Genomic DNA, 68381 nt, shown 5'->3' on the forward strand with positions numbered 1-68381 from the left:
CAAACCTGACTTTTAATGGCATAGCCCCAGCAAAGCTGCTAAAAGGTGCAATAGCACAAACTAGCTTGCTCTTGTTCCTGCCCATCCCCCAAACTTATGAGATGGCTCCATGCCCAGAAACCTTGGGCCGGGCCAACCCCATTCCCAAACCCTCATAGTGTACACAGGAGCCAGGGCCAAGTGTTGGTTTCAGAGTTGGTGAATGCAGAAGCAAAGGAAGAACAGGGTCTTAGTCCAACTCAAACTGCTGGACATCAAGTTCTACTTGGAAGGAAATGAAGACTTGTATTTTTCAATAGTGTGGCTGGACAAATAAACCCAGGATTTGATCTTCATTTCCTCCCTCCTCTGGGACCTTGCATGAAGGTCCCTCCATTGTCCTTCCTGGGTCTGGTAAGGGCCCCTTGGCAAGTTTCACCATAAGCCTTGGGAAGGAAAAGCAGCAAATAGGATGGCAGCAATCTTAATGGGGAAGCAACAGAAACTCATCATTCAAAGAGAACAAGAAGTCATGCAAAGAGACTTTATTTCGAAAGGATTTTGCAATAAACATACTGAATAGGCTCTAGGTAGCTGTCTATTCTTCTCCCTCATCCTCGTCCTCATAGGAGTCGATGCCCACCTCCTCATAATCCTTCTCCAGAGCAGCCATATCCTCCCGGGCCTCAGAGAACTCACCCTCCTCCATGCCCTCACCCACATACCAGTGTACAAAAGCCCGCTTGGCATACATCAGGTCGAACTTGTGGTCCAGGCGGGCCCAGGCCTCAGCAATGGCGGTCGTGTTGCTCAGCATGCACACCGCACGCTGCACCTTGGCCAGGTCACCCCCGGGAACCACAGTGGGAGGCTGGTAGTTGATGCCAACCTTGAAACCCGTGGGGCACCAGTCCACAAACTGGATGCTGCGTTTGGTCTTGATGGCAGCGATGGCGGCATTGACGTCCTTGGGCACCACATCTCCGCGGTACAGCAGGCAGCAGGCCATGTACTTGCCATGTCTCGGGTCACACTTCACCATCTGGTTGGCAGGCTCAAAGCAGGCATTGGTGATCTCTGCCACCGACAGCTGCTCGTGGTAGGCCTTCTCTGCCGAGATGACTGGCGCATAGGTGGCCAGGGGGAAGTGGATGCGAGGGTAGGGCACCAGGTTGGTCTGGAACTCGGTCAGGTCCACGTTGAGGGCCCCATCAAAGCGCAGGGAAGCTGTGATGGAGGAGACAATTTGGCTGATGAGGCGATTGAGGTTGGTGTAGGTTGGGCGCTCGATGTCCAGGTTGCGGCGACAGATGTCATAGATGGCTTCATTGTCCACCATGAAGGCACAGTCTGAGTGCTCCAGGGTGGTGTGGGTGGTCAGGATGGAGTTGTAGGGTTCCACCACGGCTGTGGACACCTGGGGGGCTGGGTAGATGGAGAACTCCAGCTTGGATTTCTTGCCATAGTCCACAGAGAGCCGTTCCATCAGGAGAGAGGTGAAGCCAGAGCCGGTGCCCCCTCCGAAGCTGTGGAATACGAGGAAGCCCTGAAGTCCTGTGCATTGGTCAGACTGAAAGACAAGAAAAAGCAATGTAGATAGGACTGAGGAACTCTCTTAAAAGCTCCATGAAGCTTACAATACTTAAGGGTCAAAATGAAAGGGTATCTCATGTTGGCATCACATTCTAGAACATGTGCAGTTAAGAGATGATCTTATAAAAGGGGTCTGACCATTAACATAGTCTGTAAAGCTCCCTCACTACCAGGCTGAATTCTTACCAGCTTTCGGATCCGGTCCAGCACAGGGTCAATGATCTCCTTGCCGATGGTGTAGTGACCACGGGCATAGTTGTTAGCAGCATCCTCCTTCCCAGTGATGAGCTGCTCTGGGTGGAACAACTGTCGGTATGGGCCATTTCGGATCTCATCTAAAAAGACAGACATTACATTGTTAGGGTAAAAAAAACACAAGGCTGTGTGGTCCCCCCCCCCCCCAGAGTGGTAACCGCATCTAGATAGATGGAAGAGCTAACTCATCCTTCTGCCAGCCTGAGATATGAGAGTATGAGAGAAACTCAGACCTGCACTGCCCATGCCAAACTGGCAGGGAATATTCAACAGCAGGAAAACTGGTCTAGATGCCCTCTCAAAAGTGAAACCTTTCACCTCCCTCAAACATGCCCCATCTTCTCACCAATTACAGTGGGTTCCAGATCCACAAAGACGGCCCGAGGCACATGCTTTCCAGCGCCAGTTTCACAGAAGAAGGTGGTGAAAGAGTCATCCCCTCCACCAATGGTCTTGTCGCTGGGCATCTGCCCATCAGGCTGAATCCCATGTTCCAGGCAATAGAGCTCCCAGCAGGCATTGCCCATCTGGACACCTGCCTGCCCCACATGGACTGAGATGCATTCACGCTGAAGGATAAAGAGAGGGGTCAGTTGAAACATAGATGCTGCACCCCCAGCCCTCACCTCATGAGCCTCTCTACTACTCTATCATGTACCAGCTTGTGTGACTCATTTGGCAAAAGGGAGGCTTGGGGCTGGCAGAGGTCAGAAGTGGCTAGCAGCCTTTCCAGGCTCCCCTGCCCAGGACTCCCCAGATTGGAGGCAGGCATGTAGACCAACTTCTCAATGGGGAATTTGTGATTCCTAAATGACCCTTCCCCACTCAAAGGACGTTCAGCGAGGACAGAGAGGTCACACCTGAGACAGGCAGGCGCTGCAGTAACCCAGACAAGGATAAGAGATCCCAGGAGCTGCCACTCTGCTGTCCATAAACCCAGCTTCTAAAGAGCCCAAGAAGAGGTAAGGCTTTTCTGGTTTACATCGAGGAGTCTCCTTACTTGGTTAAATTATGTGCTTTGAGGATCAACAACTAGAATTTCTTCTGACACCTTCCCCTCCATTCCTATGTGCAAAGGCTGATGTCTCAGCCTTCCAATCTGGTGTCAGGTGATCACAATCGTCATCAGGATGCCCTCTTCCCCCACCTTTAAATCCCATCTGGCTCCTCTCCCCTCCTCCACCCCCCACCCCCATCTCGGTGGCTTCACCACCTCCATCCACCGCGTCAGCCGGCACAGAATTAGCAGTGGTAATGCTGGTAAGCACAGACAGCTGAGTCGGGCAATGAGAGTTGTGGATACTGGGGCATTCCCTGCCTTAAGGCCTCAGTCCCTGACAATCCAAAATTAACCCCTGCAGCACCGAAGTCCACAGGGCCCGCGCGTCTCCCTTCCACAACGAAATGGCGGGGTGAACATTTCTAAATACCCAGAAAAGGAAGCGGAACCTGCGGTGAGGCCCCAGAGGTAACACCTGCGTTGCCCGGGTCGGGGTGAGCGCCATTCCGCACCCGGACCCTACCTCTGCTCTCCCTCGGGAGTCTTTCCAGTTACTTCCCAGCCAAAATCAGGGATTGGGTTTCCGCCCCCGCTCCAGGGCTATAAATACCACCTCCCCACACACCTCTCCCCCCTCCCAACCTGGCCTCGGCCGGCGCTGTCGTCCAGCGCCAGCTGTCTCTGCCCGTCCTCCGCGCACCCGCGCTCCGGAAGGAGAGGGGACAGCTGGCCTCACAAGACCGGACCCCCTTCCCGCCATCCCTCCCAGCTCGGAAGCGGGGTGCTGAGTCACGGGAGGGGGAGCTCTTGGGTGTGAGGGAGACGCACAAAGTCGGGGGAAGGAGGGGATGCCGCACCAAGTACCCTGACCCTCTTTCACCTTCTTGCCCCAAGCACGTGTTCGGCCGGTTCCCGGGACTAGGGGGTAGGGGTACGGGGGCAGGGGCAGCCAGGCAGGCCTTCCTCCGACCCAAAGGACTGGGCACAGACCGGGTCGCGTGACTCCCCACGAGGGGGTTGGGGCGCAGACGTCTGGTGCGGGAGGAGGGGAGTGCCAGCAGGGCTCCCCTCGGCTCCTGAAGAACTCCACCCCACCCCCTACCCTGGCCTCGGAAGGTGAACCACGCACTAGGCCAAAGTCACCAGGAGGGGTTGGCGGGAGTGCACACGCCTTCCACCTCCCCGAGACCCGGGACGCTGGGTGGAGGGCCCCCGAGCATCCCCGGAGGGAAGCTTCCCCCCAACAAGACGGACAGTTCGGGCACGGGCGCGATCGCGGTGGGGCCGCACTCACCATGATGACTCTGGAAGGTGCGTCTCACGTTGAGTCGGGGTGACGGGTCTCGGTGAGAACTGCGCTAGCTGCAGTGCCGCACCGACCTTATAAGTCGGGGAGGCGGGGCGCGCGCGTCCCCCGCCCGCTGGGGGGGCAGGGAGGCCTGCAGGCCACGCCCCCAAAGGATGGGCCGCCTCGAGGGGCTGCGCCCAGCCGGGTTCCCTCCCCTGCCGCGTCCTGGACCCTCACCTGTCGGGTTCGGAGGAAGCCGAACGGCTCGGACTTTACCCCTTCTTTCCCCCTTTTGAGGCGACACCCCAGATTCCGCGGGCCCGAGGCGGGGGCGCTGAAGGGACGCGGCTCGGTTGCACGGGCGTCGTGCGGGCGCTGGTCCAGGTGTTCCGACTTGGAGGACGCGGGGCTGAACCGGTGAGGTGGCTGCCCGCAGCCTTGGCCGGTGTCCTCCCAGGCCCGCCTCCTTGGAGGCTCTGCCCAGCTGTGCGGCTTCTCCGGCCGGACCTCCTCGACCCCCTTCCAGCCGCACGCCGTCTGCTGGTCCCCGGCGGGGACCGCAGGCTTTGGCCGGGCGGTCGAGGACCGAGAGCTGCACAGCCTGAGCCCCAAGGTGCCCATCCCTTAGACTGTCCCACCGAGCCGAGCCCCCGCAGAGCCCAACCCGGGAAATCCGCCTCGGCTCCCCGGGTCAGTGGTCCGTCATCAGCGCCGTCACTATCAGTGAGCCCTCGCCACAGCCACCTGCCTGCCTTCCAGCCAGAGCTGCGGAGCGCGGAGCCAGGAGAGCGCCCCGTAAGGCCTTGGCAAGTGCCCTAACCTCGCTAAGCCCTTGGCATTTTCAGCAGAAGCCATTCTTCCTTCGTGTGTGTGTGTGTGTGTGTGTGTGTGTGTGTGTGTGTGTGTGTGATTTAGTGGAGATCAGACTCACAGATTTTCTTCCTCAGACTGGCTTCAAACCACGATCCTTAGATCTCAGCCCCCTGAGTAGCTAGGATTACAGGCCTGAGCCACCGGTGCCCACCTGTCACTTTCTTTTTTAAAGGCTATTTCTTTTTCAAAAGCTATTTCTGTTTTCCCTGACTTGCTGTACTTGGGGGGTTTGTGGTTGTTGTTGTTTAGCTATCCCAAAATTCAGGAGACAGAGTCCCTGGGCTAGTTGGCACATGATACCCAATTTGGTACCCAAATTCCAGACTCCTAAAAGGAAAGCAGATATTTGGCATAAGCCCTATTGTTGACACAGTCTAGGTAAAACGATCCATCCTTATCAGTTAACTGTTGACCAGAAAAAACTAAGAACTAGATTCCCAGATGCCAAGCGTGGGGCAAGCTTGCAAGCAGGACTAAGAACAGCAGTCTCAGCCAGCAGGCTCTTCTGCATGTAAAATCCAAGATGTCTAGTCTACTGTGGGAAAACAGGCTCTGCATTCCCATTTAACAACTATGGTAGCAGAGTAATTTCCCTACCCCAAGATGCTCCCATATTAATCTCTGGAACCCTTGATTTTGAAGGTGTGATATGAGATTTGCTTTGTGCATTTACTTATTAATTTTTGAGACATGGCCTCACTAAGCTGCCCAGGATGTCCTCAAATTAATTATCCTGCTCAGCCTCCTGAATGCTGGGATTTCAAATGTGTGCCATTATGCCCAGCTAAGGGTTTTATAGTATCTCCATTTTAGGGTATATGTTTAAATGTCCACTATAAAAAGTTATTGTAGGGGCTGGAAATGTAGTGCTTGCCTCACATGAATGAGGCCCTGGGTTTGATCCCTCAGTACCACATAAACAGTAAAAGCCAGAAGTGGCGCTGTACTGCAAGTGGTAGAATGTTAGCCTTGAGCAAAAAGCAGCTCAGGAACAGTGCACAGGCCAAGTTCAAGGTGGCTCACACCTGTAATCCTAGCTACTCAGGAGGCTGAGATCTGAGGATCATGGTTCAAAGCAGCAAAGTCCATGAGATTATCTCCAATAAACCACTCAGAAAACTGGAAGTGGCTCTGTGGCTCAAGTGGTAGAGCTCTTGCTCTGAGCTGAAGAGCTGAGCTGAGGGACAGTGTCCAGGCCCAGACTTCAAGCCCCATGACTGACCAAAAAAAAAAAGTTACTGTAGGTTTGGGAATGTGGCTTAGTGGTAAAGTACTTGCCTAGCATGCATGAAGCCCTGGGTTCAATTCCTCAATACTACATTCATAGAAAAAGCTGGAAGTGGTGCTGTGGCTCAAGTGGTAGCATAGCAGTCTTGAGCAAAACAGCTTAGGGACAATGCTCAAGCCCTGGGTTCAAGCCCCAAGTACACACACACACACAGACACAGACACACAATAGCAACATCTAGACTCTTCAGAAAGAACTTGAGAGCCTATATCCTAACATAATGATGAAAGAATAAAACCATGCATGTCCATGATAAGGTGATGATTCACACTTCTGTCTGCATTTCTGAATCCCTTGGACTTCAGAATCATGTGTTTGCCACTTCCTCCTATATCTCCTCCTCCTCCTCCTTGCTATCCTGGGGCCTGAGCCTTTCTGTTCTCAAGACTAGCACTCTACCACTTGAACCACAGTGCCATTTCTGGATTTTTTTTGAGTAGTTTATTGGAGATAAGAGTTCATGGACTTTCTTCCTGGGGCTAGCTTCCAACTGTGATCCTCAGATCTCAGTCTCCTGAATAGCTAGGTGTGAGCCACTAGCAACCGGCTGTATTTGCCTTCTTAACATCACCATCGGAAAGTCCAGAGCATAGTCACAGTGGAACCTGCCATTTCTGCCCTCATCCACTCCTTGACAAACCTGTTTCCAGGTATTCCAGTCTAAGTGAACATCACTCAAACCCAAGTGCTTAAGAATCTAGATGCTAAGTATCTAGGATTGTATTTCTTTCTTCTTCCCTTCTTCTCCTTTACTAGAATTGTTTGGCTGCAGATAATGGAAAGCATAACTAATAGTAGCTTAAACAATGAGGCTATTCATTATCCTATTAAAATCACTGGGTAGGGCAGTTCCAGGCTTGATTCAGTGATGTCACCAATAACTCCGGTATTTCCAGCTTTCTGTTCTGGCATTATGACATTTTCTCTCATGATCACAAGATAGATGCAGTCCCCAAATGCCAGGTCCTCATATGGCATTGTATTCCCCATCCTCTCCCTCCCTCCCTCCTTCCCTTTCCTTCTCTCCCTCCTTCCCTCCTTTCTTCCCTCCCTTCTTCCCTCCCTCCCTCTGTCTTTCTCTCTCTTCCTCTCTTTCTGCCAGTCCTGGGGCTTGAACTCATGACCTGGACACTGTCTACGAGCTTCTTTTGCTCAAGGGTAGCGCTCTACCACTTAAGCTACAGTGCCACTTCTGTTTCTGTTTATGTGGTACTGAGGGCTTCATGCATGTTAGGCAAGTGCTCTACCACTAAGCCACATTCCCGCCCACCCCCTTCTCTTGTCAGAGAGAAAAAAGCTTCTCCTTAAAGCAGTTCCTAAAATAAAAGTGAAAAAGGAAGAAAAGCCTGAGTGCTTGTGGTTCACACTTGTAATCCTAGCCACTCAGGAGGCTGAGATCTGAGGATGAAGATTCAAAGCTAGCCTGGGCAGACAAATCTAAGAGACTTATCTTCAATTAACCAGCACAAAGTCAGAAATAGAGGTGTGGTTCAAGTGAAGGAGCACCAGCCTCGAGCAGAAAAGACAAGAGTAAGAAGCCCTGAGTTCAAGCCCTAGTTACACATAAACAGACACACAGACACAGACGCACACACACACACACACACACACACACACACAAAGAGATGGAAGGAAAATGGAGAAGGGAAGATTGGAGAGAGAGAAGGAAAGGGGGAAAAAAACTGAGGACCAAGTAGAAGAGCAAATTTTTAAGCAAAATCAGGACCTGGATAGTGAAGAAGAGGCTCAGGTATAGCCAAAGCTATTTGGGTGTCTACCACTCTTGGAATTAGCTCACTCTTTGCTTTGTTCCAAATTTAGCTACTTTCCCCAATGTCCCACCCCCCCTTTACAAACTTCAGCCCAAGCCACCCTCTCTTTATTTCCAGATGCCTAAAATAGCAATGGTACTTTTAAAATCCTTCCACTTGGGGCTGGGAAGGTGGCTCCGTGGTAGAGCGCTTGCTTTGCATGCCTGAGGCCCTGGGTTCGATTCCTCAGCACCACATAAGCAAAAAAAAAAAAAAAGCCGGAAGTGGTGCTGTGGCACAAGTGGTAGAGCACTAGCCTTGAGCTGAAGAGCTGAGGGACAGTGCCCAGGCCCAGAGTTCAGGCCCCACGACCAGACCCAAAAGTAAAAACTAAAAATAAAATCTTTCCACTGAGCTTATAGTGAAACCATTACCTCCAAGGCTCCTTTGCCTCTGTGATCTCTTGTATAATTCTCCCCCTCCCTCCTCCATTTCTTTGACATACTGGAATAGTTCTTGCCTATGAAGTTTTGTCCTTGATATTCTCTCTACCTGGAGCACTATTTTCTAGGTCTTATCATGGCTGACTCATTTAGTTCAAATATCATCTTCTGGAGAGCTAGTTGCTCCTTCTCTGTTCAATCTAAAATAATCATCTAGCCAGGCACTGGTAGCTCATGCCTGTAATCCTAGCTACTCAGGAGGTTGACAAGATCTGAGGATCGCAGTTCAAAGCCAGCTGAGCTGGAAAGTCCATGAGATTCATCTCCAATAAACCACCAGAAAACCAGAAGTGGTGCTGTGACTGAAATGGTAGAGTGTTAGCCTTGAGCTGAATTGCTGAGGCCCTGTGCCCAGACCCAGAACTGACAAAATATAAACTAAAATAATCATTCCCCCTTCTCTATCCTCTTAGCCTCTTGTTTTCTTTATGTGTACTGCTATTTGAAATAATTTTCTGTCTTTTCATACAAATGCAAGCTCTTTAAGACTTTTTTCTACCATTGTACTCTTGGCAGGTGGACCAGTGCTTGGCACCTAGTATCCACTCAATAAATATTGGTAGAAGGAATTAGTAATATTGACTACCTCTTATTTCATAATTTACATTCATTTGCTTTTAATATTCTGGTTTCTTTTTTCATTTTTTCTGCCAGTCCTGGGGATTGAACTCTGGGCCTGGGCACTGCTCCTGAGCTCCTTTGGCTCAAGGATAGCATTCTACCACTTGAGCCACAGCACCACTTCCATTTTTTTCTGTGATTAATTAGAGATAAGAGTCTCATGGATTTTCTTGCCCAGGTGGGCTTTGATGTACTATCCTCAGATCTTAGCCTCCTGAATAGCTAGGATTACAAGTGTGAACCACTGGACCCGGCTTCCAGTTTCTTTAAATTCTATTTTACAAATAAGACCTGCCCTTCAGATAGTAGAGTTGGTGATAAGTGGACTGACCCAGATGTCCAATTCTAGAGGTTTAATGAAACAAAGTCTTTACCCAAAAGAGTTCGGCTTCCAAATCTCTCTATTTAGATAGTAATTTCTAAAGGTGACAATCCAGCAGGAGGTTTGAGAATGACTTTTTTGTGTGTGTACTAGGGATTGAACTCACAGCCTCACACTAACTAACACATGTTTTATCACTGGGCTACATCCTCAGCCCTTTCTACATTTTATTTATTTATTTATTATTTTTGTCGGTTGTGGGGCTTGAACTCTGGGGCCTGGGCGCTGTCCCTCAGCTCTTCAACTCAAGGCCAGAACTTTACCACTTGAGCCACAGTGCCACTTTCGGCTTTTTTCTTTTTTCTTATGTGGTGCTGAGGAATCGAACCCAGGGCCTCATGCATGCAAGGCAAGCGCTCTACCACTGAGCCACCTTCCCAGCCCCTTACATTTTATTTTTGAGGCAAGAGTCTCCCTATGTTGCTTAGGCTGGCCTTGAACTTTCAATCCTCCTGCCTTAGCTTCATAAATTGTCAAGATCCAGCTGTGTACTATCATGGTAGTTTTGTTGACCTTTGATATGGCTATATCTTTCCTCTGGGCCTACTAATTCCAGAAGGAAGACAGTAAAACTCTAGAGACTTCAATCCACAGCCCAAACCAGGGTTAACCATGTGGAGATTCTGAGCTGTTCTTTGGCATGTGGGTAATGAGAAAGCCCCCACCTCAAAATAACCATTCCTATCATTGCCCACAGTAGCTGGAAAATCACATTAGTAACTACTTCTTGAATAGGCTTACTATGTGGTGTCCTGATTGGTCACTGTTTGGAGGAAGGAGTAGAGAAACATGGTGTGGAGTCCAGGCAGCATTAGGGCCCATTGGAGACTAATAATCATTCATTTAAAATTGGAGCTGGGCTTTTTGGCTTTAGCTGGATTTTCGTGCCCACCACTTAAGTGTAGGCACAGAACTGGTGAATAAATAATGTTAAGTCAAATAAGGATATTGAAATTAGAGGGACGCAAAGGATGATGGTGGTGAGCCATGGAATTCAAGCCTGAGAGAAAGGAAATAAAGATATACATAGGGATGGGGGGGGGGCAGTAATCACTGCCATGTGGAAAGAGTAGAGTGCAAGTCTCAGATGAGTCTTAATTCTACCACTAATGAACCCCCAGGTGATCCTGGGTAGCACACTAGAGACTTCAATTTTGTTTTTTCATCATGGGAACCTACCTCACAAAGCTGTTAAGGGACTCAAAAGAGATGAAGGATAAAGCTGCCTTAAGAATTATAAAACAAGGGGCTGGGAAGGTGGCTCAGTGGTAGAGCGCTTGCCTTGCATGCATGAGGCCCTGGGTTTGATTCCTCAGCACCACATAAGCAAAAAAGAAAAAAGCCGAAAGTGGCGCTGTGGCTCAAGTGGTAGAGCGCTAGCCTTGAGCTGAAGAGCTGAGGGACAGCGCCCAGGCTCAGAGTTCAGGCCCCACGACCGGACCCAAAAAAAAAAAAAAAAGAATTATAAAACAAGCAAGGAGCTAGTGAATCAGTCTGTCCTAGCTACCCAAGAGACTGAGATGAGGATCAAGGTTCAAAGCCAGCCCTGGCAGACTCTTATCTCTAACTAACTAGCAAAAAATATGGAAGTAGAGGTGTGGCTCAAGTGGTAGAACACCACTGTTGAGCAGAAAAAGCTAAGCATGAGGACAAGGACCTGAGTTCAAGCCCCAGCACTGCACCAATAAATAAATAAACACAAATGCTAGTAATTAATTACTTTATTTCAGAAAATTTCCCATACCATAGAGAGACTCCTATTATGGCTAGTACAGCTATAACTTGCATGGAGAGACACATAGCCCCAAGTCTACGTTCATCATTCTTGATTTGCCTTTAGAGAACAGGATTTCTGAACTAAGTACTCAAGAAAAGTTTATCTTGTTTGAATCACACAATACTTCTGTTCCTAATTCCACAAAGGAGGAAACTGAAGCCAAAAGAAGCTAAGTGCTTGATTAGACACAGAGCTATCAGACTGTAGCTCCCTATGTTCTATGATAGTCTGCATTTCTACCCAGAATGCCCCGGGCTTGATTTCTTGCCCCAGGACTCGTTATTTCTGGATCACTGAAAACTTGATTTTTGTCCCACACAATACTTACAGCTCTTGCCCACCCCAAGGGGTTGGTAGGGGGAGGTGCTGGAGCGCTGGGTCTTGGTTTCTAAATGCTCTCCCACCTGTGAAGCTTGGGCTGCCACCAGGAAATGGAGTTGTGTGATTAGCAACAAACACCAGGTACCCAGAGACCTGGATACCTGTGTGTGGTTACAGAACTTGACTCCTCCTCTGCCCACCCCACGCAGCTCCCCTCTTTGTGCTCAGGCCCAGTTTGCCCTATGCTCTGTAACCAAGTCAGCAGGCTGGCCTCCTGGGGCCACTGTATCTAACAACATTCCCCCTCAGAGCAACTAGAGAGTATAAAGAGCCCTAGCAGTGGGTTCCCTGCTGATCCATCCCAGCTCCTGTTCCGCAGCAGACACACAGACAGCAGGTCCAGCCAGCCCTCAGCCAGACAACATGGTGAGCCAGGGAAGGGGACTATAAACCTGTAAATGAGGGACCCATTTGACCTAGATGGCTGGTGTGAGGGGAGCTTGGATGTTCACGTAGACTTCAGGGATGACTACAGGGCTAGAGTGTGCGATGCAGTGAAGAGGTGAGAGATGAAAAGACTTCCAGCTATGCTTGTGGCCCCAAGCATGTCGATATAGCAGAGCATACACAGGTGATGGGGAAGGAAAGGATGTTTACCAGTGGTGGGTCTGAGTTAGGGCTGCTGAAGGGCTCTGAATTTAGGGGGTGGTGGATGAGGGTAAACAGGACTTGAGCAGTAAGCTTGGATACTTTCCCTGATGGCTGAAACTCCAAACCCTGAGCACTGCACATATAGATTTGTCCTTAGGCTCTGTTCTCTCTTCCCAGTTGAAGGGACTTGTCCTTCATAGAAGCTGTGGTTTAACAGGCCTTAGCCTTAGCCCTGCGTGCCCTGTTGCAACTTTGTCTGACCCAGTATTTCACCGAGATCAGGAGAGGGAAGAGGAAGAGGAGGGAGTGTACCACCTATCTGCTCTGCTGTGCTGTCTGATATCTTAACTATTAACTGTCTCTCTGCCAGGCAGGATGGAAAAGCAGTAAGAGAATGGTTGGAAGTACATTTTCTCTTCCCTGAATGTGCTTATGTTTGCTCCTGACCTTGAGCTGTGTTCTTAACCTTTCTGAAGGTCAATTTCCTGTAAAACAGGGATAATTAAAGTATTCACCTAAGGGGATTACTGTGAAGTAAAAATGAGATGATGTAGGCACATAATACAGTGCCTACCATCTAATTTGTGTTTATTAAATAGGAATAAAACAACACACAAAGCCTACCGGGTAGAGTATTATACTACTTTTATCATGGGGATCTGGAGAAAGGATCTCTAGGTAAAGTGACACATCCAGAATCATCAAGATCATGTCTGAAACCTGCTACTCACAGTAGCGAGCATCATTCCTTGTGTAGACTGGCAGTTCCTGGGCCCAAGGTGATAACAGGTTGCCTGGCTAGAGTTCAAGCAGGCTCAGAGATGCAATAGCTGGTGCTGGCCTTTGGTAAGCGATGGACAAAGCAAGTCAGTTCCCATTCTAGATCTGTATAGCATCCCTAAAGTCCTCCTAGATCAGCCATTACCTTCTATAATGTAAATTCCAGGTTGGGGGATGGGAAATGCACGTAGTGTATGTCTCCTTTCATTCAACTCTCATATTCATTTTAAGTGAGGGCTCTAATTATTGTTCCCATTTCACAAGGAGTCACAGGAGTGGGATACAGACAATTTACAGATTAGTCATCAAAAATCATAAATCAATATCCTTGATGTATTAACATTTTAGAGAAAGTATCTTCATTAAAATTGTTCACTATTAAGCTGAGTGTCAGTGGATCATGCCTGTAATCTTAGCTATTCAGGAGTCTGAGGTCTGAGTATTGTGGTTCAAAGCCAGCCTGGTCAGGAAAGACTCTTATCTTCAATTACCCACCAGAAAGCCAGAAGTGGAGCTGTGGCAGCCTTGAGCAAAAAAGCTCAAGGACAGTGCCTAGAATGAGTTCAAGCCACTCATGCACACAGGTGCACACGCACGCGCGCGCGCGCGCGCACACACACACACACACACACACACACAGTATGTTCAGTATTTCAGCCATGCAGAAAGGTGTAAGGAATAATGTAATGAACGTTGTCTATCAAATTTGATAAATAGAATAATCCCATTGAACTACCTCCCTTCCTTACCAGAAAGAACATTCCAAATTTGATGTTAAAGTTTCCTTTGCTTACTTTATATATTTTCCCTTGCTTGCCTTATCAATAGCTTGTTTTTTCTCCCAAACATGGATGGATTATCATGCTCTGCCAGACTTGTCTGGTTCCCTTTTTGTTCCTTATTGAGGTGCTTAGTCACTGAGCAAGGCTCTATTATCTTGTATCTGCCCACATCTATTTCCCACAGGGTTTTAGCCTAGCCCCTGTAGCACATGCCTGTCGGTCCTCAAGGCCACCAGCAAATGCTTAGGCACAGGAGGTAGGATGAGGACAGCACAGTCCAAGAATCTTGGCCCTTTGCCAGAGAACCACTCAAGGAAGACAGGCAGGAACCATGTCAGGGCTATGAAATGTTTCTCTCTAAGGCTGTTCTCTGCCCTTTGTTCGCTCAGCGTGAGTGCATCTCAGTCCACGTGGGGCAGGCTGGTGTGCAGATTGGCAATGCCTGCTGGGAGCTCTACTGCCTGGAACATGGGATCCAACCAGATGGGCAGATGCCCAGTGACAAGACCATTGGAGGAGGGGATGATTCCTTCAACACTTTCTTTAGTGAAACCGGGGCTGGAAAGCATGTGCCTAGGGCGGTATTTGTGGATCTGGAGCCCACTGTGATCGGTGAGTGGTGACTAGTCCCAAAACACAGCAAGTCTTACCCCACCACTTGAGGGTGCTGGAGTCAGTGATTATAGCCTTGGTTACAGCTTCTCTGGGGGTAGAATCTGGTGATTCCATTACTTCTTGGTCCTCTGGGACTCACATCCCAGATTGCAAAGGGAGGTGGAACTCAAAACTCTTGTTTGTTGTAGATGAAGTTCGAACAGGTACATACCGCCAGCTCTTTCACCCAGAGCAGCTCATCACAGGCAAGGAAGATGCTGCCAATAATTATGCCCGAGGCCACTACACCATTGGAAAGGAGCTCATTGATCTTGTACTGGACCGGATCCGTAAGCTGGTGAGGGAGGGTGGAGAACTGAGGCAGGGAGGCTGGATTCTACTTGTGGAGTGCTTAGAAACCAGACTGGGGAGGGGTAGCTTCAGCCCCGGGGAGAGCTGCCTCAATATGAGAAAGTCTAGGACTAATGTGGATGGGGAAGGAATCAGGGGACAGTCAATCACATTCCAGCCTGAAGCTAAGTGTCTCCTTTAACTTCCAGGATTGCCCAGTGCTAGGCTGAGTGGCTCCTTGTGCAATTGTGATAGGCTGTATGACCAAATTATGGAAGTATATATGCAACCCAGAACACCATCTTTTATTATATGAATGTAGCCAGAAGTACCTATGAAAATTGGGGATCCAAAGAATGCTATCCTAAGGCCCTATGATTGGTTTTGGTCCTAGATTATGGATCTCAGTAGAGAATGGCTCTACAAATATCTAGTATCAAATAGGGGGAGGGATGGGTATGAAGCTGGATGGAATTGCCAAGTGATGATGACAAAAGTGGTATCTTGATTCAAAAGCATTATCTATGAACAACTTCCAAAGTTCATAGAAAGGATGAGGGACATGGAGGAGAAAGATTTGCCTTGTCCATGTGGATCTCTTCTGCTCTTGGAAAAAGACTTTGAAACAGCATGCTGATTCTTTCCTATGGATCAGCTGTGCTTCATATACCCCATTTCTCTTCTCTTTAACTGCATAGGCTGACCAGTGCACAGGACTCCAAGGATTCCTCATCTTCCACAGCTTCGGAGGGGGCACCGGCTCTGGCTTCACCTCTCTCCTGATGGAACGGCTCTCTGTGGACTATGGCAAGAAATCCAAGCTGGAGTTCTCCATCTACCCAGCCCCCCAGGTGTCCACAGCCGTGGTGGAACCCTACAACTCCATCCTGACCACCCACACCACCCTGGAGCACTCAGACTGTGCCTTCATGGTGGACAATGAAGCCATCTATGACATCTGTCGCCGCAACCTGGACATCGAGCGCCCAACCTACACCAACCTCAATCGCCTCATCAGCCAAATTGTCTCCTCCATCACAGCTTCCCTGCGCTTTGATGGGGCCCTCAACGTGGACCTGACCGAGTTCCAGACCAACCTGGTGCCCTACCCTCGCATCCACTTCCCCCTGGCCACCTATGCGCCAGTCATCTCGGCAGAGAAGGCCTACCACGAGCAGCTGTCGGTGGCAGAGATCACCAACGCCTGCTTTGAGCCTGCCAACCAGATGGTGAAGTGTGACCCGAGACATGGCAAGTACATGGCCTGCTGCCTGCTGTACCGCGGAGATGTGGTGCCCAAGGACGTCAATGCCGCCATCGCTGCCATCAAGACCAAGCGCAGCATCCAGTTTGTGGACTGGTGCCCCACGGGTTTCAAGGTTGGCATCAACTACCAGCCTCCCACTGTGGTTCCCGGGGGTGACCTGGCCAAGGTGCAGCGTGCGGTGTGCATGCTGAGCAACACGACCGCCATTGCTGAGGCCTGGGCCCGCCTGGACCACAAGTTCGACCTGATGTATGCCAAGCGGGCTTTTGTACACTGGTATGTGGGTGAGGGCATGGAGGAGGGTGAGTTCTCTGAGGCCCGGGAGGATATGGCTGCTCTGGAGAAGGATTATGAGGAGGTGGGCATGGATAGTCTGGAGGGAGAAGAGGATGAGGAAGGAGATGAATACTAATGAATCATGTGTATTTGCCTAAATAAAGTGCTAAGACCTTACTGTCTGATAGGTATCTTCTTGTGTTTTTCTTTTCTTTTTTTGCATGTTGTGGGGCCTGAACTCTGGGCCTGGGCGCTGTCCCTCAGCTCTTCAGCTCAAGGCTAGTGCTCTTCCACTTGAGCCACAGTGCCACTTCTTTCTTTTGTTGTTCTTTGGGGGGAAAGCATTGAAGAAGGCTTCTCTTCTATGAGAGAAAGGAGAGCTGGTGTCTTACCCTGGCTACCCAGAAGGCAGGCATCATTTTAGATTTCATTAATTTACAATTCCAGGGAGCAGAATAAGGATCAACGGAGAATAGTGGAAGTGAAGAGGGCAAATCCATCCTACAGAACATTCAGCTGAACAAATTATTCTCTTGGGGTTATCCTTGGGAGACTGGGTAAGCAGAGTGGGTGGGGGGAGCTGATGGTGAGAGAATTTATATTCTGCTGTGAGTTAAACTTTCTCCCCATCAACCACCACTTCCTCTGCACTTCTAAGCTTCACACATATCACACATTTGTGCTACTGTCAACAGGAAATCTTGGGGGTGGAGAGGAGGCACTGGGAAGTTTTGTGCTCTAAAGTTGTACACTGTTAGGTTGGCCAGTGCTGCAGAGGAACCTGGGAGACCAGAGAACACAAAGAACCCCCTAGCGTGGTGAGATGCAGCTGGTGCTCAATGGTCCCTGCTGCAGCCTGGAGGTTTGTTTTCTCTGGGCAGGAGGTTTTGTGTAGGGAATCAAGAAGAAGCTGACAGTGTATGTCAAAGCTTAGTGATAGCAACAAAGAGCAAATGGGAGATGAGCTTAGCTCTCAGTAATCATCAATGCTCACCACTTTAAAAACAAAACAACTGACCTTCATTGTATGTAAGCACAGCTTCAAGTCCCCTCTTCCAGTTGGATAATAGTCATTAAGTCCTCACTGCAGGGATGATTTAACACCCCCTCCCGCCCCACCCATCCAACACCCAACAAATTCTCTGTGTTGCTCTCAGCTCTCTCCTTCATAAAATCAGTTCCAAAGCTTAGTGTCACTTCCCAAGATGGGAGGCTAGGAGGATAACCCCAAGTTAACAGTATCAGGAAGATGCTGTCACCCCTTGGGTTGGAGGAACCAAGGGATGAAATGTGATACTAGAACCTGGGTACTAGGGCTACTAACCAAGAGCTGGAACCACAGCAGGAATACCCAAGGGAAGCTAGAGGGACCAGAGGGGAAAGGACATTTAGTAGGATCAGAGGCAAGGAAGGGACAGGACAACTACCTGAGAAGCCACCCACTTTTGAGGAAAAGGGGAGAAAACCCCTTGCTTTTCCCCTAGTCTTTCTTAATTTCTAGCCAGTTGTTCTGATGGGCTGAACCTGGGCAGAAGCTATTTGGCAAGGTAGGGATACCAGGACAAAGGATGTGCTGCCTGATGAGGTACAGAGCTGAGAGGAGGAGGTGCAGACTGGATTTCAGAGAAAGCAATCAAATCACCAGCATCCACCCCCAATAGGCCCAGTGCTAGGATACCATTCAGTGGAACTCCTTTTCCTCCTGATTTTGTCCCCATTGCTTGTCTTGCTATTCTTTCCCGACAAGTGCTTTGTCCTAACTAAAGATTACAGTAGAAGGCAACAAGATGGTAGGGAGTTTACAGAAGAAAATGAGTATACTCGTTCAGTAGCTTCTTCAGAGAGACTGAGTATTCTCAATTCTTTTAAGCTCAAATGATCAGAAAAGCCTGAGTTTGGGGTGTGTGTAGAGGACAGTAATTAACTCAGAAGGCTTATTTATTTAAAGCCTTTATCATTTGAGCCCCATATCCAGCTTTATTATTTTTTTTCAAAGAAGTTGTCATTTATTCTGTACCAAATATGAGTGGATATGGCCTGGGAACATGGGTTCACTTTGAGAGACATGTTCAAATTTTGGCTGAATAGACTAATTGACTTTTTTTTTCTCACTAAAAGAGCCAAATTGTAAATCCCCATCTATCTGACTCCTGTGTTTTTCTCTCCTTCAACCTGGTTTCAAATTTGGAGAAAGATGGTTATTTTGGGAACCCTTCAAACTCCTAAGAGTTTGGTTTCACGTATTGAGTACTTGTTGTATGCAGGACCCTGTGACTACATTATCTTGTTTAATTCTGAGGACTGCATGGTTGTTGCACCTACTGGAAGGGACGCTCCTGGGGAACAAGGCCTGTTCCTCACTACCCTAGTGCTGAGCTAGGGTATTTGTTGAAGAAGCTTGTTGCATGAATGCCTGTTTTTTTCCTTTGTTGTTGTTGTTTTGTTTTCCTTTCCTTTTTCTCTAGGTCCAAGATTGGGACCTCAGTATCTGCCTCTGTTTTCACACATTGGCTAGCACTCTACCAAGTATTGAGCCACACTTCCAACTCTATGAATGTCTATTTTATAGATGTGGAGACAGGAGCTCCAGTAAATTGAGAGACAACAATTCAAACCCAGGTTAGCCTGACCTAAAACTTGTGCTGCTATTCTTCCCTTCTACTCACCATGCTTTCCTTTCCTGCCTGTGATGGTTCCAGGCACCCATGCAGACACCACCTCTTCTGGCCTGTCAGATGTCCAAAGCCAAGACAGTGACTCAGGTGCCCTGAGGGCAGGGAAGGGGTGATGCTCAACACTCCTGTGTGGGGTGGAAGGCAAGGGGGAGGGACAAGAGGCAGAGTGCCCTAGTTGGGGCAAAGGATTCTTTGGGGACAGGTCTTGGAGCTGGGAGTGCCCTTTGGAAGGGTTTCTGACATCTCACGGAGGTAGATTGAGGCCAGGATGGAGGAAGGAGCAGCACCTGCCAAGACGGCTGGTATCCGGAGAGGCAGCCAGTGTTCCCTCCTGTCTATAGTACTAAGTGCCTACCCTGGTGGCTATGTGGCTGTCTCCTTCCAGATCACAAGGCCTCACAGCTAACACTCCTGCTGGCATGCACAGGCAGGCCCAGGTTGCATGGGGTGTGGGTCTGGGAGGTGGCAACCCAGACCTCCTGGGGCACTCAGAAGCACCAACCAGCCTGGCTCCTGGGGACTCACTCAATGTAGTGGAATGCTTTTATCCCTGATGCTTCTAAAGCCAGGGTACAATTACCTCCTGCAGGCACGCAAGAGACATGTTCCCAGTCTTGGATCCCACCCAACTAATTTATTCCTTCATTTCTGCTCTGTCAGAAAACATGCCTGCCTCTAAAGCTGTGTTTCTCTCCAGTCCTTTCTGGAACACCCCGGCTTGCCCTAACACTATCATACCTTCCAGCTTAAGTCACAGCTGTGCAGAACCTATTCAGCCCCTAGGAGCTCTCCCTCACTGGATTCCCTTGGCCCCTGCTGCCTGTCACTATCATTCATTTGGTAATGGACACAGGCTGCTTTTTATAGTAGCATGTGGCTTCTTCTTATTGTCTAAATTTCCCAACTAGATTTTTAGGTTTCTTGATATATATTGGAACAACTAGTACACACATAAAGCTTTAGGATCCAAAAAATATCTAAGAAAGTTATGAATAAATTTTCATTTTGTTTCCCTCTTGGTAGCCATCACTGTAAATTTGTTTGGTAGTGTTCTAATACATCTATGTATACCTTAAAAACTTTTTTGTGCTAGTACTGGGCTTGAACTCAAGGCCTCTTGCTCTTGTTTGGCTCTTTCACTCAAAGCTGGTGCTCTGCGGGGTGTCAGTGGCTCATGCCTGTAATCTTAGCTACTCAAGAGGCTGAGATCTGAGGATGATGGTTCAAAGCCAGCCTGGGCACGAAAATCTGTGGAAGTGGCACTGTGGCTCAAGTGGTAGAGCACTCTCCTTGAGCTAAAGAGCTGAGGAATAGCACCCAAGCCCAGAGTTCAAGCCCCATGACCGACATTAAAAAAAAAAAAAGCTGGTGCTCTATCACTTGAGCCATAACTCTACTTCTGGCTTTTTTCTGGATAACTGGATTTGTCTCCCCAGGCTAGCTTCACATTTTTATTCTCAGATGTCAGCCTCCTGAATGCTTAGAGTTACAGGTTTTTGTTGTTGTTGTTGTTGTTGGTCATGGGGCTTGAACTCTGGGCCTGGGTGCTGTCCCTCAGCTCTTCAGCTCAAGGTGAGCACTCTACCACTCTACCATTCTATCACTTCCAGCTTTCTGGTGGTTTATTGGAGATAAAGAGTCTCATAAACTTTCCTGCCTGGGCTGGCTTTGAACCATGATCCTCAGATCTCAGCCTCCTAAGTAGCTAGGATTACAGGTGTGAGCCACTGGCACCTGGCCTAGAGTTACAGCTGTGAGCCATAGATGCCTGGCTCATCTACACATATCTAATGTGCATATATAGACATTTAGTGTATACTTTGTTTTATAGCTGATTTGGTCACTTAACAATCAGTGTAGAAGATGGTATATCAATACATGTAATAGTACCTCACTCTTTTTGGTGATAATATTCCATTATATAGAATATCATCTCTCATTTAACTAATCTGCTATCAACAGATATTTATATTGCCTCTAATCTCTTGCTGTTAAAAAAAGAATGTTGCAACCCTGTTGCAACCCCTTTGCATATACACACAACTATAAATTCTTAGATTTGGAATTGCTAGGTCAAATGCTACACTTTTAATTTTGTTGTATTTTATGTTACCTTCTTCAGAAATTATAATGAAGTATCTGACTTCCTACTCCAAGTGCTCAAAACTTTACAGATACAATGTATTCAAACTTGTGTGTTTCTGTGACTGTTTCCCAATCCAGGGGCTTGAATCAACCCTGAGTTTCTTTTGCTCAATGCTAAGTGCTCTACCACTTGAGCCACAGCTCTCTTCCAGTTTTGGGGTTTTCTTTTTTTGATAGTTTATTGGTAATAAGAGTCTCTTGAACTTTCCTACCCAGGCTTCCAAATAGGATGCTCAGGTCTCAGCCTCCTGAGTAGCTAGGATTACAGGTGTGAGCCAGCAGCTTGTATTCAACTTTTTGATCACTGTTAATCTTTAGTAAGTAAAATAAAATATATTCTTGCAGATTTTGTTTGTAGCTTTCTTGTTTAAGATTTTCTTTTCATGTATTTAAAAGCCAGTGTTCTTCTGTGAGCTGTCTGTGCCCTTTGCTCAGTTAAACAATTACATTGGCTCTAGATGTGTAGCTCAGCATACATGTGTGTTGCCTAGCATATTTGAGGCCCTGGGTTTAATCCTCAGCAGTGAAAAAAAATGTATGATCTGTCTTTTCTTTTTTTTTCTTCTGTCAGTCGTGGGGCTTGAACTCTGGACTTGGGTGCTATTCCTCAGCTCTTCAGCTCAAGGAGAGTGCTCTACCGCTTGAGCCACAGTGCCACTTCCAGTTTTCTAGTGGTTTATTGGAGATAAGAGTCTCACGGACTTTTCTGCCCAGGCTGGCTTTGAACCGTCATCCTCAGATCTCAGCCTCCTGAGTAGCTAGAATTACAGGAGTGAGCCACAGGCGCCTGGCTTCTGTCTTTTCTTATCAATTTGGATTTGCAAATAAACAAATCTCTTTATCGGCATTTGTCTATGCCATAACAAGGCCCTACACTGTCATCTCCTTGACAATCTAGTCATCTCCTTGACAATCTAGTCATCTCCTTGACACAGGGACTAGAATGCAAATGGGCAGTTTGTTTTGTTTTGTTGTAGAGTTTCACTGTGTACCCCAGACTGGCCTTAGACTCTTGATTTTTTTTTTTTTACTGCAATCTAGAATTACAAAACTGTTATTTTTCCTTTTTTTTTGCCAATCCTCCTGGTGCTTGAACTCTGGACCTGAACACTATCCCTGAGCTCTTCTGTTCAAGGCTAGCACTCTACCATTTGAGCCACAGTACCATTTCCAACTTTTTCTGTGATTAATTGGAGATTAGAGTCTCACGGACTTTCCTGCCTGGGCTGGTTTCAAATTGTGATCCTCAGATCTCAGCCTCCTGAATAGTTAGGATTACAGGCATGAGCCACGGGTGCCCAGCTACTTCTGCTCTTAATATACTGCCACATATCTGATCGGTACTAGACAAATGGTTTGAGAAAAGTAAGGAAAAAAAGGCATCATCTGGGTTGTAATCATAACTATGAAGGAGCTGAAATTTGGAAGATCATGGCTTGAGTCCAGCTTGAGCATACATTAGAGATCCCTTCTCAACCAACATTTGGACACGGTAGTGTGTACCTGTAGTCTATAACAGGAAGCCTAAAATTGGCAGATTTCAGTCCAGGCACTTGCCTGGATAGGATGTAAAACCCTATTTCAGAAAAAGCAGCACAAAAAAGATCTGGAGGCAAGGCTCAGCTTTATGAATACCAGTCTAACACGTATAGGCCCTGTGTTCAAACCCCAGCACAAAAAGAGAGAGAGAGAAAGGGAGGAGAAAGAGAGAAAGGAAGAGGGAGAGAGAGGGAGAAGGAGAGAGAGGAAGTAGGGAGAGAGAGAAGGAGATAGAAAGAGACAGACAGAGAACAACAGAGAAGAGAAAGGAGAAAAGAAAACATAGAGACTTGGAAAACTTTGGTGTGATCTAACCTATTTCCTCTTATACCAAACCTAAACCCTCAGTGTTCGCATCTATCAGTACTCTTATTGTAAACAACAGACACTTAATTCTTTCAAATTAAAAAAAAGCAACAGGGGCTGGGCAGGTAGCTCAGTGGTAGAGTGCCTGCCTTGCATGCATGAGGCCCTGGGTTTGATTCCTCAGCACCACATAAGCAGAAAAAGCCGGAAGTGGCGCTGTGGCTCAAGTGTTAGAGCGCTAACCTTGAGCTGAAGAGCTGAGGGACAGTGCCCAGGCCCAGAGTTCAGACCCCACGACCGACAAAAAAGAAAAAAAGCAACAAATTCCCCTGCCCTCTTCCCCGCCCCCACGCCAAAAAAAACCCTAAAACAACCTACATGACATTAGCAACGCATGAAATTGCATATATCAATATGAGATTGAGAAAACAAGGCTCACCACACAGGCAAGCACCTAAGGAAAGGTCAGGGTAAAGACAGCTTACACAGATCATTGTCCACTCACTCTGTCTTGGCCTTCCCTCAGAAGACACTGAGGCTGACTTTCCTCCTCCAGACACTAGAGGCTGCTGCGGAGCCCATGACAACCATCTTCATACAGAATCAAATTCTCAATTACCTATACCAGCTTCCTTAGACCTTGCTCCAGATTGAAAGTCCTAGTTAGCAGTCCTGATTAGCAGTGTTTTTTTTTTGTTTGTTTTGTTTCTTTGTTTTTTGTTTCCCCTACACCCTTAAATCCAGGAATTCTGGGAGAGTTCCAAGTTTTGTGTAGATGGCCTACCTCCCATTAGGGCCCATGCAATGGAAATTCCCCAAATGTAGACAAGAGGTTCAGATTAAGGGCAGCCAGGAAATCAGGACAAATACATACTGCCTGCTCTCAAATCCCACTCAAGCTCTTCTCTTTGGTGAAGTCTCCCAGGTCACCCACTCTGAAACACTTTTCTGGATTCATATAACCATTACTCCTAGTGTAAATTGTGATGTCTGAAGGGATTGTAATAACAACACCTAGTATGTACTATGCTTCTTTGGACTTTCAAACAACCCTAGGTGTTACTTATATTTAGGTAGAAAAAAAATCCTCATAGCTTCTCCAAGTCACATAGCAGTGCCAGCTTGCAAATCCAGGTCTACCTGTTCGCATAGCCCTGGGGTTACCAATGGGTTATACTGATGGGCTACTATCAAGTTTCATCTTGATGGAGGCAGTAATTGGGCCACATTCTTTCTTCCTTCTTCTTCTTCCTCTTCAACTAACTCTGTTTATTGGTCAGATGCTATATAGCAGGAGCCAGCTCTGGAAGGTTCCTTGTCTCCTGAGGTTTGGACTTCATGAGATTCATTTTGTGGTGGAATTGCCCTACTCAAGATTGGTGGACAAAGAAAACCTCTGAATGTGTGTTTTCTGGCTTAACGTCCCCTTTAACCTAACCACTCTCAAATATGTCACAATTGTCACCAAGAGGCTCCTTATTTAAGTCATCCAGTAGATATTTCTGAACCCTGACTAGTTGACTAGTGCCCTATTCAAGTGTGTGGTGGGGGGGGAGGGCACAACTCTAGTCCTGCCTGTGAAATTTACATTCTAGTGGAGGGGGGCAAATGATAATCCAATAAATGCTAATTTGTGGCTCTGACAAGCCTGATGAAGGGAACGCCGGAGGATGATGCTATAAAAAGCAGGTCTGACCTACTCTGGGAAGCCAGGACAGCCTCTTTTGAGGAGCTGGAGCAGGGATCTGAAGAAGGGGAGGGGCTAGGCCCTGGTGGGGGCGGGGAGGGGGAGAGTCCTAGAGGTGATGGCCTCCGGTGAGTACCCACGGATCACCGAGCTTGTTTACTGAGGAGGGGCCGAGGGGCCGGCCGCCCCGATCGCTGAGCTGCTGGGGCTTCGGGGTGGATCGGAGTGCGTCACGCGCATGAGGATGGAGCGGGCTGCGGCCTCCCCTTCTTCTCCCCCTCCCCCCTCACCTGAGCATGACGAAGCGGGACTGCGAACCCCAGCCAGCAGGCTCCGCCCCCATCTCCCAGCAGCCCCTGCCGCGGCCCTCCCCGCCGCGGCCGGCCCAGCGGGCGTCTCGCCGTCTCTAGTAGTTTCTGTGCCGCTGACGCACGCTTGCGCGCACAGCTGGGCCCGGCGCGTCCTACGCAGCCGCCGCGCGAGCCGGGCTGTCGGTGCCAGACGGTTCCCCGTGGGGGGCAGGGGCGGGACTCCCGGCAGGGGAGGGGCGGCCTCGGCTCCGTCCGGCTGCTGCGATCGAGCCCTCCCGGCCTGCGCCCAGATAGTGCTGCGCACAGGCTCGCGGGGGCCGATAAGGCTGCGGGAGGAGCTTGCGCACCGGCTGCACGCCCGGCCCGAAGGTCCCGCTTCTACTTGCGGACGCCTCCCGCATCCCCCTTCCTGGGGGCCCCGGCCGCAGCGAGGGGCTGCGGTTCCTCCCACCTTCCTCCTTCTCTCCTCTAGCCCGGTGGAGGCCCGCCTGACGACTGCCAAGTTGCCATGGCATCCTATTACGAGATTCTAGACGTACCGCCAAATGCGTCCGCCGATGACATCAAGAAGGCGTAAGTGCCTCCGTCGGGCATCAGGACATCTCTCATGCTCCCGGCGCCCTCGCGCCCTGGGGGGAGGAAAGGAGACCCCTGGAGAGAAGGAGCAGGTCCTGGGAGGGGGGGATCCTTACCCTGCCTGTCCCCCCCCCCAGCTGTTTCTTAGCAAAGATGCCTGACTTGGTGTGAGGGGGAGGGCCAGGGTCACTGCCTCCTCTGTGGTGTCACAGGTGGCCCCATCCAGTGAGCCCCAGGGAGGCCTCATACATGCATTCCTAGCCCTGGCGCAAGGGGAGAGAGAAGTCCGTGGAAGATGGCTGCAGAGCATCTGGGGTGGACTGGAATCCTAGCGCTGAAAGGCGTTGGTGGGCTAGGGGAGATTTCAGATGGGAAATGTCCGCCTTGGCTGACCCTCACTCCACACTTGATGTTTGCAGGTACCGGCGAAAGGCTCTGCAGTGGCACCCAGACAAGAACCCTGATAATAAAGAAGTTGCTGAGAGAAAATTTAAGGAGGTGGCTGAGGCCTACGAAGTGCTGTCTGACAGTAAGGCCTGGGTTTAGGCAGGGTCCAGCACATCCTCTCCCCTCACTTCATGCCCCAATTCCTTCTTTCCCGAAGCCAGGCATCTGCCACCCCAGTCTCATTCATGATTTTGTTTTTGTTTTTGTTTTTTTTTCCAACCTGACATTTAAGTGATCCCTCCCACAGAGCCATTCTGTCTGCCCTTCCCGGGCCTCAAGAGCAGCAGGGAAGGGAGCAGGCCACATAACCATGTGATTAAACTTCCTAGATACCAGGCCTTGGTTATCTCTATGGGTTCTCACAGCCATACTGCCAAGCAGGTTTTTATCAACCCCATTTTACAGACAAGGAAACTGAGGCTGAGAGAGGTAACTTGCTCAAGGTTACATGGAGCTAGAATATAAATCCAGATATTTCTTTTTTTGTAGAGCCAGGGTTCAAATATATACGTACATACCCATACATATGTACGGGCACATACAGGGTTGGGAAGATGGCTCAGTGGTAGAGCGCTTGCCTTGCATGCCTGAGGCCCTGGGTTCTATTCCTCAGCACACATGAGCAAAAAAGAAAAAAGCCGGAAGTGGCGCTGTGGCTCAAGTGGTAGAGCGCTAGCCTTAAGCTGAAGAGCTGAGGGACAGTGCCCAGGCCCAGAGTTCAGGCCCCACGAACGGAGCTCCCCCCCCAAAAAAAAAGTACGGGCACATATGTATACATATGCATATATATATATATACACACACACACACACACACATATATATATATATGGATGGTTGTGTGGGCATATATATGTATATACGTGTGTATGTGTGTAGTACTGAGGTTTTAACTCTGGGCCTTACACTTGCTAAGTAAATGCTGTCTGTAGATCTAGGCAAGGAAGGGAATTACCACTGAGCTACATCTCTAGTGTCAGGTCTGTTTTTTCATTCATTCATTCATTCCAAGATATTCTGGCCTGTTGTAGTGGTATGTGCCTCTAATCCTAGTACTTGGAATTTAGGGGCAGAAGAATTTTAAGTTTGAGACCAAACAAATGTTGAAGCAACAAAAATCCAGAAAGTATTTATTAAATACTGTGGCACTAGGCACTTGTTGGGTACTAGAAAAACAGTAAGGACAAGCAGGCACTGTCCTTACCTGAGTGCATCATATTTTAGTCAAGGAAGAATGATGCTAACCACATAATACACCGACAAGATCACAGGAAAGCAGCAGAGTGATATGCTACAGAAGGTTTTTGTTTTGCTCACAGAAGGACTCTCAGCAAGGGATATTAGGTTAAGCTGTTATTAATGACAGTAGTAATTGCCTGATGTTTACTTTTTATGGAGCTGGGGATTGAACACAGTGCTCACACAGGCTACACAAGTGCTCTGCATTGAGCTATACCCCCAACCCCTAGCTGACATTTGTTGAACTGTGTGTTAGGTACTATGCTAAGCTGTTTGTGTGCATTGTCTTAGCTCTCACAACAGCCTATGTAGGTGCTGTTTAGTCTCTAGGAAGACTGTGAGGCTTATTCTGGCCTGAGAAGAAGGCTATCATCCCAGGAGGAGGGAGATGTGATCAGGTCTCTTTTTCCAGAGCACAAACGGGAGATCTATGACCGCTATGGCCGGGAAGGACTGACAGGGGCAGGTAAGTGGACTAACAGAAATGAATGGAAAGGATTTTGGGAGGTGGGGTAGGGAAGATTCTTGTATAACTGCTTTCCCTGAGGCTGCTGGCCATACCTTAAGTGAGCTCCCCTAGCCGAGAGCCAGATGTACAGCTAAGCCCCTTCCTCATCCTGTCTCTTATAGGAACTGGTCCATCTCGCGCAGAAACTAGTGGGGGTGTGCCTGGCTTCACCTTTACCTTCCGGAGCCCTGAGGAAGTATTCCGGGAATTCTTTGGGAGTACAGACCCTTTTTCAGAGCTCTTTGGTGAGTAAACTAAGGAGGGTTCCAGATGACAACCCCTCCCCCTCTTTAGGGCGGTACTCCATCAGCTGGGGAGCCTTGGATAGCTGAGAGAGAAGTGGAATTCCACAGGCTGAAGATTTTGTGTCATGGGCATGAGTCCAGCAAGAGCTAGGACAGAAACTCACACATGCCAGAACCCACATGACCTACTAGAGATACTTCACAGACTGGCCTTATTAAATGACAACAAGAACACATTGTTAGGCCTCCACAACAACAGCCACCATGGGAGCAAGCCTAAAAGCATCATGTGACAATGATGGTTGCATTGCACATAACAAAACAGACAACACTTTTGGGGATGATTAATTTGGGTCAAGTATTTTATATCTCCTAGCCTGGCATCGGTGGCTCATGCCTGTAATCCTAGCTACTCGGGAGCTGAGATCTGAGGAGCACGGTTCAAAGCCAGCCTAGGCAGGAAAGTCTGTGAGACTCTTTTATCTCCAATTAACCACAAGAAAAACAGAAGTGGCGCTGTGGATCAGGTAGAGAGCACTTGCCTTGAGCTGAAAAGCTGAGTGATGGCCCAGGCCCCCAGTTCAAACCCCATGACCAAAAAGCAAACAAAAAGCAAGGCTCACACATATTTTGGAAGAAATCTACCAATGGCTAATGAATCCCCTGACTTGTTTCAGATGAGCTGGGTCCCTTTTCAGAGCTGCAGAACCGGAGCACTCGACACACAGGCCCTTTCTTTGCCTTCTCTTCCTCCTTCCCTGGGCACTCAGGTAAGCACTATCCCTTTCCATTTTGTGTAAGGTCAGAGTCCCAGATCCCCTAGTGTCAGCTTGTCTTTTTTGCTAGCCTGCCTCCTTTACTGCAGAGCCCTGCCACCTGGTGGGCCTGGAAACACTTAAGGTTCCTGGCCTTTGGTAACTAGCAGGTGGCCCACAGCCTCGCCTAACAGCCTCTCCTCTGCCTCCTTTGTCCCAACCAGAATTCTCCTCCTCATCTTTCTCCTTCAGCCCTGGGGCTGGTGCTTTCCGCTCTGTTTCTACGTCCACCACTTTTGTTCAAGGACACCGCATCACAACACGCAGGTGAGTACTCCTTCTAGGGTTATTTAAGTAGAGAGGTCTGGGATGAGAGGTGGAGAGATGAGCTCTTTGCAAAAAAAAAAAAAAAAAAAAGTATGTCCTTCCCATTGTTAGTGGCCAGAACCTGGACTATCTCCATTACTAACTGTTTGCTATTTCTTGCAGAATCATGGAGAACGGGCAGGAGCGGGTGGAGGTGGAGGAGGATGGGCAGCTGAAGTCAGTTTCAATCAATGGTGAGGAGGAGTTCCAGCACCCAGGCATTGCAGGAAGCCCCATCCCCAAACAGCTTCTCTTTAAATCATTTGGGCTGGGCCCTAGGGAATTACAACCGCAAGCCAGACTCTGCTATCTGTGGAGTGAGGGCGTGAACAGAGGGCTCTCAGAGGGCCCAGCTAAGCAACGTCATCATCTGTGGAATACCTTCCATGTGCAAAGCACTTGACTGTTTTTCAAGCACATGCACATAGATTGCATCTTTATTCTTCCTGGGGAATAAGCGGGCTAGATGGTATTTGCCCAGTTTTTATTTGTGAAGGCAGCTGCAGTATGGTTAAGTTACCTCCCACTCCTCTCTACCAAGTAATTTGTAAGGTAAGCCTGGATTCAAGCTTAGGATGCAGGATCTTGGAGCAGAATTATTCCTACCACACTGTAGTGCCCAGGATTGTCACCTTGACTACTCTTACCTCACTTCCCTGTTGAGGCTGAGAGCACTGAGCTGAGTTCATGCTGGTCTTATTTAATCATTGGACTGATTTGTGCATGTAGGTGCTATCATCATTTCTTTGAGGACCTTGGTCAAGGAGAGCCAGATGTTACCTGTTGGAGCTGAGTACCTCCTTACTCCCTGATTCTTAACGCATACATGCCAGTTACAAAGACAGACTTTTAAGAGGTCAGGGTCACTTTGATCCTGTGAGGGGGCCTGGCAGGTTGTCTTGTCTTGTATCTGGGGCCTCAACAGTAGCTGTGCCTTTTGCAGGTGTCCCGGATGACCTGGCACTGGGCTTGGAGCTGAGCCGTCGTGAGCAGCAATCGATCACTTCCAGGTCGGGACGCCCGCAGGTCCAGCAAACCACAGTCGCACGTCCCTATGATGGTGACCTTTCTGAGGATGAAGACTTGCAGCTTGCCATGGCCTACAGCTTGTCTGAGATGGAAGCATCTGGGCAGAAGCCAGCAGGTGGGCGGGGGGCACAGCAACAATGCCAGGGGCGGCCCAGGGCCCAGCACCAAGATCCCAGCTCAGGGGGTACCCATGAGGGTGCAAGGGGTGCAGCAGTCAAACCTACCTCATCCCCAGAGGAGAAGGCCTCTCGCTGTCTTATTCTCTGAACACTGGCCCCGCCCAACCTGACTCAAATTCTGGCCCTGGGTCCAGCTTCCTGTCAGGAAAGCAAAGTGGAGAGTGGTCTGAATTGCAGGATCCTGACTTTGTCTTTCCAAGTTTCCCTTCTAGACCCACTACCCTCTAGTGTGTGGACCTGGGATTTGCTGCGTTCAGCCCAGGGCTTATGGGTAAAACCCAGGGTGGATGGCACCAGGGCAGTGGAAGGGCCTGAGGAGTGTGGATGTATTTATTGGACGGGATGTTTCTGAGGGACACTAGTGGTTTGGATTGGGCCTTTTGTGCCCAAAGTCCTCTGCCACCTGTGTTGCTGATGGGGTCAAGGAAGGAGGACTTGGCCTAGGGTACTCTGAGCCGAAGTTGACAGCTACCCTGAGCAGTAGTGCTGGCCGACTCCTTGCAAGTCTGCTCTCCTTGTCCAGCTGTAGACCTGTACACCCCTGGGTCTGTACAGTGTTGTGCTCTGGTCATCTCTTTGCTTCTCTGGTGCTCCTCTCTTTCCTCCTACTCTGCTCTGTGCAACTCCCTGCGGACCGCATTGCTTGCTTGCTTTCTTTGCTTGCTACCTAGCTTAGGACTCCCTTCCCTAAGAAGCCTCAATGTGCCTAACAAGATGCCAGGGCCAGTGGGCCCATGAGGTCTTTCAGGCAGGTTAGCTGGCTAGGCAGGAGCCTCTCAGCCAATAAGAACTGGGACTGGAGTCCATTCCTCTTTTCTCTTGCTGCCTCAGCCTACTTTGGCCATGGGACCAGGCAGAGGTGAAGCTGGCTAACCCTGAACAGGTGTAGTAGGGCCAGGGTGTCCCAGGGAAACTCTTAAGTGGGGACTATATCCCATACTACTTTCCCCACCATCCACCAGGGTTCAGGGAAAGACCACAGGACCAGTCCAGGTGTGCATGCTTGGCTCCATCTTTCATGGCTTGCCCCTGACCCTCTCTCCTGTCACCCATCCCTGCTCTCTCCCCAGATGTGTTCTGAGCTGGATGTCCCGGATCCAGAGTTGCTGCACAGTTCCAACAGGACAGCGCCCTCCCCCATGTGCTGGGAGGGAACACTCCATTCCTCTCCTTCACCCATGCAGGGCATACAGCTGGGGCCTGGGTGGTGGGTGGGGCCAGTTGGGAGGCATCAGTAGTCTCAGCTTTTGAACTCCCTTCCCTAGGTGTTTGTTGCTGTCTCTTGGGGACTACATGTCCCAGAATGCAATGCATCAGGCCTCATCTCTGATAGATTGTGCCATGGGAAGTGATGTGTGATTAGGGAGCTGTGCTTTTTGGGATTTGTAGCTCCAGCCCTAGCTGACTTGTCACTCATTTTAGAGGGAGAGATCTTGTCTTTTGATTGTACTGCTAGGGGTGGTGAGAACGTGGATGAAGGGGGAATGATTGGAACCTCAGTTCCCCTGACACCTCTTGCTTGCCCCAAGGTCAGAGTGGGCAGACGAGAGGCCTGCAGCATGTGGTAGAGGTTCTTTTGTCAACAGCCTGGGATCTGAGGAACCTGCCAGGGAGGCAGTGGATGGATTAGACAGGGCTTGACCCCTGAAGGCCGATGGCTGTGGGCTGGCGGAGCTTGGAAGGGAAGGCTGCCCTGGCTGGGGTGTATGTGGCTGGGGACTGCATGCAATGGGAGCACCAGGCATGCTACTGCTGGAATGGCTTTCTTTGGTCTCTGACCCTGCTGCCCATTCTTTCTCTCCATCGTCATAGATGAGCGCCTCTCCTCCTCCCTGCCTGGGGAGCCCGAGGCCAGGGAGGGTACTGGTGGAGCCAGGTGTTGCCAGACCCTGTAACATTGAACCTCAGAGATCTATCAAATCCAGCTGGGCTGAGCTCAGACTAAGGGAAACTGGAAGTCAATAAAGCCGAGTTTTGAGAGCCGTGTTCTTGTGTTTCCTCTTTTCCAAGGTGGAAAAGGGAGGGAAGGACCCTGTGGGGAAAGTGGATGGCTTTTCAGGCCTCTCACTTCCCTTCATGCCCAAGCAGCTGGAGGTGCTAGCCTTGCCCATAGGCATCAGAGTCTCCTCTTTGACCAGGTTGCCCTCCTCATGTTCTTGACCTTCACCTCTTAGGAGCTCACAGCTCTGCAGCCAATGTTCCCCTCATGAAGGGACCCACCTTCCAGGGCTCTGCAGCACAGCTAGGACTGGACCATGTTTAGACTTGATCAAAAGCATGGGAGCCACAGGAAGCTGTTAACACATGTGAACCTTTAAACTGAACCTCAGATGGGGACGCCAGCCCCTCGCAGGTCTTCTTGCCTCACACTCAGAGGCGTAAGCTAGGCAATAGCTCATCAAGGCTCAAGGGAAAAAAAGAGCCACTTCCTCCCACTGGCATCCCAAACACAAGGCAAACACCTCAAGTCTACCTGCTGCAACACAGGTAAGTGGACCCCTACTTCTGTATTCCAGGTAGAGGATCTAGTGTTTTTCTCAAAGCAGAGCAGCAGCCTGCCCTGAAAGATGGGAGTTTAAAGCCTTCATCCTAAGAGGAAATTGCAAAGTGGTTTTTCCCGTACTTCGTTGTTTGAGATGCAGAGCACATTGGAGTCACAGCAGAGCATAGACAGTTTTAGAGGCCTGTGCTTCACTGGCTGCTCCCAGAGATGTACTGGTCCTGATTTTCTTTTGAGCCTCAACATGGTAAGTGACTATAACTCCTAACTGGTTCTGGGCCCAAGGCTCTTATTGCCTCATTCTGTGTCCACCACTAGTGTCCAAGGACTCCTCATGACACACAGGTGAGGGCTTCTGACATCTCAGAGGTGGCAGACTCTAGGAGCTAGCTAGGGGACAGAGGGAGAATGCTGCCCTTCCCCACGGGTGGAAGCCTGCTCTGGCATTTTACAGGCAGGCCTGCTGGAGACAGGGTTGGCTGCAATGCCACCCCATTTGTGGCGGAATCGCCTCCACGGGGCCTAACCTCTATCCCGCAGCACACAAAAGACTATTCTTGTAGCCGAAGGGCAGGAAGCAGCTGCCTAAGAACTGAGAGGGTCAGGCCATAACAGGCCAAAGTATCTGGGCTCCAGTCCTCACTCATCCGCTTACAAAGTTGTGTTTCCTGGACCAGTGTTGTGCTGTCATCTTTTTTGTTGTTGTTGGTGGTGGTCGTGGGGCCTGAACTCTGGGTCTGGGTGCTGTCCCTCAGCTCTTTAGCTCAAGGATAGCGCTCTACCAGTTGAGCCTCAGCACCACTTCCAAGTTTTTCTACTTAGGTGGTGCTGAGGAATCTAACTCAGGGCCTCATGCATGCAAGGCAAGCGCTCTGCCACTGAGCCACCTTCCCAGCCCGTCATCTCTTTATCATAAAGTCATCATTGTTCATGCTTTGGTGAAGATTAATATATGCAAGATTCAACTGATATATCCAAGACACCTTGAAGCTTTTTGGGCACAAAGAAGCATGATGGGGAGAAATTAAAAAAGAACTGCCACATTGTGAGGCACTGATATTCGAACCTGGGCTCCTACGGGCCAGCCCAGCTATGCTTAAGTCTGGAAGCACAGCAGACAAGAAATGCACAAGGGGCTAGTTTGCAGCTGCACAGACAACACACTAACTTTATTCACATTGATACAAAAGTAGATTTTTCTAGAAAGTTCTCTTGTGCTAGAGGGAGAGGGGTTGAGCAGCCCATTGCAGGAGAGCAGTGGGGGAGCCACCAGGGGACAAACAGGGCAGGGTGCTAGCATGGGGATCAAGGCTGCAGGTCAGCGACAGCAGGGCTGGGAAAGCAGATACACATCCTCCTCCTGGATTGGTACTTCAGGCCAGGAGGTCCTCAGAACCACGCGTAGAGTAGCGAGGAGAAGCCAGGTACTCAGGCAGGACAAGGCTCTGAGCAGACTTTCTGCTCATGTCCTCTTCGCTCCTTCTGGCAACTGCCAGCCCTCCAGGGCTCAGGCATGTGGGAGGCTGGATAGGCCCGCCCCTTCCTGCTTTCCCTCCCATGCTGCCCTGGGAAGGGCAGGGAGTACCCAAGAGGGGCCAACATGGTGGGAGAGTGGATAGGGGCTGAGGAGTGGGTGCACAGACAGGTGCTCACACAGGCAGGGAATGGAGTCCAGGTGGCCTGCTAAGGGGTCCTGGGCTCTCACTGGGGCAAGGCCTTGAGGATGGCATTCACTTCCTCTGCCACAGCTGTCAGAGCAAATTCAAACTGGTCCTGCAGAAGGCAGTGGGGGGAATGGTTGGGGCAAGTTCTGCCTCTGCTCCTGCTCCAGGGGTGCTTTATGGGGGTGGAAGTGCTGGGCAGTTAGGAGGGGGCCCTCCTAGGGTAAGGAGAGGCTGCTGGTTTCCCTGGGGGTGGTTTAGTAGGGTTGCTTGGCATAGGTAGTAGGCATAGGGCATAGGGAGACATGCTTACCTTAGAGCGGACGAGGCCAGGCCGCTGGTCACGGACATGCTCCAGTGTGGCAGCAATGTCGATTTCCTTCACTCCTGGAGATGGAGTAGGGCATGGATTATTCAGGGGTGTCCAGAGGGGCCAGGACCCAGAAAGCCTAGGGTCTGCTGGGGCGGGCAGCTTGGAGCATGGGGTGAAGCCTGGATGTGTGACAACCTGCTCCTCCATGAGCTGCTGAGGGCCTGGGCTGCAGGCACCTCAGGACGTGGTCCTTACCTTTAGCCATGCGGTTCAGGACCATATCGACGAGGATGTAGGTACCAGTCCTCCCCGCACCATCACTGCGACAGGAGTTGGGGACAAGCTTAGTGAAGCATCCAGGAGGAGGGGGTGGCAAAGAAGAGACAGAGGGTGGGGACAACACTGGCTGACCTGTTAGGGTTGTGTCCTGGGCAGGGTATGAGTGAGCCAAGCAAGGATGGCAGGAAGGCCTGGCCCCTGGGACTGAGGCCTTGAGCGGCGAGCCTGTGAGCAGCCTATATCCCTGGACACTGAGACGAGTGGAAATGAGAGCTGCAGGGGGCAGCCAGAGTGTGTGGGAATGATGGCACTTTGCAGCGTGGGCCAGCCCTTGCCTTGGCTGACTCTTTGTGGAAAGGACCAGAAAGCAAATATTTCTGACTGGGCCACATACAATCTGTCTCGCAACCACTCTTAGCTCATGAACCACTAAAAAGCAGGATGTGCTAGATTTGGCTTGTGGGCTGTCATTTGCTGAACAGATGAGCTTTGTGCACAGGAAGCAGAACCAGAAATGATGGGAATCAGGAAGGACCCAGCCAAGAGCACCTGGCCTGGGGTGTTCTGTCCCCTTCAGTCTCACCTGCAGTGGACAATGATGGGACAGGAGCGTCCACGGTAGCACTTGTTCACCTTCCTGAAACAAGAAATGGTATGAGGGCCAGTGGCCACCAGCACTGTACACCCACACCCACACTCACACACACACAGTCAGCCTCACGCTCACTTTCTTCCCCCTCCCTCCCTCTCCTTTCCTTTCCCTCCCTCCCTCCCTTCCTTCCTTCTCTCCCTCCCTTTCTCTCTCCCCTCCTTCCCTCTCCCTCCCTCTTTCCCTCCCTCCCTCTCCCTTCCTTCCTTCCTTCCTTCCTTCCTTCCTTCCTTCCTTCTTTCTTTCTTTCTCCCTCCCTCCCTCCCTCCCTCCCTTCCTTCCTTCCTCTCTTTCTTTCCCCAGGATGATTTCTGGGCCTGGGCACTGTCCCCGAGCATTTTTTGCTCAAGGCTAATGCTCTACCACTTGGGCCACAGCTCTTCCAGGTTTTTTGGTGGTTAATTGGAGGTGAGTCTCACAGACTTTCCTGCCCAGGCTGGCTTTGAGCCATGATCCTCTCCTGAGTAGCTAGGATTACAGGCATGAGCCAGTGACACCCAATACTTTCTTCCTTTGGGGCCCGCATGGTCAGGGCAGTGGGAGAAGAGCGCTGGAGAAGTGAGTCAGGATTCAAGACAGAGGATGTATAATCATTTACAATCACTGAGTTGGCATGAGCTTTCTTGCTCACTTATGAACTATGTGCTCAAGCTACACACCTGGAACAAGTATCTCAGCTTTCTTGTAAAATAGGGGTGGTAATAATAGTAATCATTTTCCTGTGTTCTCAGGTGATATCCATGAAAAGAACAAAGTGTAGCTGAGTGCTAGTGGCTCACTCCTGTAAACCTAGCTCTTCAGGAGGCTGAGATCCGAGGACCCCAGTTCCAAGCTAGCTTGGATAGGAAAGTCCATGAGACTCTTAGCTAAGGGACAGCTCCCAGACCCTGAGTTCAAGCCCTAGTACCAGCATGCACACACATGCACAACATAAAAGAACAAAGTGTAACACCTGGCATGCAGTAAGTGTTCAGTAGATGGCAGCACCTAATAATATATGATATTAACAGTTACTTCTGCTAGAATCCTAGGGAAATAGGCTTTTTGGTGACTTGAGGGCTCCAATGGACTCAGGCCATCTGCCAACCTCTATAACCATGCAAGTCATTCTCCTCCTCGTCTCCTAGTGGTGTGTACCAGCCCTGATGTCAGGTCACCCTGTGCGGAGTTGCACTGGCAAACCCTCAACTCTGAATGTTGCGCTGCTGCCTGCATCTCTGGATCAGTGTGACCTCAGCCTAGGCATCCTGTGGCTGGATTATATTGAGCCTCGCTGATGCTGACCACTGCTCAGTAAGGAAAGGTGTTTCTCTCACCCTCAGCGGCCTTGTCTGACTTCCACTGTCCCTTGTGACCTGTCAGCTCTGAGAGTTACTTCCAGACTCCTGGTACCCCTTCTGGGCCAGGATCTTCTCAGATCGTTCCAGAAGCAGCTAGGGATTTAGCAATCTTCCAGCTAGGTGGCCAGGTGAATTTAAATGGTTTGATGGGAGTCCATATGGTGGTCACCAGTTGTTTCTAGTCATTTAGTAATGATAATCAACAGTATCTGGAATCAGCTGAGCCCTTACTGTGTGCTAGGTACTTAAACTAGACTTTATGCATGCACTTTTCCTATTGAATCTCTGCCAGTCCCCTAAAGCACATGAAATTGCCTCCTCTCCTTCTCCAGGAAGGTGAGGAACCTTATTTGCACCACTGGCTAAGACCTTTTTCCATGTGCCTTTCATCTGGAGCGCCTCACCGTTTGTTCTGGGCATTGCATCCCAGCTGCTTTTGCATAAAGCTAGTCTAAATCACAGAAACCTTTTAGCTTACCTATGTGGCCTTAAAACAGATCCAGCAGTAGTTCCATTATGATCTTTTCTTTTTTCTTTCTTTTTTTTGGTGTATGTGTGAGTACTAAAGACCTTGTATTCTGCTTTTTGGGTATGGCGGCCTATTACTAGATCCACACCTCTAGTTCTGTCTTTTTGCTAACTAATTGAAGAAAAGAGTCTCCTAGGCTGAGACACTCAGATCTCAGCTTTCCAAATAGCTAGGATTATAGATGTGAGCCACTGACACCTGGCTCCTTTTATTTTTTCCCTGTATGGCTCCCAGGGCCTTGCCCATGCTAGGCAATTGCTCTACCAAGCTGCACACCCAGCATGAGATTTTTTTTTAAATGTGTGACAAAGGAAATAGCTCCAATTCCCTGGCATTGCTTTCAAGATGGGTCGCAGGCTGCAGAGACCCCAGTCAGAGGTTCAATAACTGAACCCAGTTCCTCACCCCCAGTTCTGTTCCTCTGCCCAGCATGAAACCCAAGACAGTCTGGTAAGCAACAGGGACCAAAGAATGGTGCAGTGTGGAGCTACTGCCATAGATAGGGGCTTTTAAGCCACCTGTCTGCATGGGGAAAGACAGGGATACTGGAGGCCTGGCTTGGTCTTAGTTTCAATATCACCAACAGGCTAAATCTCTGTTAGCCTCTGTTCCAGATACCCCTCCCCCCACTGCATGGAATCTACCACTAACACTTTCAGGCTCCTCCTGGATCCCTTCTCCCAACTCTCCTATGTGGACCTTTGGGGTGGTGCCCGGGGCCTGCATGCCCTGTCTGTTCTGTCCATGCAGCTGCCACACCTGCCAATGACCACTTTTGTGACTATGCAACTGGAGTGAGATTTACTAGCTGCAGATCACAAAAATGACACTGGCAGCTGTGAGGGAAGGAGAGAAGGAAAGGAGAGGACAGGGGCAGTGAGGAGGAGGAGAGGAAGGGCAGAGGAGAAGAGAGACAGACTGAAAAAGGGGGAGATGGAGATGGGAAAACATTTGAAGTAGGGAAGAGATTGAGGAGGGAAGGAAGGGTGTGGAGAGTGAGAAATGGAGATAGAAAAAGACACTGATAGAGATAGAAGGATGGGGAGATGAGAGAAAAAAAGAAAAGAGAGGGAGGAGGGAAAGGGGACAGAGACAGGAATAGATATGGAATGAGACCCAGGGAAAAGCAAGACGGGATAGAGTCGGGGGCCACAGTGCAGGAGGAACTAAAATGAGCTAAAAATGAGTTGCTTCTTTTTGCAGGAAAGCAGGTAAAGAAGCATTCAGACACAGGAATGCAGGGAGAAAAAGAGAGGCAGAACAGCAGTATGAGACCAGACACAGGACTGGGGCAAGACCTAGCCAGACAGAGCATCAGTCTTGGTTTTGGGGAGGGTGGTGGAGGAAGCGGCCAGAGGTCAAGGTTCTGGGCAGCTCTGTGCCAAGGCTCCTCTGAGCCAGCCTGGCATGGCGCACGAGGCCCACTCACCTGCGGAAGTCCAGCAGCGGCCGGGTGGAGGCGGGAGTGCCCTCTGCCGGCCAACTGAGGAAGTGGAACTGCGTAAGGGTGCGCGTCTCTTGGGTCTGCACGTTCTTCAGGTAGAAGCTCCGCACCAGGAAGTCCTCGCACCAAATGTGCTCCGACACCAGGTTCACCTGCGGACACCACCCAGGTCTGAGCCCCAGATGGGGCGCTCCAGCCTCCACCCACGCTCAAGACTTCCTAAGCTCTCAGAATCCTCCCACTTCCCAGGCAGTTTACATCCTAAATCCTCCAGGAAATGTGCCTACTCAACTCTTCCCAGCTGTCCCCAAGAACCCTGGCTGTTTAAATACTGCTTAGATAACAGGTAGTGTTTCCACCCAGAGAGGACTATTACTCTGGGCATCTGGAACTCAGAGTTTCTTCTTCCTCTTCCTCCCAGATGTATGTACCAAAGTGTCTGCTACATGATCCATAAATTTTGATGAAATTCTATATTCTCAGTGGTTTTTTAAAAATCACCTACTAGCAAGACCAATGAAAGGCTTAAAAAAAGAAGTTGAGTGCTCAGTTGGTGACAGAAAAACTGATTTCTCCGCTGACCTGTGATGAGAAATTTATTACCTTCCCTCATTTGTTTGGGATTTCTTTTTTCCATTCCTTGATTTGCCTGTCTGCCCAATTCCCTCCTACTTCTCTTCGCTCCCAGAGAGAGAAAAAGAGTTTGTTTCTATTTTACATAAGCAATATCTGCAACTGGTGACATTTCTCTCTTTGCTTTTGTCACCAGGAAATTCAGAGCTATATTAGGTTCAATGAAAGGAGGTCTTCAGTTCCAATATACTTATTTTCCCCCATCTCACATATTTAGCTCTTATGAGTGGTTTTCTTTCCATACCTTTACCAGATGTCCCTACAAATGCCTTTGACCTTAGGCTATGCACACACAAATATGTATGTGTATGTTTGTGAAGGTATGCATTGTATGTACATTTAACTTTTACACAGGCATACATTCAAATGTGAGGAGGCCACCATCCATGTTCTCCACTCCCGTTGTCCCCTTGCTGTGGGGTCCTGCTAACCTCATATACATGGTAGAGGGAGGAGCCCTCATCTGGCCAGTAACGGTCACACTGCTTGACGCCATCTTCCACCAATGGGGTCAGCATGACGATGACGGTACAGCCACTCTCCCATACCATCTAGGGACAGGTCCAAGTTAGCTTCACTCTAGCCTCCCTGGGATCTGGATGGCCACAGGGGCCCCAGGTCCCTGGAGAGGCCACTAACGTCCCCTCTTCACGAGCCTACCTGCCAGAAGTCTGCAATGGTATGGGACAACGGTCCCTGTGTGGCTATGTAGGCTGGCATCCTAGGGTCATGCTCGATCTGGAGGCAGGGAGGATATATCATGAGTCAGAATGGGAGACGCCACTATGCAGAAGTTTGGTGCAAGGGCCTGGACCAAATGGATGGTCCACCGAAGCTTCCATTGAAGCTCCTGTTTCATTGGTAGGATACAGGTCCACAAATCCAAAAGTAGGAGGGGATGGAGCAAAGAGAGGCAAGATGGGGCCAGGGTAAGTTGGGGGCTTGAGTGAGTCAGGACCACTTACAATGGGGCTGGCATTGATGTAATCGCTCCGAGAAGGGCTGCTTTCCACCTTCAACTTGATGCGAGCATGGTCATCTGTACATCCCAACCCAAACAGGATTCTGGTCACTGGAGTCTTACCACCATCTCTGCCATACATATTGGGTGGAGCACCACCCCTTCCCAGAAGCCCTTTCAGTGCTCCCAGCAGAGATGGTGGGGCTGGACTGGCCAGCTCACTTACAGGGCAGGAAGTCAGGATGGCGGTTCTTCTTGATGTTGCCTTCGCTTTGGGCAGTGGCACAGGTGTTTGGCTCTGCTTGGTAGGCACACAGGGCCTGCCACTCCTTGGCCAGGCGGTCTCGGTTCCGCAGGTGGTCCTCCATGTATGCCTGCGGGGGCACCACAGCCTGGCTTTGGCCCACACCGCCAGTCCTGCCGTTCCCACCATCCTGCTCCCTCCCCGTGCTGGACTTGGCCCCTTTCCTGACCAGAATCATGTGTCCTGTAGAAATGTCCATGTTGGCCTGGGCAGGTTCCTCGCACCAGGATGGCGTGCTGCTGTGGGAGCTGGGGCTGGCCTGGGCTGCGTCACTGAACTGTGAGGACACGCTGCTCACTCGAGAAGGCTCGGGAGGACCCTCTGATCGGTTGAACAGGGACTTTGTGGCCATGTGCTGACGACACAGGTCCTGTAGGATCAAGGAAGGTTCAAGTGGGGATTCAGGGTAGGGGGGTCCTGAAGCTGTTCAACAGGGCCTTGAGTTCAAGTCTGAGTCCTTAGACTGGTCTTTGGTTGATTTTAAATGAGCCATGTCTCCTCTGGGAGGAAGGTTTGACCTCTTTCCTTTCATAGTCTTCTGCTTGGATGGTGCTTGTGACAAGACAGTACACAGTGGATGTCAGGAAATCACAGAATTGGGAAGAATCTCAGAGACTATTTGCTTCCGATTCCTGCCCATCCAACCAATGGCCCATAATACCCCTGCTTGGGCCTGGACACTGCCAAGGATGGCAGGTCATCCCGCTGTTCCACTCTTACCTCACTCCGTACAAGACCCAGGTCCCCACGCCCAGTCCTCACCCCCGCCCCTCACCAGGTCTTCCAGCCTGCTGCATACCTGGTACTCAAAAGTAGTATCACCATGGGCCCCCTCGGGTCCAAGGGCTGCCAATCGCTCCTTGTCCCGCTGCCGAGCATGCTGGCGCAAACACAGCGCCACTGCCAAGGCCACCAGTAGCCCAGCAACACCTGCCAGGGCCACCAGAGTCAGCAGCACTGAGCGCATGGGAGAGGTGCTGTGGGCTGGCCGGGGAAGGACGGAAGCTGCCTCCTCCCTCTGTGGGAACAAAGTTAGATTGGGGGGGTGGGCAGGCAGTAGTTGGGGGAGACCTCGCTACTCCTTACCCCTGTCTCATGCCCTTATCCAACTAGGACACTGCCTGGGGCAAAGCTGTGAGGGCAGGAGTATGGGAGTTAACAGGCAGAAGGCTCAGATTGTCCTCATTTCCCACCAGACCAACTCAAGTGCCAGAAACATGGTGAGTGAACCTTGTCAGGAAGGTTTCCATTAAATGATCCATGTGGAGAAGTGGAGAGGGGACACAAGGAATAGATGGTTAGAATGTGAGACAGCAGGGCTGGATACAGAATAGAAACATATTTTGAGTATAATGTCCTCCCTTGGCAAGGTTTTCCCTCAAAATGTAATGGCTTGAAGAGGCCTACGGTTTAAGCATAGGTCTTCCTATATAAGGCTGGTCCTGCAGAGGGGCCACTGGGGCCACCTGGTGGTCAGATAGAGAATTGTATGGGGAGGGGCTTGTTGGTTAAGGCAGTAGGCCAGACAGCTTCCCATCAAGTTTGCCTTCACCTCTTGTGGGCAGTGTCAGACTCTTTGGCCTTGAGGGATTCTCCAGTTAGTGCCTACCTGTCCCACTCCAGTCTGCAAGATCTGGAGTCCTGTCTGTGCTTCCAGTTCAGACTTCACTAGTCCTGCAAAGAGGATGCAGGTCAGGCTTTCTCCAGCCCCCTGTGGTCTCCACCCTATGTAGTGCTATGCCAGGTGGCAGGCAGGCCCATGTGGACTGGGAATATTTCAAGGGAGCATCAGCCACAGACTGGGTATTAGGTCTGGGGCTGGGACCAAGCCTGGGCTTGAGGTTGGGGTGGTATTTACCAGCTTGCTGGGTCACATCTGCCAATGACAGGTTCTGTTCATTATGCCGGATTCGGAAGGTGAGAGCTGGTCCCACCACACTGCCAAACAGGAGCCAGGTTACTACCTCAGCCCCCGCCTTGGCCTCAGACTTTAAAAGAAGCTAGCTCTATTGGAACAGATCAGGGTACTCCTCAGTGGTGTCTGGTGATTTGCAGAAATTGGATGGGGCTGGGTGTGCCTCTACCTTCACGTAGCATCTCTGACTATGCAAAACTTGTCTTCCCTCCCTCCCCAACTCCCTCCAGCACCACCGTGCTCAGGCATCCCTCCAGGCCCCTGCCTGCTCCACCAGGATCCCAGCCCCACCTGATATTGATGAAACTGCCTGAGGACACGTGCACATGCTCGGCCAGGAGCTCCAGCAACTTCACTCCTGCAGCCAGGCTCAGGGGCCTGGAGGAAGGGAGCACACAAGAGGGAGAAGAAGACTCAGCATCACTTGGTTGAAACAGGCCACCTCCAGGGGTGCAGGGCTGCCCACCACCTCCCAGACCTTTGCACATTTGGATTTCTGCTCTCTGCTTCCTGCCAGGCAAGTCAGCCCATTCTCTAAGATAGTCTGCCAGAAGATTTCCCCAGATGGGAGTCCTTACTTCTGGTCCGTGACGATGTAGCCATACTCTTCCGCTGCTGGCCGAGCTGAAGGCTGCCCCACTACTGTGGGCTGGCTCTGGCCCAGTGGGCTTTTCTTCTCCAACAGGACAAGTGGGACTCCTGGGGGACTGTTAGCTTTGGGAGGCTCAGAGGAGCCCGGGATCAGCTGGACCTTATTAGAGGTGGGGCTGGCAGTGGGGTGTCCAGGCAGGGAGGGCATGGGGGGTGGAGGCGCTGCTGTGTCTCCACCCTGCATTTGGTCCTCCGTTGTCTGCTAGAAGAAAGGAGGGGGGTGTGGCCTCTGTGAGTGGCAAGAGGAAGAACTACACTCTGGGGCTTTCAGTTCTCTAATGTGGAGATTAGAAATTGGTTAGCCTTGTGTCGCCAAGGTCTCGTGGAGTTTTGGGGAGAGAGTTTAGCCAGAAAATGCAAGCCAATGTGGATAAATGAATGAATACAGGATTGAATGAATGAGGTCTATAAATCCACGGATGGGGTTGGGGTGGAAGGGGACTCTGGAACCTGAAAACTGGATGAGGCCGAGGCCGGGCAGGAGGGCAATGGCTTTTAGACTAGTGTTCAGCCACAGCATCTGACAGGTCCAACACCTAAAGCAGAGGCGCACAGCTCTTCTAGCTATGGGGGGACAGGAGCCTAACTGCTCTCAACTTCCCCTGTGCCAAAGGAATCCTCAGAGCATGGTCTGAAAGCATCATAGCAGAAAAAGGAGTGGATCAAGAATTCTGCCATGCTGGGAAGGTGGCTCAATGGTAGAGTGCTTGCCTTGCATGCATGAGGCCCTGGGTTCAATTTCTCAGGACCACCTAAGCAGAAAAAGCCAGAAGTGGTGCTATGGTTCAAGGGGTAGAGGGCTAGCCTTGAGCTGAAGAGCTGAGGGACAGCACCCAGGCCCCACAACCAACCAAAATAATAATAAAGAATTGTTTTGTAAAGCTAGGTGCTCACACCTGAAATCCTAGGTACTCAGGGGGCTGAGATCTGAGTACTGATATTTAAAGCCAGCCCAGGCAGGAAAATCTGTGATTCTTATCTCCAATTATCCATTACAAAAAAAGCCAGAAATGGAAGTGTAATTCAATTGGTAGAGTTCTAGCCTTGAGAAAAAAAATGTTAAGGGATGTTACCTAGGCCCTGAGTTCAAACCCCAGGACTGGCACAAAGTAAAAGGAATTCTGGCCAGGTGCCAGTGACTCAGCCACTCAGGAGGCTGAGATCTGAGGGTTGAGGAGAGAAAAGTCTGTGAGCCTCTTATCTCCAATGAATCACAGAAAAAGCTGGAAGTGGAGCTGTGGCTCAAATGGTAGAGCACAAGCTTTGAGCAAAAGAAGCTCACGGACAGTGCCCAGGCCCAAGTTCAAGCTCCAGGACCAGAAATAATAATAATAATAATAATAATAATTCTGTCTTCTACTCTCAGGTGTGCTATCAAGTTGATGTAAAAGACCAGAGGCAATGATTCAAAGTCTTTGGGCCGGGGCTGGGAAGGTGGCTCAGTGGTAGAATGCTTGCCTTGCATGCATGAGGCCCTGGGTTCGATTCCTCAGCACCACATAAGCAAAAAGAAAAAAAGCCGGACATGGCGCTGTGGCTCAAGTGATAGAGCGCTAGCCTTGAGCTGAAGAGCTGAGAGACAGCGCCCAGGCCCAGAGTTCAGGCCCCACGACCAGACCCCCAAAAGTCTTTGGGCCATCGTTTCCCCAAAATGATATACTAGAGGATATGGAATTTGGACTCTGCTCCCACCCTCCCAATCATGAGACTTAAATTTCACCAAAAGGAGGGGGTAGATGGATGGTGTCCACTGCCATGGGACCTTTACAGGTTAGGAAAGTGTTAGAAACTCACTTTCTTGACATCAGCTCCAATATTTACAGCCCCACCTGAGGAGACAAAAACAAGTCATGAGTCTAAGAAAAGGGTCAAGGTTGAAGTCCATGCAACACAGAGAGGAGAAAGGACCAGACTCCATGAGCCTGTTCCATCTGCTGTGGCCTCTTTAGTCAGTTGGCTGGAGACACTGGCAATATCCCATCCCAAGCATGGCCTCATTCTTCTTTACATCTGGATTTATAAGTTATTGTTTTATAAACCTCTCCCTTGGTCACTCGCTGTAGTTTCCAAAGAGACACTTTGTTCAGTCCTTCCTCTGTCCATCCCTCAGCTCTGGGCTAATTTCCTCCAGCCTCATTAGCACCAATCCGTCCCCCACAGAACCCAGACCACTTGCCCATGCTAAACAAGCATCCAACCACCTCAGTTCATCCTCAGCCCCAAACTACCCCCTCTTGATGCCTCCTTCTTTCCATATACACCCTTTATTGGTCTCTTCTTCCATTACTTTTATCCTCTGTTCTTTTCCTGGTCTGACTCCTCAGCTCTTCATTTTACACCTTTGTTCTCTGCTGTCAATGACCCTGTATCTTAAAAGAGCTTTCTTCTCTTGATCTTGACCATGACTCTTTCTCTCCAGGAACCACATTTCATGTGTGTGTGTGTGTTGTTGTTGTTTATTTGTTTTTGTGGGCACCATCCTTGAGAACTACTAGCTCTACCACTTTGAGCCACAGCACAACTTCCAGTTTTCTGGAAGTTTATTGGAGATAAAAGACTTTCCTGCCTGGGCTGGCTTTGAACCGTGACCCTCAGATATCAGCCTCCTGAGTAGCTAGAATTACAGGCATGAGCCACCAACACCCAGCTTTTTTTTTTTTTTTGTATTTCATGGGGCTTGAACCCTGGGCCTGGGCACTGTCCCTGAACTCTTCAGCTCAAGGGGAGCACTCTACCACTTGAGCCACAGTGCCAGTTCCAGTTTTCTGGTGGTTAATTAGAGATAAGAGTCTCACGGACTTTCCTGCCCGGGCTGCCTTTGAACTGTGATCCCTAGATCTCAGCCTCTTGAGTAACTAGTATTTTTTGGGGGGGGTCTTGTCATAGGGCCTGAACTTTGGGCCTGGGCCTGGGAGCTGTCCCTCAGCTCTTCAGCTCAAGGTTAGTGCTCTACCACTTGAGCCACAGTGCCACTTCCGGCTTTTTTCCTTTTTCTTATGTGGTGCTGAGGAATCGAACCCAGGACCTCAGGCATGCAAGGCAAGCGCTCTACCACTGAGCCACCTTCCCAGCCCCCATGAGTAGCTAGTATTATAGGCGTGAGCCACTGGCACCCAGTGTGGTTTGTTTTTTTTTTTTTTTTGCCAGTCCTGGGGCTTGAACTCAGGGACTGGGCACTGTCCCTGAGCTTTTTATGCTCAACGCTAACACTACACTTGAGCCACAGGGCCATAGTTCAAAGCCAGCTGGCCACTTTTCTGTTTATGTGATACTGAGGAATCAACCCCAGGGCTTCATGCATGAAGCACTCTACCACTAAGCCACATTCCCAGCTCTTCATATGGTTTTTGAGAAGTGGAGCAAGAGGCCTCTAGTAGAGTTTAGAACTGCTGATTTTGCCACCTGGATACTTACCCAGATTTCTTCCTGCACCCTTGGGCAGCAGCTGAAGCAGAGTCAAGAGGGTGGAGAGCTGCTCAGGGGTCAGCTGCCGGAGCTCCACCCCATAGCCTGCCAGCACAGTAGCCAGTCTCTGCAGGGTTCCATCTGCTGAGAGCCAGGTACAGGCCTTAGGGCTGAGGGTGGGATGAACTTGGCGGGGTAGGATGGGAGACTGGGATAAGATGACTAAGAACTCTCAACTACTAGGATACTGGTACGCCCCTGGCCTGCCCTTGTGAGCACTTTGAGGGAAAGAACTCTGTGAGCTAACACCAAATTCCAGGCCCAGCATGGACATCTGGATTAGTCATCTGTAGGAGTCATGTCAGCTCCTGAGCCCACCGTACTCTGGCTAGGCTAGTGTGGGCGTAGACTGGCTTGTCAGTAGACATTAACTGTGTGAATGATTTCAGGGACAAGTAACAAATGTGTGAATAATCAGGAAAGAATCCCTGTGGTTCTCCGAAAGCTGCCTCCACAGGCAGGCAGGTAGGGACTGAAGACTGTTACCTGGCTGCACTGCTGGGGAGGAGGGCTTCTCTTCCTGAGCTCCTGGTCCTTCCTCCTCATAGCCCTCTGAGGAGTCCTCTGCTGGGCTGTTGCCCCCTGCTTCTGGTAACCTTGGTGCCCTGGCCCTGTTGGCTGCTGGCAACTCCTGGGTCAGGTAGAGCAGCCCTGAGTCCTGGAAGAGCTGAGCAGGTGAGGGCCCTGGAAGGTCCCTGTAGGAGTGGCCAGGGTGGGCCCCAAACATGGTCTTGGAGGTAGTTCTGCTGAAGAGGGCAGGAGTTTCAGTCTTGGGTAGAGGGCCAACACTGACCATCCCTGTGGAGCTCTCCGAGCCCCGGGAGCCATCCCGAGGGCCAAACTGTGGGAAAGCAGAGATCTGGGTAAGAGCAGAAGGCAGGACTGGGAAGACTGGGGTTGGGGTAGTTCCAGAGTCAAGGGCTCACCTGCTTGAACAGGTAGGGCTGCAGCAGACCAGGTTCATAACCCAGAGCAGGGAGGGGAGGCTGCGGGGGCAGCAGCAGATGCTCCAGGAGAGGGGGCAGCAACTCTGTCTGCAGAGGGGACAGGGGGGAGCCGGCCCCAGCTCCACCCCCACCTGCTGGAGGTCGAGGAAGCCCCTGGGCAGCAGGGGCAGAGCCAGTGGGGATACCCTGTAAAAGCAGCTCCCCAGCGGGATCAGGTCTCCTGGGCACCATGCCAGATCTGGGGAGGAAAAGCAAAGTGTATGTGTGTGGGGGAAGGGGGACTTCTAAAACGGAGATGGTAGGAGTCAGATAGGTTTAGCATTTTAGAGAAAGTCTGATCTCTTAATAAATGAAGTGGGGCCAGCCCTGGTGGTGCACCCTTGTAATCCTGGATACGTGGGAGGTAAAGCTTGGAAGGACAAAGCCTGTGTGGACAAAAAGACCGTATTTCAACAACCATGCTGGAGTTGGTGATTCTTGCCTGTAATCATAGCAACAGAGGAAGTAGAAGTAAGAAATCATGGTCTAAAGCTGGCTCTGGGCAAAAATAAGACCCTATCTAAAAGATAAATGAATAGCAAACAGGGGTGTGACGATGGCCCTGAGTTTAAAACTCTAGGCACAGCAAAAAAGCAAAACAAGAAAAGGAAGAAATGAGAAAAAGTAGGCCACAAAGGCACGGGGATGAGCCAGGCCTGGGTTGAGATGTCTGCCTCCTGAGCAAGCATGCTTGCATATGTGACACACAGCTGCAGAGGCTAGGGAAGTGTGGGGCGGAAGAATGGGAGAACAAGAGCAGGGAAGGCAGCCAGAGCCACCAGATGGACTGTGGCTGCAGTGTGTGTCTCAGCTGTGTCTGTGTCCTGTGTCCCCATGCCTGGCTCTCCAAGTGTACGTCCAAGCATTTAAGCCCCCCACCTTCCCTTTTAAATGTGAGTTCTTCATCTGATGTCACCACCTGAGCTCCACAGACAGACTCATGTCTTTTCCTACATTTTGCAGGATCTAATAGAGCCTCTGGAGGCCCTAGCCACAGGAAGATGATGGTTCCCCCTGCCAGAACAGCCCTACCTAGTAGAGAAACTCAACATGATACTACTTCACCTGAGGAAATTCTAGTTCACCCATGATGACTGCTGTCATGCTTCTTCAAGTGGCAACATTTTTCAAAGAAGATATATGAGCTTGTTTGCTCAAGGCTAGTGCCCTATGACTTGAACCACACCTCTACATCTGGCTTTTTGGTGATTAATTGTAGATAAGAATCCTTCAGGGGCTGGGAAGGTGGCTCAGTGGTAGAGCACTTGCCTTGCATGCCAAAGGCCCTGGATTTGATTCCTCAGCACCACATAAGCAAAAATGGTGCTGTGGCTCAAGTGGTAGAGCGCCAGCCTTGAGCTGAAGAGCTGAGGGACAGCGCCCAGGCCCAGAGTTCAGGCCCCATGACTGGACCCAAAAAAAAAAAAAAAGAATCCTTCATGGACTTTCTTGCCCAGACTGGCTTTGAACCATGATCCTCAGATCTCAGCCTCCTGAGTGGCTAGGATTACAGGTATAAGCTACCAGCACCCAACTCTTAAAGGATTTTTTTTGGGGGGGTGGTGGTCATGGAGCTTGAACTCTGGGCTGGAGTGCTGACCCTGAGCTCTTCAACTCAAGGCAAGCACTCTACCACTTGAGCCACAGTGCCACTTCCAGTTTTCTGGTGATTAATTGGAGATAAGAGTCTCACGGACTTTCCAGCCCAGGTTGGCTTCAGGTTTCAGCCTCCTGAATAGCTAGGATTATAGGCATAAGCCACCAGCACCTGGCCTTTAAAGGATATTTTTAAAGTCCTGTTTTTCTGTATCCACAGAGGGAGCTCAGCTCCTACTCATATAATAGCATGTAAGAGAGAGACTGTTCCTGAGCAGGTACCTGAACTCCAGCCTGTTGACCTTGGTTTCTTTCTTCTTGCTCCTTATGGTCCATCAGGAAGACCACACCACCAGCCTCAGCCCCATGGATTGTGGAGAAAGGTTGCTTACCTGTCCTTTGGACGGGACTCTGGAGGACGAAGCCTGGGGATGCGCTCCATCTCCTGGGAGATTATATACTGGGTGAGGTCATCATGCCAGGACAATCCTGTCAGGGGAAGGAGAAGATGAGGTTGGCTCAAGAGTCTAGGGGCCTGAGCTGGGCCTGGTTAGGATTATAGACATAGCCTATAATCCTAGATCCTCAGGAGGCTGAGAGCTGAGGATCAGAGGTTTTGTTGTTGTTGTTGTTTTTTGCCAGTTCTGGGGTTTGAACTCAGGGCATGGGTACTGTCCTTGAGCTTCTTTGCTCAAGGTTAGCACTCTACCACTTGAGCCACAGCGCCATTCCTGGCTTTTTAGAGGTAAGCGTCTCATGGAATTTTCTGACTGGGCTGGTGTCAAACATCTGTCCTTAGATCTCAGCCTCCTGAGTAGCTGGGATTACAGGTGTGAGCCATCACTGCCTGGCTCTGATCCTCAGTTATATTTGTGAAGTGAGAATAATGCATATGTCATAGGATTATTACAAAGGCCAAATACGATGAGGAAAATGTAAATCCTCAGAAAATTCTAAAGCACTGTGCAATGTTCAGTTACAGTGGTTGTCATTATCATGATCATGATCAACATCACCATCACTACCACCTCCACTACCGCCGCCATCACCATCCTTTTCACTATCCCATCCTGAGATTTTTTTTTTTTGCTGGTCCTGAGACTTGAACTCAGGGACTCAGTGCTGTCCCTGAGCTCTTTTTGCTCTACCTCTTGAGCCACAACTCCACTTTGAGCTTTTTGGTAGCTAATTGGAAGAGGTTTGTAGCCTTTCCTGCCCAGGTTGGTTTTGAACCTCGATCCTCATGTCTCAGCCTCATGAGCAGTTAGGATTAGAGGCATGAGCCACAGGTACCCAGCTCCTGGGAAGATTTTCTGTTAGACCCTTTACCCTATGAAACCCAGCTCTCAGGAAAGGTCACCTATTGTAAAGAAATAACCTTCTACTCTCCACCCCTATTCTTTCTGTGCTGCTCCTGACTCATGTTCTGGGATCTATCAACATCTAAACCTGCCTTCTTGCCTGTGAACAGGAGAACAATCAGTGTTCCTTTTTAATGTCAATCGTTCCATTTAAGCATCCCCCCTCACCTACTCAGGAACACCTTCCCTGCAATTCTGCCCCATTTCCCACACAGTTCTGTTTCCTGATGAATTATTCCCATTATCACACAAATGTGACTTGTTTTCTTCCATCTTAACAACAGCACTGTTTGATTCCACATCCCCTTCAGCCTATTTCCCACATTTGACCTATTTCTTTGCAGCAAGACTCCTTGAAAGACTGACATATCTTGGCTGTGACCAATTCCTTTCCTCAAATTTCCTCTTAATCCACTGTACTCTGGACTTTATTCTCTGGACTTTATTCTATTACAGTTGCTGTCTTAAAGGTTGCCAGTGACTTCTGCACACCTAAATCCAGTGTCCCCTGTCGGAACCTCTCCTCTCAGCAAGATCTGGGTAGATACTACAGAGGTGGGTGAGAAATGAGAACTCTTTGGGTCAGGTGGTCCTTCCCTTTCCCGCCCATATCTAACCAAGTTCTGATCTCTCTACTCCAAGGCACACAGACCTCACCTTGGGACATGAGTTGTCGAAGCACACCTTGTAAGCGTTGGAGAACTGGAGAAGTGACTTGCAACAGAGGTCGGGCCTGCCCCACGCCCGTCTGACACTGTCCAAACAAGCCATCTAAGTCAGACCACAAAAGTGATGTTATCAGGGGCTTGGACAAGAGGTCTTTCAGAGTCAGATTGTAAATGAACAGTGTTCTTTCCAACTCCTCTGCTGGCTTTAAGGCTCTGCTCTTTTCTCTGCCCTAGCCTAGTCCCCTTTCTAGGATACCTCTCAACTTGTTTTTTATTATTACTCCCTACCCCCTTGCCCAGGTCTTGTGAACCCTATGCCTGGGCCTCACTTACCCTGAATACAGACTTCAAGGTGAGAGCAGAGTCTTCGGTCAAACAGACAGCCTATAAAGGGACAGGTGAGCAGAGGCTCAAACACATACAGAATAGTCATATGAATAGACAGGCTGGGATACAGGGGAACAGACGTAGCCCTCTCTTTTATTCTAAGGATGGCTTTAAAATGGAAGGGCAGAAGGACAGCAGGGGAAGATGAGTAGAATGTGTGTGTGTGTGTGTGTCTAGTACTGGGGCTTGAACTCAGGGCCAGCACACTCTTTTTTAGCATTTTTGCTCAAGGCAGGTGTGAACCACCAGTGCCTGGCCCTATCTAGAATTCTTAAAAGCAGAAACACGTGGTATCTGGCTTTGAATTTTAAAGACTCTAGTCAAGGCCCTAAAAAGCTTCCATTTGCTTAACTAAGAGTTGAGGAAAAGAGTTTCAAGTGCGTTGGAGGGAGGGAGTGGAGGTGGAAGATCATTAACTTCGGAGGATTCGGGGCCAAATTCAGAAGGAAGAGGTACTTCTCCAAAAGCGCCCTAACTAGAATGATCTCAGAAGAGGCGGCACACCACTGGGCGGGGGAGGGGGAGGGAAGAGGTGGGTGGGCTTGTGCTCAGAGGCAGCCCCTCTCCCCACGCCCAGGGGCCTGGGCGCTGGCGCTGTCCGTGGTGCTGAAGCGTCGGCCTGTCGGAGCCTAGGACTGCCGTGGAGGCAGTTAAGGAGAGGGACAGGTGGCTGGCGAGGAGTCTCCCCAGGACCCGCAGCGTCACAGGAAGCACCCTGCGTTGGCCTCCAAGACCGGGTGGGGGAAAGAGGGCGCCAGATGGCGAGGCTGCGCCCCTACCCCGGTCCCCACCCCCCACCCCCGGCCCGTGAGTCAGCGCTGGTTCCGTGTCCGCACCGACGTGAGTCAGCACCAGGCCTGGCGCTGGGGAGGGGGACGCGGAGGACCCGCCCCCTCCTCATCCTCTTCCGCCCCCTCTCACAGGAGACCGAAGCCGGGCAAGCGGCCTCCCTAGCCTGAAAGAGAAGCCTCAGCCTCTCCCCGGCCGGCCCTCCACTGGCACCCCGAGATCTCCGGGCTCTCTCCTCCCCCCCTTCCTTGCGCCCCCCCCGCGTCCTCCACTCCTCCATCACTGCTCGCCATCTCTCCGGCGCCCCTTGCCTCTCCCACGGCCTTGGAGCACCTCTCCAAAGCCCCCCGCTGGCGCGCACCCCCACTCCTCCTTCGGATCCGCTATCTCCCCCCCCAGCCCCCTTCCCCTCGGTCCCGCCCGCCCAGCCCCAGCCCCTCCTCCAGGCCTACGCCCCTTTCCTCCCAGCCTCGCTCTCTTCTTCCTCGCCTCCAGTGCCTCCCGGACCCCGAACACGTTCTGCCTGACCTTCTCGCCTTCGAGACGCTTCTCCCCGCCCCACCCCCACCCCCTTGCCACCAGCCCCGCACCGTCCCCTCCCTCCCGCCACCCCTCAAGTTTCCTCCTGACCGTGGGCACTCATGGCGCTGCAGCCCCCCGGGCGGCCGCTGAGCAGCAGGAGGCAGACGAGCAGCCGGAGACCCCCTGGGCCTCCGGGACCCCCAGGCCGCCGCGGGCGCCGCATCCTCCCCGGCGCCGAGCGCTCGCTCGCTGCCCCGCCAGTGTGGCGGCGACGCCGGCGGGAGCCTGCGGGGAGCGAGGCGGGGCCTGCTGCTCCCCACCCCCCCTATAAGGCGGGGTCTACACGCCCCTCTCGGGGCGCCTCGGCCAACCGCAGGCGGGGGGTGACGACATCTCCACCCCCGGCTCTTACGCCGATTTGCGTCACCGGTGGCGTCAGAGCCCCGTCTTAGCTGGGTGCCTACTCAACCTTGTCCTCCCCCGCCAAATAGTAGACGCTCGCCAGAATTCCCACTTGGTCCCCCCCCTCCCCGCCCCGACCTGCACGCCTCCATCTCCCCGCCCCAGAGTGGTCAAAAGAGCTACAATTCCATGGGGAAAGATACGTGAGTAAGAGAGCCTGAACCCTAAAACGAGGAGCATAAAAGAGAAGAGAATAGAAACTCTTTACGTGCCTTCATCGCGGTTCTGGCGTCATCCTGAAGACCAAGTGGGGTTAGATGTGTGTGCCTGGAATCGGCTCTGAACAGTGCCACCGGCTAGGAGTTTAATTAACTATGGACCGGAGGCTTTCCGAGGCTGGCTGCACCCACCTCAAGGTTGTTGGGAGAATTACCTGGTTAAAATGTTTAAAACTGGGGAGAAGGAGGGAAAGTGGGAGAAAAATGAGGAAGGGGGTAACAGTGTGTGACAAAAAAATGTACTTATGTAACTGTAGCCCTTCTGTACATCACCTTTACAAAAAAAATTAAAAAATTACACGTTAAAACCGCGTGGATTGGCACATACCACTTTTTGCACTGTACTTATTGTCTTTTGGGTTTTATTCTTTAATACTTCTAATGATATATAGTAATTGTGCAGATTTATAGGGCACAATCTTATACTTCAATACGAATATACACTTGTTTGCAAGTAGTAATAATCTAATCAGGCTAATCAGGCAAAAGCAGACATCTGTCCTTTCTTTAGGAACATTCAGAACCCTTTATATGAGCGATTTTGAAGCTTTCAAATCATTGTTGTTAGCCACCGTTACTGGGCAATGCTATAGAACATTAGAGCTTATTCCTCCTCTCCAGCTGTACCTCTGTATGTGTGTGTGTGTGTGTGTGTGTGTGTGTGTGTGTGTGTGTGGCACTTTCCCTGAGCTTTGTTACCCAAAGATGATGTTCTATCACTTGAGCCACAGCTCCACTTATGGATTTTTGGTGGATAATTGGAGATAAGAGTCATGGAGGTTCCTACCAGTCTGGCCTCGAACCTCAGTGTTCACATCTCAGCCTCTTGAGTAGCTAGGATTACAGGCATATGCCACTGGCATCTGACTACAGTGGTGTTTTAAAATTGTAGGCTAAGCCGGGCACCAGTGGCTCACACCTGTAATCCTAGCTACTCAGGAGGCTGAGATCAGGATCATGGTTCAAACCAGCCCAGGCAGGAAACTCCATGAAATTCTTATCTCCAATAAACCTCTAGAAAACCAGAAGTGGTGCTGTGTCTCAAGCAGTCCTGAGCTGAAGAGCTAAGGGACAATGCCCAAGCCCAGAGTTCAAGGCCCACATAGGCTATGCTATGGTTTTCCCTTTCTTAAAATATTTCAGCTAATTTCTCACTATATTTAGAATGAAATCCAAACCTTCTATTGTGATCTGTTAAGCCCCTGCATGGTAAGTCCTGGCCTTCTCCAGCTTTATCTCTGTCACTAACTTTTTTATTTTTTATTTTTGTCGGTCGTGGGGCTTGAACTCTGGGCCTGGGCGCTGTCCCTCAGCTCTTCAGCTCAAGGCGAGTGCTCTACCACTTGAGCTACAGCGCCACTTCCGGTTTTCTGGTGGTTTATTGGAGATAGGAGTCTCATGGTCTCTCCTGCCCGGGCTGGCTTTGAACCGCGATCCTCAGATCTCAGCCTCCTGAGTAGCTAGGATTACAGGCGTGAGCCACCAGCGCCCGGCTTGTCACTAACTTTTTAAAAAAAATAATTTTTATTGAGATTAAGTGATTACATAAATTTCAGATATTTCACAGTATTTTGAGATAGTGATACTTAAAGTCACAAATAAATTTTAATCTTCACAAGGCAAAGTGTCATTATGGTCTATAATGTTTGTGAATTCTATGATCTTTGACAATACAACTATTTCTTCCACATTGGGTGATACGTACATTTCTTTCCTTGTGCTTAGTGTAAGCTTTTCCCTCTTTTCCTCTCATTCCCTCCCGTCCATCGCTGCCCTTGAGTTGCTTAGTTGTTTTCATCAATGTCCAGTGCAGCTGATGGGCCCCTTTGTTGTATATTTTCCCCCTGATTCTGTGTCACTGACTTTTCTGCCTGTTCCTCTAACATGCCCTGGTATTCTTTTCTTTTCTTTTCTCTTTTTCTTTTTGACTGTTGTGGGGCTTGAACTCTGGGCCTGGGTGCTCTCCCTGCGCTCTTCAGCTCAAGGCTAGCATTCTACCACTTGAGCTACAGCGCTACTATCCATTGCTATCTACAAGGAAGGGAATATGTGGTGAAAAGGGAGGAGCCTTTATCTATCTTTGAGAACTCTGAAATTCTCAGTCCCTAATTAAAATAAAGGCTGATGCATAATTCTGTACTTCCTTAAAGGCTGCCAGCAGTTACATTATACTCTGCCGCTCCACTGTCACATGGATGCCTACAGAGAACATGTGAGAGTTTCAGGAAACACAGATACCCTTGGATTGAGAAAGGGAAGATCTTTTCTTCAGCTTATTTGTCTTTGCTCCAACATCTCTTTCCTCTTTCATACCTGCTTCCCTCCTTTAAACAAGTCTTAGGGCATTCTTAGAAAAAGTGAGCCACTCACCTTGACCTCTTCTCTCAAGGTTTTTGGACCATTCTGGAGAGAAGCACTCATCCCTGTTCACTTTGACTGTTAGGCTCTGTGATGAGGAAAGCCAGGAGTCAGAAAGAAGCAGAAAAGGATAAGAAAGACCCAGAGGGAAAGTTGTAATGAACAGATTCAGGGATTCACAATTCTTGAGAAGATGCATACATCTTACCTTGGGGAATAAGTCAGTTTCTCCTCTTGCTTTCCCCTAAGGAGACAGAACCTTGCTAACATCCACTTCTTCCTTTCCAGGGATAATAATACATCATGGAATTGTTCCTTGTTGATCCTAGAAAGGGCTTCTGGAGCCCAGAGCTCCTGTTGGCTCCTACTAGTGAGTTTTTGTGCACCGACTTTCCCTGTTCTGTCTATAGACCCCAGGCCTGATACACCTAATCGCAGTTGCTTTATTGGGGAAAAAAACTGCCTTTCCATTCTTCAGGCATGTATCTCGGGGGGGGGGGAATCTACTGATATTTGGGTCATTAGGTCCTGGGTGATGTCCTCTTTCCAGAACAGATCTGCAAGGCTTAACGATGGGGTGATTAATTGACACCTGGAATACTATGACCCACTCCAGGGACCAGGGACCAGGGTCACCTCTCCCTCAAATACATGGAGAGAATAAAATAAGATGGTATGTAAATACTGCTCAGCATAGAGCTTGATGTGTCATATTCAATAAATCTGATGATTCATTGGGTGCTATGGTAAGGGTTAATTGAGATTAGGGGGTAAGAACAACGGAGGTGGTGATTCTCAAATTTTAGTGTGAGTCAAAATATCTCACAAAGCTTGTTAAAACAAGATTGCTCTTTCCAACATCCAGAATTTTTCTTTTTTGTACCAGTGCTGGGCTTGAACCTCAGGGCCTCCCACTCTACTTCAAGCTTTTTCACCCAAGGATGGTGCTTTACCACTTGAGCCACACTTCCTCCACTCTTTTTTGCTGGTTAATTGGAGATAAAAGTCTCATAATTTTTTTTTTTGCTTGGGCTGGCTTTGAACCTTTATCTCAGATCTCAGCCACCTGAGCAGTTAGGATTATAGACATGAGCCTCCAGTCCCAAGCCAGAGGTGGTTTGTTTGTTGTTGTTTGTTTTGCCTTGTCTTTTTTGTCAGTTGTGAGGCTTGAACTCAAGCCTTGGTGCTGTCCATGACCTCTTTTACTCAAGACTAGTACTCTACCACTTTGAGCCACAGCTCCACTTCTGGTTTTTGAGTGGTTAATTGCAGATAAGAGTCTCACAAGAACTTTCCTGACTGGGCTGGCTTTGAACCATGATCCTTAGATTTCAGCTTCCTGAGTAGCTAGGGTTATAGGTATGAGCCACTGGCACTTGACTACTTTGCCTTTTGAGATAGGGTCTCATCATGTGGCACAAGTTGACTTCAAATTTGCTGTAGCCTAGGATTGCCTCAAACTCATGATCCTCCTGCCTCGGCTTCCCAAGTGCTGAGATTCAGAAGTGACCCACCAACCTAGGCCGCATTTACTTTCTGACTCTGCTGGTTGAGGGTGAAGACCAATAACTAATATTTCTGACAAATTTCCTGTTGACAAATTTCCTATATTGCTGGTGTAAAATAAATACACTTGGAGAACTAGTGTTCTAAAGAATTCTACACATAGGAATCTGAACTCTAGGCAGATTTTCTATCCCACTTTTTCTCAATTCACTAAAGTCTGCTCTAGGGAAGGGCCTTCCATCTGTCTCCAGTGGACTATGTTTCTTTTCATTCCTTTCCTATGTTATACAATTTCCTTGCTTCCTACTCAAAGACTGAAGAATGTGCATATTCTCCTGTGTACCTAGGGAGTCCTGGCTCTGGAAAAACTCTGACAGTGTTGGGGATTGGGACTGGTAATTGGATGCTGGCCCCTTCCAGGGTATTCAGGGGCAAATACTCAATTCATCAAGACTCACACCTCTTTTCTTCTCACCTCCAAAGAGGTGAGCACAAGTAAGTTTGAGGCATTTGGGGAAAATGAAACTTATTCTCAATTCAGATAGTCCCTCACTGAGGGATTAAATAAGCTCCAATCTTTGTTCTGCAGCTTCAAATTACCCTGGGATATAATCTGGTGGAGTACAAATTGTTAGTGCCAGAAGACTGGAGCAGTAAATTCTTGGAAGGGGCAGAGCTGCCCTATTTCTGCGTGGCTGTGATCATCTAAAGGCAAAATGGCGGTGTCAGCAAGGACCTTGGCCAGAGCCTTCCAAATCTCAGATAAGAGAAGCTGCTAGGTTTCCTCTGCTGTCATGCCTGAGCTAGATAATTTCTTTCTCTTAAACCTTTGTTTTCACTCTTTCCATCATCACCATCTCTGTTCTTCAGCTCTTGGGGTTCATTCTTCTTTGGTATCAACTTCCAGATAAGAACCGAGGACACTTCTTGGAGCGCGTTTCAAAAAATATTTCATATGATCATATGATCATTTTTTCCAAGTCTTTCCAATTCCTTATGAATGGTACAATATCATTCTTTCTGATAGAAGCACAGAATTCCATTATATATATATATATATATATATATATATACACATATACATATACATATATCACATCTTCTTGATCCATTCATCCACTGAGGGGCATCTGGGTTGATTTCATACCTTGGCTATGGCAAACAATGCTGCAATGAACATGCTTGTGCTGGTAGCTTTAATGTGGCTTTCTTTGTGTTCTATTGGTTATATGCCCAGGAGTGTGATTGCTGGGTCATAGGGAAGCTCTATGGTTAGTCTTCTGAGAAACCGCTGTACTGCTTTCTACATCAACAGTGTATAAGAGTTCCCTTTTTGCCACATCCTCACCAGAATTTGTTATTGTTAGTTTTCCTGATGATGGCCATTCTAACTGAGGTGAGGTGGAATCTCAATGTTGTTTTGATTACTCCAAGAAATGGAAACAAGAGATTTTGTTGTTGTTGTTATTGTTTTGTTGTCTTTTCCTTTTGTCTTACTAGTTTTTGGGAGGATAAGGGGGAGCACAAAAATCAGAAGTGGAACAAAAGGTGGACAAATACAGCAGTGATACTCACTAGACACCATGTGGAAAATGAACTGTACAACTTGTGAGTTGGAATGGGAGGGAAAAAATGGGAGAGGCAAGGGAAGGGGTGACATGGTTCAAAAAGAAATGTACTCATTACCTGACTTATGTAACTGTAGCCCCTCTGTACATCACTCCTACAATAGTAATAAAATATATATTAAAAGAAAACCAAAGACACCGGCAAAAAGAACCCTGGGGAAATTTGGGTACACAGAGGATAGGAGGGCTATCCATGTGTGTTGGACAATCAGATAAGTGGTGAATCATCCTAGGGAAGTCGTGAAGCCAGGAGAGATTAAGAAGGAAATATGGAATCCTTCAAAATAGAAGGTACTACCTCCCTCAGTATCTTCAGAGGATTGGTTCCAGGACCACCCCTCCTATCCCAAAATCTGTGGATGCTTAAGTCCCTTATAGAAAATGGCTTAATATATGTCTATCACCTACAAGCATCCTTTTGTATGCTTTAAATCATCTCTCAATTACTTATAATACCTAATACAATTATGACAAGAAGAAAGTCTTCAACTGTTTAGTACAGACACATTTTTCACTGAATATTTTAAATCTACAGTTGGTTGGATTTCATTGTTTTTTTTTGGGGGGGGGGAAGTCTGGTTGTGGGGCCTGAACGCTGGGCCTGGGCGCTGTCCCTCAGCCCTTCAGCTCAAGGCTAGTGCTCTACCACTTGAGCCACAGCCCACTTCCAGCTTTTTTTCTTTTTGCTTATGTGGTGCTGAGGAATCAAACCCAGGGCCTCATGCATGCAAGGCAAGTGCTCTACCACTGAGCCACCTTCCCAGATCCTAGTTGGTTGTATTTGAGGATGCAGAATTTTTTCATTCAGAATGCATGGTAACAGAAGGCTGGCAAGATTGGTGTGCACAAGGCTTGAAGGTCTTGATCCTTTCATTGAAAGCTACAACTTTATGTGTTTAAAAGAAGGACAGGAAGCTGGGTGATAGTGTCCCACGCCTGTAGTTCAAGCTACTCAGGAGGCTGAGATCTGAGGATCATGGTTCAAAGCCAGCCTGGTCAGGAAAGTCCCCATGAGACTCTTATCTCCAATTAACCACTAGAAAAAGTGGTCCTGTGGGGTAGAGGAAAAGAGCACAGAGAAAGTGCCCAGGCCCTGAGTTCAAGCCCCATGACAGACTAAAAAAATAAAGGGCAGGAAGGAGGGAAGATAGTTCCCAGTGCTAAGCTTACCCTTTTCATCCAGAAGGAAGGAAGTAAGCTAAAAGGAGAATTCCCCCCACCTCTTTTCCCCCTATAAGTGGAATTACCATGAGTCGTTGTGGAGTTGTTGTTTTTTTTTTCTTTTGACAGGGCCGCAAGCTCTCAGTCCTCCAGCTCTGCCTCTTGCATGCTGGGATTACAGGTTCTAAAAGTGGGGGACTGACACTGTCCTCCTCAATCAAATATACTTTCTTTTTGTAAGTCACAGGGCTTGAACTCAGAGCCTCTTCGTAATCAAGGCTAGCACTTTATCACTTTGAGCCACAGCTCCACTTCTGATTTTTCTGGTGGTTAATTGGAGGTATGAGTCTCACAGACTTTCCTGCCTGGGGCTGGCTTTGAACCGTGGTCCTCAGATTTCAGCCTCTTGAGGTAGCTAGGATTATAGGCGTGAGCCACTAGCGCCTAGCCCAAGTATACTCTTAATAACAATTTCCTGGCCCCAGAAAGGAGCAGAGCCTCCAGCATTCCCCCCCGCCCCCCCCCCCAGAAGGAAAAGGGAAGGGAAGGGAAGGGAGCTCTCTGGGACAGCTTCCCAGGACCTTCACCCTGACTTGCTGGACCAGGACCCGCCCGGGAGCCAGCGCTGTCCGTGGTGCTGACAGATGGCCGGAGCCCTTCATAGCCAGGGCGTTAAGAGGCAGAGACCTCTCTGGCAGGCCTTGGCCATCTTCTGTCTCTCCCCATCACCCCCTCTTCCGCCACCAGGAGGGGCTCCTCCCACAGTTCCTGGCGAATCCTCTGCCTTGGGCGGGGGTAGGGTGGGGAGGGGGGAGAGTGGGCGTCAGTCAGCCGAGGAGTGTGCACCCAGCTCCAGCGGCCCCGGGGCCTGCGCGGGGCTCCGCGCCTGCGCAGCGCGTCTCCCACGGATCCCGGGGAGCCAGCCGCGTGACGAGCCAGGAAGGACCGAACTCCTCCCCCTCCATCCTGCTCTACCCAGCCTAGCCACCCCTTCCTTATTGGAAATCAGATCACAGCCACCAGGATTCTCTGGGTTGATCTTGGTCCAGCCTTCTTCCTGGAGCCAGGACCCCGCTACCCGTCCCTTGCCAATCCGTGGCCCTTCGGTGCAGCTGGTTTTGAACCGTGGCCGAGCTCTGCCCATTTGCCTTCCCGACCTCCTCCCCAGTCCCCAGTCTTCCCCTGAGCCAGCTCATCTTAAATCCTGGCCCCCATCTCGCAGCTCTCTGCGAGATGTCTTCTACATTGCTCTCTCATCTTATGCCCCAGACGCGTTGTTGTCCTGAGTTTCCTAGTTTTGCGGCCTTCTGACCCTCTCTGGTCCAGCTCACAACCCCCCAGGCTTCCTCCTGATCATGGGCACTAATGGCGCTACAATGTCCTGCCAGTGAAAGTAGAGACAGGGTCGGAGACGCTGTGTGTGGCTGTGGCTTCCCGCTGCCCGCCTGGCCTGGCCTCCGCAGTGGCCTTCTCTACAATTCCATCCAGCGCAAGCAGGGCCCTGCCTCCCGCCCCCACGTGTACCCCACGCCGCCTTCCCCTATAGCCTCTCCCCACGTGCACCTTTTGGAATTCCTGGCGCCTGCTTTTTAAGCTTTTTTTTGTGTGTGTGTGTGTGTGTGATATAAGCCAGTCTCAAGGGTCACCACCTAAACTCCCAGTTTCAAACTGGGAGAAACAAATGCCTGTAAGATGTGGGCGGGGAGTGTAACACTTCATGAATCCGCTGTGAGGTTTAAATATGAACAGTGTGGGAACAGTAGACACTCAAGGAATTTGGTTTGCTTTTATCCTCCTTGATGCTTTTTTGGGGGGGTGGGGGTGGACTGGTCCTAGGGCATGAACTCAGGGCCTACGTGCTGTCCCTGTGATTTTTTTCTCTCTCTCAAGATTAGCCCTCTTGAGCCACAGCTTCACTTCTGAATTTTTGATGGTTAATTAGAGATCGGAGTCTCATGAACTTTCCTGTCTCAGATCTCAGCCTCCTGAGTAGCTAGAATGAGCCACTGGTGCCTAGCTGTACTCTTAAATACAGCTGTTAATAAGAGGATCTGACACTTTTTTATTTTTTGCCATGCTCAGGGCATGGAAGTTTATTGAAGTTTATGGAATTAGTTAATATGATTACAATAGTAATTTTATAACTACTTTTGCTAAAGTTTGATGGAATTTATTACTATTATTTTATTATTATTATTATTGCTTGTACTGGGGCTTGAACTCATACCTGTACTTGTTCCTTTTGCTCAGCTGAAGCTCTGCCAGTTGAGCCAGACCTCCTGCCTGGCTTTTTGCTGGTTGTTTTTGGAGATGGAGTCTTTTAGATGTTTCTCACAGGCTGGCCTCAAACTATGATCCTCTGGATCTCAGACTCGAGTAGCTAGGATTACCTGAGGCACAGCACTTGACTGGGATACTATTTAAATACAGAGATAACTTGAGACTTAGGAGCAAATGAGTATGAAGTTGCTTTGGGAAACACAATGCTCCAAGAAGAAAGAGACCTGTTGGTCTTCAGGTGGGCTGAGCACAGGTATTTCTCTCTCCCTTTTAAGATTTCATTCTGTCTGAGCAACAGCTGTCAAAATGACTCATGTGCATAGTACTGGTACTGAATTTCTTTTTGCTGTTTATTAAATGGGGATTCTAGTGATGAGAGCAATATCACAGAATGAAGCAGATTCTTGGGCCTATTTGAACCTAGGGAGGAACATTCTTCCCCAAGGGGAAAGAGATTACCATAAAGTATGAATAGAGACCAGCGGTGATCCGATACCACCCTGCTTTCTTGTTATGAGTGATGTGTGGAAGTAGCAAAGAATCAGAAACCTAGGCTCTATCTGCATAAGGAACTGTGCTATTCCATGTCCACTCCTCACATATCACCTGTGTATGGGCCTTACATATTTTAATTCAGGGCTCAATGGGATCCAGTGATTGGGATTCAATGTTCTGCTTCCTGAAAAACTCAAATTAGAATTTGCAAATATACACATTGGGGTTCTCCCTCCACAAGGTATGCCCCTCCTTCTTCCATTGTAGGCTCCAATGGCAATCTCTTTCCCCTTGGGGAAAAGCCTGTCAGCTGGTCTCCCATTGGCTCCTATGTGCATGTCCCAATTTTCTTATCCTTCCTGATTTCTCCTTAGGTACAGAGCTAGTCAAGGGCTCTGAGCCTGGAGAAGAATGACCGTAGTCTTATTTCCATGCTCAGCAGCACCATGGCAACAGACTTTCGTTGTGGGAATCAGTCACTTGGTGCTGATAGTGTCACCCCAGCAACCAGTCCTGGCAGAAGCACAGCTGCCATGGTGATAGAAGCCAGAAGCAGTTTCCTTGGAAGAAGTGCAGATCTTCCTCCTCTGGCCCAGAGGTTCAGGATGCTCTGGGTAAAGTGCTCATCTCACTGGAGGAGCTCAGCGCTATTGTAATTGCTAATCCCAAGCCACTACAGTCCAACACCTTAGGCCAAGACAATACTTTGTACTAGGTCTATCCGTTCTATTCTGGTTTCTACTGGCACATTCTCCAGCAGCTTTAAGGTAGTCTTTTAAATTATACATGATATGATTTGATTCCCTTCCTTATAATCTCTGGTGATTCTTTCCTACACTTTGCATAAGCCAAGGCCTCTATTATTCCCTGCAAAGAACTATATAGTCAGTTCTGGACTTATTTCTCCCAACCTATCATCTACTGATCGCTGTTCTGTTATTCCTCTAATAAAAACTAAAAAAAATACAAAATGATGGAGCAATAATCAGAATGAGAGACATAAAGGGGATCAGGGGAGATAAACATTGTGGATAAAACCTAGTAACTTCTCAACTTCAGTGGTTCATGCTTGAAAACCTAGCTACTCAAGAGGCTGAGATCTGAGGATCCTGGTTCAAGATGCCTGATTCAAATACTTTTATCTTCAACAAACTACTCAGGAAAAGCTGGAAGTTGTGCTGTGGCTCAAGTGGTAGAGTGCTAGCCTTGAGCACAAGGAAGCTCAGGGACAGCGCCCAGGCCCTGAGCTCAAGCCCCCCCCCAAGAGTGGCAAAAAATTAATTAAAATATGGATGCAATTTCTTTAATAGTCATGAGACTATGATATTTATCTTCTCCTGGATGAGTTTGGGTAGTTTATAATTTTTAGAATGTGCACAAAAGGAGATGAGATATTTTGAGTGAGAAGCAATAGAAACAAAAGAATGAGAAAAACAAATACTTGAGAGTAGAAAAAAAATCCAAGGACATAAAATGAAGCTATTTGCTATTGTAGCCAACTAAGACTCATGCTCCATTGGGTCCTTGAAGAACACCTACTGAGGGCAGAAAAAAGAATCTGGCTAGGTTAGCAGGGCAAAGATTCCCCTCCCACAGAGGTTCTGCATCCCTCAGCATGGCCTTGAGCAGTCGTGCATGCAAGCCCCTACACACCTAATCATCATGGCCTTGAGCAGTTGCACATGCAAGGCTCCTGGACATCAGGTCATAGCCCATTGCTGCTAGAAGAACTTGATGCAAACAATGGATTAATTGGACCCCCAGAGGTGTGTGTGCCAGAAAGGGCTCTTTGTCAGAAGGGCTAAAGGGCACACTGGTGCAGGCTATGTAGAGCCTCTGATTGGATGTGGAAACTGGTAATGGCCCACCAGCTGTCCAATGATCTTGAGAGTCACATAGCTCTTTTCTAAAACCACCTTATTAACCCCTGCACAATCAACCTCACATAGTGCCTTTCCTTGGGCCCCTTCCTATATAGTAGGAACTCTGCTCATGCTTTTCTTCAACCTTTGTCGTTTTACTTCTTTCTCTGTGGTTGTGGACCCAATCTTTGAGACCTTAGAGACAAAGGACTCGGTCCGGATTGTTGCAGTCTTTCATTTTTCACTACTGCTCCACACATTTGTCTCTAGGATCACAGTCCAAAATAAATGACCTTCATTCAAGCCTGACTCGTTGATCTTTTTGTTTTTTGCCGGTCTTGGGGGCTTGAACTCAGGGCCTGGGCTCTGACCCTGGGCATCATTGTGCTCAAGGCTAGCACTCTACCACTTAAGCCACAGTGCCACTTCCAGCTTTTTCAGAGTAGTTGGTTGGAGGTAAGACTCTCATGGGCTTTCCTGCCCAGGCTGGCTTTGAACTGCTATCCTCAGATCTCAGCCTCCTGAATAACTAGGATTACAGTTATAAGCCACTAGCACCTGGCCTGACCTTTTTTTGGATGGAGTAGGAAACTAAACATGTTTGTCTTACGTTGAAGAGTTGGTATAGACCTTTGAAGAAGAGAACTGCACTTTGGACCCTGGACCCACCTCGATAGCTTTTGCTGCCTTCTCCACAAAGGCAAATCCTTTTGGATTTCCAGTAGACTTATAATGTGGTAAATTGACACATTTCCTAAATATTCTTTCAATCCAGTTGTGATAAACAGTTTTGGGAAGTAATTCCTGTAACAAATTACTATTAATAAATTCAAAATAATTTATGCCTTGGTAACAAGGAATAAAGTTTTGCAATTTTTAATTAAAACTTTCTGTTAAATGTACTTGCCACATTAAAAAAAAAGAGTTGGAATAAATGATCAAATCTATCATTTCCAAGAGCAAATCCAAGTGTTTGGTTGTTCTGTTGTTTCTAACAGTATGTCAGCACATTTGTGAGAATTACCTAGCGATAATGGAAAAATAACTGAGGAAAGTAAGGGTGTAGAATAGAAAGTTGCTAGAGTGATGGCTGCTGAATTCACCTCTGGCTTTAATTCTTAGGAGTAAACAGCTTTCTTTCCCAATTCCTTGCTTCTCCAGTCATCTCTTCCTGTGATCAGCACAGTTATTTTTCCAGGCAACAGTTTGCTAAAGTTACATCTCACTCCCCACTCCTCTCCGCTGATACCCAGTCAGTTGTTTATTCTTCATATGCAAAGGAGCCTCCTTCCCACTGGCTCCCTCCCTGCCCAATTTCAGGCCCTTACAGCAATGCAAGTCTTAGCCTCTCTCCTCTTCACCACTGTTGGCTATCTCTTTCTCATCATATCTCTCCCTCCTTCTCCTATTCTCCAATCAAGCTTTTGTGTTATTCCATGGCTACAAGATGTTGGTGATTCCCTAAGTGCCTCTTTAAGGTCTGAATCATAAATTCTGGCTCTCTGCAATCAGCCTAAACTGACTTTTCCACATTTACCTCCAGCTGGGGCAGGATTTTTTCATTTGTCAATGTGTCTTCTTGCTCCAATTTCCTCACCTTCTTTGATATTATCTCATATATCCCTTTCTACTGAAATTCAACTGAGACCTGAAGAATGACTTCAAAAGTTACCTTTTTACTGAAATATTTACTCACATGTGAAGTCAAGGATTGTAGTCTACCCAGGTCAAAAGATACATTTGTGAGAACATAATTTAATACCAGTTTTACAAGTGGAACAGTACAACCTCCCAGTTGTAGCTCTTTTCTCTACTTCTTCAACTCTACCCAATAAATACTTGTTGAGTACCTGTCCTATACCTAGCCACTGTGTAAGTACTCAGGACACAAAGATAACTAAGACATATACACTGACCTGGAAGTGAAGCAGTGATAGGTACACATGAGGAATAAAGTCAGATATGGAGTTTGCACACTGAGAAGGAAGTGATAAACTCAAGCGAGGGTCAGATGATAGAGGAAAGAACTTTGAGCTCATATTTCAGGTTAAGATGGACAAAGTATGTTGGCAGGTACTTATAGGCAGAGAGCTGCCTAAAAAACATCTGAGCAAGGTGAACCATCTGGAGCCAGCCTGAGAAATTCAAGCAGGGCTGGATTGCTAGAGCTCACATCCAGAGCCAGGAATGAGGAAAATCTAGCTGATAAGAACCAAGTATACATAAAGTGTTGTGTTGTGTTGTCCTTAAAGGCAGAAATTAGAGGAAGAGGACAAGTATTGACAGTATCTATGTGCTGAAGAGCATTTAAATTTTTTCTGCACTCTGAGTGGCTGTCTGTGAGGATCCAATGAGCTGACCGTGAAGGTGCCTTGGGAAATAGGAAGTTGCAAGTATGGGGCATGCTGCAGTTTGCCCAGGTTAAACATTTGGTGGCCAGATTTCCCTTTCCTAAGGGCATTTGACCATAGCTATCCATATGCATTGCCTTCGGTTACAGAATTCTTTCTGTGGATTTTTGGGGGCGGGGCTGGCATGATTTCCCCGTAGAGGGTTCTCATGTAGAGATGGGACTCTGGACCTTGGAAGGCAGAGCAGGGTCCAAGGCTGGCCTGACCTGGGGTGTGGAGGGAAGGATTCCCTTCTGCAGGGGAAGAAAGATCAGAAAAACATTTTTTTGTTTTTGTTGTTGACCATCGGGCTTGAACTTTGGGCCTGGGCGCTGTCTCTCAGCTCTTCAGCTTAAGGCTAGCACTCTACCACTTGAGCCACAGCACCACTCTTCTGGTGGTTTATTGGAGATAAGAGTCTCATGAACTTTGTGCCTAGGCTGGCTTTTGTTAGTATGATGCTCACCTTTGGTCCTCAGCTCCATCCACACCTGGCCCCTCCCATTTCTGGAGTTCCCATCACACAGCTGGCCCCTCCCTCTCTCCACCCAGACCCACCTGAATTCCCATCTACCTCACTTCCCATCCTCCAGACCCTGCTGCTACCTGGATGGGGACTGAGGCCATGTGCTCCCTCTTGGGGGAAATATGACTCCTCTAATAAACCTTATAATAATCTTTCTCCTGTGCCTGCCTGCCTCTGTGCTGTCCCCTGGGATGGATGTGTGGG

At 49.2% G+C, this 68381-nt stretch overlaps 4 protein-coding genes across 7 annotated transcripts; 2 read left to right on the forward strand and 2 right to left on the reverse strand.

Moving 5' to 3' along the window:
- Positions 1 to 509: 509 nt before the first annotated feature.
- On the reverse strand, positions 510 to 4200 carry Tuba4a (tubulin, alpha 4a). Its single transcript, XM_013030802.1, has 4 exons — positions 4122 to 4200; positions 2174 to 2396; positions 1759 to 1907; positions 510 to 1549 (listed from the first exon to the last, which is right to left on the reverse strand). Exons 1-4 carry the CDS (start codon positions 4122 to 4124, stop codon positions 578 to 580), a joined length of 1347 nt encoding a protein of 448 aa, XP_012886256.1. The 5' UTR covers positions 4125 to 4200; the 3' UTR covers positions 510 to 577.
- A 10090-nt stretch (positions 4201 to 14290) lies between these two features.
- On the forward strand, positions 14291 to 16490 carry LOC105981516 (tubulin alpha-1B chain-like). The gene is made up of 3 exons (XM_013010712.1): positions 14291 to 14456; positions 14648 to 14796; positions 15488 to 16490. The coding sequence occupies exons 1-3, from the start codon at positions 14336 to 14338 to the stop codon at positions 16466 to 16468; spliced, it is 1251 nt and encodes a 416-aa protein (XP_012866166.1). The 5' UTR covers positions 14291 to 14335; the 3' UTR covers positions 16469 to 16490.
- Positions 16491 to 25126: 8636 nt separating this feature from the next.
- Positions 25127 to 32325, forward strand: Dnajb2 (DnaJ (Hsp40) homolog, subfamily B, member 2). Of its 3 annotated transcripts, none has more exons than XM_013011675.1 (9): positions 25128 to 25568; positions 25991 to 26100; positions 27669 to 27722; positions 27887 to 28009; positions 28687 to 28779; positions 28989 to 29091; positions 29254 to 29324; positions 29860 to 29986; positions 30074 to 30166. In XM_013011675.1, exons 1-8 carry the CDS (start codon positions 25504 to 25506, stop codon positions 29940 to 29942), a joined length of 702 nt encoding a protein of 233 aa, XP_012867129.1. In that variant the 5' UTR covers positions 25128 to 25503; the 3' UTR covers positions 29943 to 29986; positions 30074 to 30166. The 3 variants fall into 3 exon arrangements, with proteins under 3 accessions (XP_012867112.1, XP_012867129.1, XP_012867121.1); XM_013011667.1 differs by lacking the exon at positions 29860 to 29986 and adding an exon at positions 31409 to 32325 and having other exon boundaries at positions 25132 to 25568; positions 30074 to 30274; XM_013011658.1 differs by lacking the exon at positions 29860 to 29986 and having other exon boundaries at positions 25127 to 25568; positions 30074 to 31400.
- Positions 32326 to 34389: 2064 nt separating this feature from the next.
- Positions 34390 to 53754, reverse strand: Ptprn (protein tyrosine phosphatase, receptor type, N). Of its 2 annotated transcripts, XM_013026453.1 has the most exons (23): positions 53400 to 53754; positions 51927 to 51977; positions 51583 to 51696; positions 49957 to 50053; positions 47909 to 48167; positions 47469 to 47823; positions 46932 to 47063; positions 45312 to 45346; positions 43445 to 43716; positions 43158 to 43244; positions 42810 to 42889; positions 42561 to 42625; positions 41751 to 41969; positions 41121 to 41321; positions 40874 to 41021; positions 40652 to 40725; positions 40347 to 40424; positions 40118 to 40237; positions 39039 to 39205; positions 35675 to 35728; positions 35068 to 35132; positions 34813 to 34886; positions 34390 to 34611 (listed from the first exon to the last, which is right to left on the reverse strand). In XM_013026453.1, the coding sequence occupies exons 1-23, from the start codon at positions 53512 to 53514 to the stop codon at positions 34540 to 34542; spliced, it is 2934 nt and encodes a 977-aa protein (XP_012881907.1). In that variant the 5' UTR covers positions 53515 to 53754; the 3' UTR covers positions 34390 to 34539. The 2 variants fall into 2 exon arrangements, with proteins under 2 accessions (XP_012881907.1, XP_012881977.1); XM_013026523.1 differs by lacking the exon at positions 43158 to 43244.
- Between the last annotated feature and the right edge of the window lie 14627 nt (positions 53755 to 68381).

The sequence above is a fragment of the Dipodomys ordii genome, unplaced genomic scaffold (assembly GCF_000151885.1).
Source record: "Dipodomys ordii isolate 6190 unplaced genomic scaffold, Dord_2.0 Scaffold1, whole genome shotgun sequence".
In the NCBI taxonomy this organism is placed as follows: Eukaryota; Metazoa; Chordata; class Mammalia; order Rodentia; family Heteromyidae; genus Dipodomys; species Dipodomys ordii.

Excerpts from the sequence above, each read along its gene's own strand:
- Ptprn (XM_013026453.1), bottom strand. The coding sequence starts at position 53,514 with ATGCGGCGCCCGCGGCGGCCTGGGGGTCCCGGAGGCCCAGGGGGTCTC. Across the intron at positions 51,978-53,399 it reads CAGCGCCATGAGTGCCCACG|GCTGTCTGTTTGACCGAAGA; the intron begins GTCAGGAGGAAA and ends GTCCCTTTATAG. Across the intron at positions 34,612-34,812 it reads CTGGCCTCGTCCGCTCTAAG|GACCAGTTTGAATTTGCTCT; the intron begins GTAAGCATGTCT and ends TGCCTTCTGCAG.
- LOC105981516 (XM_013010712.1), top strand. The coding sequence starts at position 14,336 with ATGCCCAGTGACAAGACCATTGGAGGAGGGGATGATTCCTTCAACACT. Across the intron at positions 14,457-14,647 it reads TCTGGAGCCCACTGTGATCG|ATGAAGTTCGAACAGGTACA; the intron begins GTGAGTGGTGAC and ends TGTTTGTTGTAG. Across the intron at positions 14,797-15,487 it reads TGGACCGGATCCGTAAGCTG|GCTGACCAGTGCACAGGACT; the intron begins GTGAGGGAGGGT and ends TTAACTGCATAG.
- Tuba4a (XM_013030802.1), bottom strand. Across the intron at positions 1,908-2,173 it reads TCTGGAACCCACTGTAATTG|ATGAGATCCGAAATGGCCCA; the intron begins GTGAGAAGATGG and ends CTGTCTTTTTAG. Across the intron at positions 1,550-1,758 it reads TGGACCGGATCCGAAAGCTG|TCTGACCAATGCACAGGACT; the intron begins GTAAGAATTCAG and ends CTTGTCTTTCAG.
- Dnajb2 (XM_013011658.1), top strand. The coding sequence starts at position 25,504 with ATGGCATCCTATTACGAGATTCTAGACGTACCGCCAAATGCGTCCGCC. Across the intron at positions 29,092-29,253 it reads CACCGCATCACAACACGCAG|AATCATGGAGAACGGGCAGG; the intron begins GTGAGTACTCCT and ends TATTTCTTGCAG. Across the intron at positions 29,325-30,073 it reads GAAGTCAGTTTCAATCAATG|GTGTCCCGGATGACCTGGCA; the intron begins GTGAGGAGGAGT and ends TGCCTTTTGCAG.